Below are 70,942 nucleotides of genomic sequence, written 5' to 3' on the forward strand. Positions count from 1 at the left end.
AGTCATTACGTTTCAAAATCTCCTAGAATGATAAGTGTAGGGACACATTCCGCGACGAACCGTAGTAGAGTTGGGTTTGCGCGTGAGTGGGCCCATACAATATCATTTGTAGAGAGTGGGTTCGAAAGGCTAGGCCTTGGTTACCCAGCGGTGGGTTTTTGCAGTGTTCATATGTGATTAAAGTGCCTTCCCCCTTGGAGTCTTTCTCCTGGAAATGGACTGGAAGCCCTTCCTCTTTGGCCAGTCTTTTTCAGCCCCCTCTTTAGATTACTTATTTTTTCTTTTATACTAGTCTGCATTCACTTTCCTTCGTCCACGTGTAGGGTCGACATTTCCAAGACTGATACTTGTCCCATCAATCCAAACCCAAAGTCGTTGGGGATGGTTGATAAAGCTGACGAATACAACTCTGTTAGGTCAGAGCCTTGCATGGGAAGGGCAGCTTTTCCTAGATATTTTGGATTTTCTTTCAGGCTTGTTCCTATACCGTTTTTGCCCTTCTTCTCGGTGGAATTTTGGGTATGCCGAGGACTGAACTGTCCTCGGCAACATCTCTGGGCCATTTTGGGCTTTATGTTATTGAGTTTGGATTGTAACCCTCTTCGGCTTGGGCCTTAGGGCTCCCTATGAATGGATAGGTTCGGCCCATAAATCGTTGGGCCCCACAATAGCCCCTCAAAACCCTGCTGTCCGACTTCCTGGTTGGAGAGGGGGGTTTTGATAATACCGAGCCTATATTATAACTCATTTAATTCAGCCCTTGACTGATGCTGGCGACTCTTCACCTGCCCAGGGAATGTACTGGTCTACAAGATATCCCCCTTGATTTGTGTACGATGCGTTTATGCCGTTTGGTTATCTGCAGCGCGTATTTAATATCTTCCCTTTACGAGACCTCCCAGGTTCAACGGTTTTAGATGGCGTGGGGGAATGAAACGGACGTATTTATGTTTGCAGATTTCCTTGGAGATCTGAACTCATTAAGCACTCCTTTCTTCGTCCCCTATATAAAGAGAAGAAACAGGAGTGGTTTCTCCCACAGATGAATTCCTTTAGTCCCACCAAAATTTGAAACCCTTAGATTCCTTCCGGAATTTACTCTTATTCTCCGGTTATACCTTAACCTGAAACACACTCACCGTGGTAATAAGCAATGAAAAAACTATTCCCCTCCCAGAAACACCATGTTCTAACGAAGCTCGAAATGCCTCGATCAGGGCAAGGATGGCGGAGACTCAAGATTTGTCTCGCCTTTCTTTCAGCCAAAATCCGAAGCAGGGACTCGTCACGTCACATTTTTGGCGTGACTGAGCCGAGGACACACATCATCAGTACTACCCGCTCTCTCATGAGCATATCTAATATGGCGCTAGTGTGTTAGGAGTCAGGACTGGGGCAGGGACTAAGTGCCCCTGCTTCTTCCTCTCTTCGTTCACTGGCGCCTCCTTCCGCCTCTCTTTTTTCCTTCTCATCTTTTCCCTCTTCTTCTCCCCCTTCTTTTACTCATGTCCTCCATCTTCTTCATTCATCTCCTCCATCTTCCTCATTCATCTCCTCCATCTTCTTCTTCCTTGTCCTTCATTTTCTTCTTCCTTCTCCTTCAACTTTTCCAAAACAATGCCGACAGTAGAACTGGATGCTCTATGCGGTGTAGGAAGTAATCATCCGAAAACATATTTATCGGCCTTAACATTTTACAGTATTTGAGCCGAGGGCTTTCCTCGTCCAAGTAGTGGACGTCCCAATAGGTATGAGTCCGAGGACTTCACAACGCCTTGGTTCTGTCCAAAACCTAGTTTTGTCATCTAGGTAGGTGGTTTCCCCATAGGCTTGAGTCCGAAGGCTGTAGTTCAATTTCTTCTTTTCCTCATGTATCTCGCGAGGTGCCGAGCAGGAGGTTGTCCTCGGCAACGGCTATTCCTCGGCGTGGGCCATTGTCCCTGGGCCCCCATGCAGAACAGGCCTGGGCCGCGAATTCACTAGGCCCACAACTTAAAGGGTATTTCTGTAGTCTCTGGTCACGCGGTACTTTTTGGCGTCCCAATGTTCGAGGTGCACCTTCCCGAGACTCCTTTAATCCCATGGTTGCAGGTGGCGTTGGAGATTGAGCCAGAGCCATCTTGCCTGTAGCGTTCCTTGGGACGCTGCGTGAATTAAATGCCACCACTTTATCTTTTCAAATAAATAGGAGAGAAGGTTGCTTCACCTACGCACCAATTCTTCAGTTTCCTCCCAAATCACAACTCCCATATCCAGTGTTACTCCCCCTTAGTATAACATGTTTGAGGCGAGGGTTGGGGAGAAGAAACTCTCTCCGCCACAGAGGCGCCGTGTCCTCCTGAAACTCAGAACAGTGAGGTACGGACAAAGGAAACATAAATTCAAGAGAATACTCCGTTTTGACAGAGGGGAAAGGGTGTTTCTCCCTTTTTTAGTCAAAATCCGAAGCAGGTTCTGCTCATGCCAGAATTTTGGTGTGTCAGAAGAAAAGTTCTTCGCCATCATCGTCTCTGCCCTGTCGCAGGCAAATTTTTGGTGAAGGCTCCTCAACTTCCGGCTCCCTGCACCTTTCCTTCAGCGGTGTGAGGCTGAAATTGGGTTTCTTCTCTGCACCTTTCCTTCGATGGTGCAAGCCCTAAGCTGGGTTCTTTTACTGCCTGGATCATGGGCATGTCAAAGCATTGAAGAAGAACAAGGTCTTGAGGCAGTAGCCAACCTCTTTTCTTTGCTGCCTCCTCGGCTTTGTCTTATTCTCTTGTATCTTTCCTTTCAATTATGTAGTGAGCTTTGACATAAGCTGATTCCAGCTTTTCATTGTACGCTATACTGTTTCTTTGTTTTAGTAAAAATGGAAATTTATTTACTTGTTTTGAATACTATTCTTTTAACAACACCACCTTGTGAATGGGCGTGCTCCATGTGTTTGTTTCTCCTCGGCGATATTTAAAGCAAGAAACCTTGAAACACAATCCAACTAATCCTACTTTGCCGACACTACCAGGCATAATAATAACAATTCATAGTAAGTTGAACTTAGGAAACTAACCGAGATAATGGTTGAACGTTCTGTAATACGTGCGAGAATACTGTTTGAGAACGACGAATTCTAAATGATTCATCCAAGGGGGTGACCAAGCATTGAATGACTTCGCTTATGCTTTTGGAAACATGTTGCTCCATTCCGTACTGGTCCCTTTGGTGTCGAGGATCCGAGGGCAAACTCGAGAAGCAATGTAGTTCAGGAATTGACCCCGTTGTTAATGGAGAGTTTTCCTCAGGGAGGTTCTAAGGTCTACGTAACGTAGTTTTTCCTTTGTAAGTAGTTGGTTTCCCCAGAGGCTTGGGTCCGAAGACCATACAAGGCCTTGGTTCTGTCCAAAACTTGTATTCTCTTTTTTAAGTAGTTGGTTTCCCCAGAGGCTTGGGTCCGAGGACTATACAAGGCCTTGGTTCTGTCCAAAACTTGTATTCTCTTTTTTTAAGTAGTTGGTTTCCCCAGAGGCTTGGGTCCGAGGACCATGCAAGGCCTTGGTTCTGTCCAAAACTTGTATTCTCTTTTTTTAAGTAGTTGGTTTCCCCAGAGGCTTGGGTCCGAGGACCATACAAGGCCTTGGTTCTGTCCAAAACTTGTATTCTCTTTTTTTTAGGTAGTTGGTTTCCCCAGAGGCTTGGGTCCGAGGACCATACAAGGCCTTGGTTCTGTCCAAAACTTGTATTCTCTTTTTTAAGTAGTTGGTTTCCCCAGAGGCTTGGGTTCGAGGACCATACAAGGCCTTGGTTCTGTCCAAAACTTGTATTCTCTTTTTTTAAGTAGTTGGTTTCCCCAGAGGCTTGGGTCCGAGGACCATACAAGGCTTTGGTTCTGTCCAAAACTTGTATTCTCTTTTTTAAGTAGTTGGTTTCCCCAGAGGCTTGGGTCCGAGGACCATACAAGGCCTTGGTTCTGTCCAAAACTTGTATTCTCTTTTTTTTTTAAGTAGTTGGTTTCCCTAGAGGCTTGGGTCCGAGGACCATACAAGGCCTTGGTTCTGTCAAAAACTTGTATTCTGTTTTTTTAAGTAGTTGGTTTCCCCAGAGGCTTGGGTCCGAGGACCATACAAGGCCTTGGTTCTGTCCAAAACTTGTATTCTCTTTTTTTAAGTAGTTGGTTTCCCTAGAGGCTTGGGTCCGAGGACCATACAAGGCCTTGGTTCTGTCAAAAACTTGTATTCTCTTTTTTTAAGTAGTTGGTTTCCCTAGAGGCTTGGGTCCGAGGACCATACAAGGCCTTGGTTCTGTCAAAAACTTGTATTCTCTTTTTTTAAGTAGTTGGTTTCTCCAGAGGCTTGGGTCCGAGGACCATACAAGGTCTTGATTCTGTCCAAAACTTGTATTCTCTTTTTTTAAGTAGTTGGTTTCCCTAAAGGCTTGGGTCCGAGGACCATACAAGGCCTTGATTCTGTCCAAAACTTGTATTCTCTTTTTTAAGTAGTTGGTTTCCCCAGAGGCTTGGGTCCGAGGACCATACAAGGCCTTGGTTCTATCCAAAACTTGCATTCTCTTTTTTTAAGTAGTTGGTTTCCCTAGAGGCTTGGGTCTGAGGACCATACAAGGCCTTGGTTCTGTCCAAAACTTGTATTCTCTTTTTTTAAGTAGTTGGTTTCCCCAGAGGCTTGGGTCCGAGGACCATACAAGGCCTTGGTTCTGTCCAAAACTTGTATTCTCTTTTTTTAAGTAGTTGGTTTCCCTAGAGGCTTAGGTCCGAGGACCATACAAGGCCTTGGTTCTGTCAAAAACTTGTATTCTCTTTTTTTAAGTAGTTGGTTTCCCCAGAGGCTTGGGTCCGAGGACCATACAAGGCCTTGGTTCTGTCCAAAACTTGTATTCTCTTTTTTAAGTAGTTGGTTTCCCCAGAGGCTTGGGTCCGAGGACCATACAAGGCCTTGGTTCTGTCCAAAACTTGTATTCTCTTTTTTTAAGTAGTTGGTTTCCCCAGAGGCTTGGGTCCGAGGACCATACAAGGCCTTGGTTCTGTCCAAAACTTGTATTCTCTTTATTTTTTATTTTCCGAAGGTTAGCTCCTCGAACAAGGTGGGGGAAGCTAGCTTGATGTTTGAAGCCCCTAGACTTCTCCATGCCATTGACACTGCGAGGCGTAGCCCCTAGTGGGAACTTATGTTGGAATAACAACAATGTGTCGTCGGTCATAAAGGCATCCTCATAGACCTCCGCTCAACAAAAGCTTAACTCCACCGCCGCCTAAGCCAACGCGCAAGCCATTCCCACAGACGGCGCCAATTGTAGGGACACGTTCCGCGACGAACCGCAGTAGAGTTGGGTTCGCACGTGAGTGGGCCCATACAATATCATTTGTAGAGAGTGGGTTCGAAAGGCTAGGCCTTGGTTACCCAGCGGTGAGTTTTTGTGGTGTTCATATGTGATTAAAGTGCCTTTCCCCTTGGAGTCTTTCTCCTGGAAATGGACTGGAAGCCCTTCCTCTTTGGCCAGTCTTTTTTCAGCCCCCTCTTTAGATTACTTATTTTTTCTTTTATACTAGTCTGCATTCACTTTCCTTTGTCCACGTGTAGGGTCGACATTTCCAAGACTGATACTTGTCCCATCAATCCAAACCCAAAGTCGTTGGGGATGGTTGATAAAGCTGACGAATACGACTCTGTTAGGTCAGAGCCTTGCATGGGAAGGGCAGCTTTTCCTAGATATTTTGGATTTTCCTTCAGGCTTGTTCCTATACCGTTTTTGCCCTTCTTCTCGGTGGAATTTTGGGTATGCCGAGGACTGAACTGTCCTCGGCAACATCTCTGGGCCATTTTGGGTTTTATGTTATTGAGTTTGGATTGTAACCCTCTTCGGCTTGGGCCTTAGGGCTCCCTATGAATGGATAGGTTCGGCCCATAAATCGTTGGGCCCAACAATAAGGATAAAACCTAATTTCTAGATACAAAGTAATGCAACAGGACCTCTTTACATGCAATAGTCTTTTCTCTTTTTTCTTTTCTCCCCTTTTTTCATGCCCCCTCTTACGGGGACTTATACACATTATATAGGCCATTTCTTATCATCTGGGCCTCACACTTGTCGATCATCTAAACCCTTACCTGAGCAACTGTTCCATCAAACACCCCTCTCAGTTCTTTGTGAGTTGCGGTAGCCAAGGTAGTACTGTTCAGAGGTCTTCTCCACATTAATGCGACCAGGAGAGTAGTTGTAGTGCATTCAATGTAGCGGTGGCAACTTTTACTTAGATATTTCGTGTTTCTTTCCTGTTCACGTATCTAGGAGAGGGGCTTCAGTCGCTGAGATGTACATTTGCTCCGGTTTTTCAGTATCCGAGGAGAAATATCTCCTCGAACATGTCGTCTTTGTTCCCAGTGACGTTTGAATATGGATGGCTTGAGTCACATTAACTCATCGGATGGGCCGGTGTCCTCGGACGGGTCCAAGGCCTAACCTGTTATTTTGGGCTGGTCCCCACAAAATGTATTTAAGTAAGAGAAAGGAATGGAAAAGAATGAAATGAAATGGAATTAAGTAACCTTGATTGGATGTTTTAAAATAAAGGAATGGAAATGAATGAAAATGAATGGAATGTAAGTAATCTTATTTGGGAGTAACATGAGAGGAATGAAATGAAATTATTTTATGACAATATTACTATTAGACCCCTATTTTAAAATAAAGAGTTGAATATATAAAAGTATTTTGGGAGTTATAGTAAAAAATTTATTAAATCTAATTTCATTCCCTCACATTCCTCCCAATTTCGGAGGGAATGAAAATTTGAGGTTTTAAGGGAATAAAGAGGAATGAGTGTTCTCTCCTATCCATTCTATTCTCTCCCAATTAAACTCCCAAATAAGGAAATAGACTTTCCATTCCCTCCATTAAAATTCCCAAAAAAGGGAAGAGATGAATATTTTAAAATTATTTTTTTTCATTCCTTTTCATTCTATTTCATTCCCTCCTTCCAAACGAGATCTTAAACTCCCAAACAATGGAATGGACTTTCCATTCATTCTATTAAAAACTCTCAAACAAAGAAATGGAAGAATATTCCAAAATTATTCTTTTTTATTTATTTCCATTCCATTCCATTTTTTCCTCCCAAACGAGACCTTAAGGAAGATTAGAAGAGAGAGAGAGAGAAATACTTAATAATGAATAAAATAAATATTTTAAATTAAATTAAAGGTAGAATATTGAGTCTGATATAAGTGTACCTACAAATAAGTAAATTAAAGTAGTTTTATAGATCAAATTTGACTAAAATGCTGTGAATGCTCTAACGGTCACAATAATTCACTACACTACAGGCCTTTTGATTTAATGGACTCAGCTGCCTATGCTGCGTTCCAAGAAAAAATTTAATGAAAAAAAGTTTGGGAATCCAGAGATGGCGGAGAATTTAATAGATGAGGGCATTGTTGTTGTTGTTTTTTTTTTTTTTTTGAGGAGCAGATGAGGACATTGTTGTAGTTGATGAGAGACACACACACATCCTATTTAAATGTCCTCCATACTCCACATGTACATGTTGTAGTTCCTCTTTTTTTTTTTTTTTTTTTTTTTATGGGACATGTTGTAGTTCCTGTTCAGCCTAGAACTAATTAATTAGTAATTCCGCCTATTCGTCCTATATCTAATACAGATTTTTGCCTAGTTTTATTCCTCAACAGTAAGTTTTTTTTTTTTTTAATGAAGTGAACAGGAAGTTTATTTTTAATTCACGTAGACAGACAAGTAAAAAAAAAAAAAAAAAAAAGATGCACGTTATATATATATATATGTTCGGATTCGGTAAGCCTATTAGCACAGTAGTTGGATACACAAAATACATGGCGAAAATCAATCTATCAATCTCTACGTAGTAAATACATGCTATAAAAAAAATAAGGAAAATATTAAAAAAAGAAAAAGATAAAAGATAACATGTCAATATAAAGTAACAAATAAATATAAGAATTAAGTTTAAGAAATCTTCTACATGCCAAAGTTCTTGGTAATATCTTCCTTAAAAAAAAAAAAAAAAAAGTCCTTGGTATTGTGATTTTTTTTAAAAAAACCATTCTTATAATCACGAAACAATCTTATGAAATCTCTCTCATAATATATTGGGATCTACACATTTGTGAGTTCTAAGTGTTATGAGAGGAAAGTCTCGTAAAACTGTCTCATAAAATAATTACTACTTTCAAAAAGATAACATGTCAATATAAAGTAACAAATAAATATAAGAATTAAGTTTAAGAAATCTTTTACATGCAAAAGTCCTTGGTAATATCTTCCTAAAAAAAAAAAAAGTCCTTGGTAATGTGATTTCTTTTTAAAAAAAAAAAAACCATTCTTATAGTCACGAAACAATCTTATGAAATCTCTCTCATAATATATTGGGATCTACACATTTGTGGGCTCTAAGTGTTATGAGAGGAAAGTCTCGTAAAATTGTCTCATAAAATAATTGCTACTTTCTTTAAAAAATTTATCAAAAAATTGAATTAGTAAATTAATAGGGATATAATAGGAACATTAGTAAATTAATGACTTTTATTTTCAAAAATAGGACAATATTTTGGGACATTTTTTTTTTTGAAAGGATATTTTGGAACATCTCAAAATGGAATAGAAGACAAAAAAAGTGAGACAGAGAGAGTATTATATACTGATTACATGCGCCAAGTTCTCTGCCTAGGTTTTCAGCAAAAAAATAGAAAGTTCTCTGCCTAGTGCCTAGGTTATGTAGCAGTATCCAAAAGAAAAACTTCACAAAACAAAGGCATGGGATTTGACTTCGTACATGTCTTATAAACAAACTAGATCATATGAACTATGAAGCACAAGTCTCCATCTATTTTCTCGTTCATTTAAAAACAATTGGCAAATTGCAACCTTAATTGTCCCACATCACATTACATCACAAAGTAAAGTAAAGTGTTTCTCAAAAAAAAAAAAAAAAAAAAAAAGTTAAGTAAAGTAAAGTGGGTTATAAAAAGATTATTTAGGTTAAATTGCAATTTACTCCTCTTATGTTTAGGTTTGCTTTTAATTCGGTCCCTTAATTGTGAAAATTTGTAATTTGCACTCTCAAATATTACAATATATAATATCAATTTGTCCCTTCTATCAACATCATTAGAATCTTGTCATTAATTCACTCATAAACAACATCATTTTGGATACCAAAAAAAAAAGACAGAAGTGTTTTTAGGTGGGTTAACAATGAAAATGTAATTGACCATAGGTCAATGAAAAGAACACATTAACATCATTATAAAAGTGAAGGGTGTCAATTGTAAATTTTGAAAGTCTTAAAAGCGATACTTAGTGTGAGTTTGGATAACAAACGCAGCTGGCATTTGTGTTTTTCCCTAGGTCCCATGGACTGTTCACGGGGCTTGCAAGTTTTTTAATAAAGCAAAGGTAACATCCAAACTGGGTCCCCTGGATACTATTCATAGTTTAAAAATTATTTTACTATAATGTTTTCTGCAATAAATTTTCAGTTTTCAATAATAAGTGATATCCAAACAAACCTATTAACAAGCTTTTGTTCGACTGACACTAACCAAAATTGGTGGTTTTCCTGGTTTTAAATCTTAAAAAGACAAAAAAAAAAAACAAAAAACAAAAAACAAATTTGGGGATATTGTTCGAGAATGGTGTCAAGATTTTGCACGCCAAAGCCAACTATACCAATTTAGATCCGAATTATTCTTGTTGATTGACAAGCTCTAGAGACCCTCGTAGCAATCTTCTCCAGGGAGCATAGTGAGCTTTGTCGCCTAATCTCAACACTCGACATTCACCCTAATATATAGGGTCAATGAGGATTTTATTTTGAGAGATGCTACGTCTACAACATTTTTACAACAAATCACAGTTGGTTAGTTATTATTGGCTCAAATTTCAAACTAACGCTAAGATTACTTTTTTACCCCAACAATAACAACTAGTAACAACTTGTCACTTAGGATTTGTTGTAAAAATGTTGTAAAAATATTATAGACATATCATTTCTCTTTTATTTTTACACCCTCCTCTGACCAAAACTAAACTTTTTTTTACCCATAGCAATAGGTATATATGTATTGTATATTTATAGCAATAGGTATACATGTATTGTATATTTGTGAACATACACATAATTTGTAATATGTTAGAGCATTTCCAACAGTTTCAGCAAATTTTTGCACTGTTTGGAGAATGAACAATAACATTTAGTTTTTACATACCCACTTTTTCAAATACACTTCCAACAAATTCTCTATCTCATTCTCTATTTCATTTAAATATTATTTCTTCATTCATTCTTTATCATCATTTATTCTTCCTATATTTATTCTCAACAATTATATTTTTTAATGAAAAGTGTTATATTTACAACATTTTTCGCAATACTTTCACAACAAAATTTATGTGGAAAGTTGTTACTAATTCTAATTTGAACTCACTACTGAAATTATTTTTTCTCTCGCCAATATTAACTAATAACAATTTGTTATTTAAAATTTATTGTGAAAATATTGTAGTAGAATTTCTCAATTAGGATTTTTTATTCTTTATATTATTTTTTATTCTCCTCCACACACATGTCCTCTATCCCCCTTCTTTTATTTCTTTTTCTCCTCCAGAACCTTCCAGTGACATCATTTGCTCTTCTCTGTTCCTCCAAAAAAAAAAAAAATTTGCTCTTCTCATCAGAGAAAAGAGAGAGACAGAGACAAAGAGAGAGGAGAAAGACTGGGAGATCGGCGTTCACCATGCCGTTGAAGATCGAGGTTCACCATGTCATCGGAGATCGGCGTTCACCATGCACTACCATGTCCGCCGTCCCACCGCCGCTCGTCCTCCTCCCCACCACCAGGCTGGGTCAAATCAGCTTGTTCTTTTCTTTTTTTTTTTCTTTTTTTTTTTTCATATTTGCTTGTTCTGATTCAGCTTTATTTTATAAGAATTAGAATTTGTTTTGTGTTCTGTGTTTGGATTATGTGAGAAACGGGGTCAGGTCGGCTTGTTCTTCTTCTTCTTTTTTTTTTTTCTTTTTTTTTTTTTTTTTTTTTTATATTTGCTTGTTCTGATTCAACTTTATTTTAAGAATTGGATTTTGTTTTGTGTTTTGTGTTTGGATTATGTGAGAAACGGAGTGAATGAGAGGAAAAAAAAAAAGGAAATCCGGAGGAGAGAGAAAGAATTGATATAATAATAGCTGGTATAATTTTTTAATCCAAGAAATTCGATTGCTAATGTACAGTAGCCCATCAGACCTGATGGGCTACTGTTCATGAGCCAAAAAAAAAATCCAGGTTTACCGAATCTGCTGGAGCATGAACAGTGCACAAATTCTCCAAATTTTAGCTAATATACCCGGATACATACACTGCTGGAGATGCTCTTAGTGATCATCTTACTTTGGAGGTAAATCAAAAAAGAACAAATTAAAAAAACTAAATTTTAGTAACTCACTCAGACTCAAGCAAGCCCTAGGCCTGCTTGAGCAAATCCATTATGAAGTCAAGTGCCAATCAGGAAATTAATAAAGTTCTCAAAATGGCATTTAAGTGAAGCCCACTCGAGTGAATGATAGGCAAGCAGCATAGGTGAGCTCGCGTAAGATATTAAGTGTACGTTTGGCATTGGCTTAAAAAACCAGTTTTTTTTTTTTTTTTTTTTAATACCATTTAGCTTGTTTCTATTAGGAATAATATACAAAGTAATAAAGGAAAAACAAGGATAACACAAAAGACAAATATAAATAGCTAACTTGGAGGCACAAATTTATATCCTTAGACAATATTTGCACCCACACTCTTGTTGCTAAAGGGTTATCACAAATTTGTCCCCAAAATACAACTAAGTTGTTGAGTTCTACAAATAGCAATTCTAAAGAATAACCACAAGATTTCTTGTATTTCTCTCTAACTTACTATTTTGTGGAGTGAACATAAGCCTCTATTTATACTCAAAGAGTTATATTTCATCAAAAAACACGTATGGAGAGTCAAAATATTTCATAAAACCGTTCACAAGGCTTAAAACCTCTTCAAACATTCAGAACAATTACCAAAATTTTTGCAGAAAACGTGTTTCGCTCTGTCGAGAGTTCCTTTCAATTGATCGAATACTCTTTTCAATTGATCGAACATGAATCAAATAGCAATTGAATCATCTAGAGACTCCAGGATTATTTTCTTCATCATTTTGATCAATCAAGCAAAAGTTTGGATCAATCAAAAATCCTTTAGTTTGAATTTCACTTAGAAAATTCAAGAACTTGAATTTTCACTTAATGAAATAATACTCTCCAAACTCAAATATCATTATTACAACCTATTCATGTATATACCTATATATACAACAATTTTTGCTACTATTTATGAGTCTCATTTCACTTTTTGGTACTATTCATGGGTCTCACTATATTATTTCAGCTACTTTTTTGCTTTATTTACAGTACTTTCAGTAAAATGTTTTCAGTTTCAGTTAAATAAGCTATTCCCAAACGAGCTTGCTCAAGTGAGAGACATTTGTAAATATTGTTTTCTATAAAAATTTTGCAGCAAAAACAAGCGGAAATGACAAGGACAACCGAGGCAACATTTTAGAGAGCATACATAACTTTTCTAGTTTATAAGTATCCATTGAAGGATGATGACAAATTTTTGTAACAGGTCAAAAAGCACCTATTCATAGATTTTGATAAGATAATGATAGAAATTCACAGGATGCTTCAAAATTCTAGCCAACCGCAAGTGTATTTTAGCCTGCTGTACTTATTTCTTTTTAGCCAAAGGTCAGTGCATTTGACACAAATGTACGTATGCCTCAAACTCATCTGCCTGAAGGCCGCAATTGACAATACATAGGCTAATGGCTAATCAAACTTGGATTTTAAGCTTAAACTTGTATAGTAATAGATTCGATTGATTAAATCATTATCATCCATCATATAGAATACTAGGAATAATAAGATCTAGTCCCACCATATGAAGTAGAAGAAGATTGGCATGTGTCGGAGTTAATTGATTGGGCTACTTTCCAATGGAACCGTGCCTTCATTGACATGGCTTTTAACAGGTATGATGCAGAGGCTATTTACCGGATCCCTCTGAGTAGGCGATGTGTTCCAGACAAGCTGTTCTGGCTGTATAACAAAAATGGGAGGTACTCAGTGAGATCCGGCTATCATACAGCAAGGTATTTGTGGAATGAGTTAAAGCAGGAAGGTGAGGGGTCCAATCCAAGGTCTAGCAGCGAAATTTGGGCGAGAATCTGGAAGTTTCGCCTACCAAATAAGATAAAAGTCTTTATGTGGCGAGCTTGTCATAATATTTTACCAACGCTTGAAAGGCTTAGGCAGCAAAGGATTATTGAAAATGCACTGTGCCCCATATGCATGCAAGCCCCTGAAACAATAATTCACGCATTGTGGGAATGTGGAGTAGCCCAAGACGTGTGGGCTGGTTGCTCTCACCGTGTTTTGCAGAAAGGGCTGACTGCCCAGGTCTCTGTATTTCGGCTAGTTGAGGAGCTAATGCAAAAGCTGCCTGAGGATGCTCTTGAATTTTTTCTGGTGCAAAGCTGGCTGCTCTAGCATAGGCACAACCGAGTAGTGCATGGTGGTTTTTTGCAGGAGCCGGGTACATTGAATGAGTGGGCACGCAACTTGTTGGCAGAGTATAAGGATGCTCAGGCTCTGCTTGCACTCCCTGCCCCTGCTGGCTCATCACTGTTGTGGCGGCCACTTGATGGTTCAACGTATAAGTTGAACTTTGATGCGGCGGTCTTCTTAGATTCTTCAGCTTCAGGCGTGGGCGTGATGATCAAAAATGCTAGCGGTCAAGTGATGGCAACCTTGTCGTCAAGGGGTCTCACCGTCATGGACAGTGAAGAGGCTGAGGTCTTGGCTTGCTGTCGAGCTTTGGAGTTTGCGATTGAAGTTGGGTTCTCAGACTTAATTGTGGAAGGAGACAATTCAAATGTTATGAGGTCCATTGTGTCAACTTAAGCAGATTGGTCTCGGCTGGGGAACCTTTATGAGGATATTCGCTGCTTGGCCGGAAGGTTGCGACTGGTGGAATTCAGGGCCATTAGTCGTGCTGCTAACGGAGTGGCCCATTCATTAGCTCGGTTTGCTAGAAATCTTAGGGAGGAAGTTGTTTGGCTGGAGGAGGATCCTCCTCCGGCGCTTGAAGCTTTGTATGTGGACCAAGGATGCACGGACGCGGCTCCCAGGCCGGCGCACCCGCGTCCGACGCGGCGGGACTCGGCGACGCGGGAGGGACGCCGCAGACCGCGCGTCTGTCCCGCGTCGTGCCGCGTCGCGCCACGTGGTGGATCCGACTCGGGCAGACGCGGGCAAAATCGGTGCCGACGCGGCCCAAATCGGGCCGAATCGGTCCGTATCGGCCGTATCGGCCGGCGACCGATATGGCCGATACGGCCGAAACATGTCGGAATCGGCCGAAACAGGCCGAAATCGGCCGTGAAAATCGCCGGAGAGGCCGAAATTCTGGCCTCAGATGCGTTTCTTGCCTTATTCTTTCTTTGTTTTGTGAATCAAGTATATTAATGTGTTTTTTAAGAATATTTTAATAGTAAAAATATATAGAAAATATAAATAAAAATATTTTTAATAATTTTTTAATCGCCGAGTCCCGCCGCACCCGCACCCTACTTTTTCAAAAATTGCCGAGTCCCGCACCCGCACCCGCACCCGCACCCGCACCCGAGTCCCGAAACGCACCCGTGCTTCATAGATGTGGTCCTGTGGACTCATGTTCCTTGTCTATTTGAATGAAGTTGGTTTGGCTTTCAAAAAAAAAAAAAAACTAGAAAAGAAGTGGCCGGGAAGCTCACAACCAGACGTACAACAAATAGAAGGCAACGCAGGAATGGACTAGCTAGAATATTATATATTCATGAAGGTCCACGTCGCACGATTTTGTTAGGGTAGAATTAGATCCTCTTTATATATAATAATAATAAAGGATAGATATTTAAAGATAAGATAACAATTCATTATGATCAACCAGTTGTTTCTACACTGTATTCATTATCATTATTATAATCATATATTATATAAAGTAGAAGCAAATGATCCCTCAATCCAACATTATTCCAAAGTTCAACAAAATACAAATAAATTCATAGTTTTGGAAAATATACTTCACATTTTGTCCTTTTCAATTTAACATATTACTTAGGTTAGACTCTCTCTCTCTCTCTTTAATGTATGAAAAAGAATTTATTACACAAATCAAAGAGAAAACAATGTACAAAAAGCCCTCATCAAAAAAAAAAAAAAAAAAAAAAAAGTACAAAAAGCCTAGCAAGGGTAAACCTCACACTGTCACACTACCTGTTTTCAGACCTATAACCAGCTAAAAAAATAAAGAATAAACATCTCAATCACATAAAGAATTGCATCATAATGTATAGTCAAAACCTCGACCTACTTAATTAGGGGATGTAGTAGAAGAAAGCAAAAAGCTACCAAAAAAAAAAAAAAAACTAAACCAAACACGCTAACAACTACATAATGGTCTCTTGTTAAATTTGTACAATTAAGTTTCGTGTAAGAAGCCAAGTGATGAAAGCAAACATCTGTCTCCAAAGCTTTCTATATACATATATAATTTCCTAAGGTTTTTTTTTTTTTTTTTTTTTTTTTTTTTTTTTTTTTTTGCATTAAAGCATTCCCTTTTGTCAAGACGTAGTAGAAATAAGCATTCATGTCAATTTTGAATCTATAATTCCATCACCAACAATCTTGTTAATAATGAAACAATTATTCGAAGTTCTTTTCATATCCTTTCAGAGAAAGTAAAAGACACTACATATGTATATATATGTTAGAGCTTTTTTTCTTGAGAGAGAATTTCAACCTATGACGTCCGCTCCTGATGATTGCTCTTTATCAATATATATGTTAGAGCTATATAGCTAGTTTATGCTATATTGTATCCAATCAAGTTTCAACCATGTAACTAAAGTGATAGGTTTCCAAGTAGCAAAATAATAATAACCTCACCATATTTGGAAGCTTCTCATGACGGTCTTTTGTAATTGCTTGATTCCCTCTCTCAAGACTCAAGAATAATTAATAAAGTGGTGAGACTTAAGAGTCTTGACTTGTGGTGGGACGGTACCATTCTTTGATCTTTGGGGGCTCCGATCATCCACCATGTAAACTGTCTTAATGCTCTGTCCTCACCCCAAAATTCTTTAAACTAAATGTGAATTGTGGACTCTTTGTGAACCTACAGTGCTGGAAGATGCTCTTTTTTTCACATGATAACATATTTCAACTAAATTAAATTTAGAGTTCCATCCACAAATGCCCCCTGGAGCATAACTTAAAGAAATTCTTAATATTTAATTGTGAGTTGTAAAGCACACTTTCGATAATAATAAAAAAAAAACATGTGTAAATAATTTCTTTGGCTAGTAGTATAAATTTGTTGTGCTTGTGTCCTCTTTTCTTGATATATATAAATAATTTGATTTAAAAATAATAATAATATTGTTTAATGGAGTATTTAATGCAACTTAATTTATAAAATTGACAAAAACGGTAAATCTAGTAATGTGGTTGCATTGACCAAATGAACCACATGACTGAATTTAGGCTTTTTTAACGGGCATCTTTGCCAACCACTCAGGATGCTTAGAAGGAGTTTCTCCAGTATTGGAAAATAACAAAAGTAAATAATAATAATAATAATAATAATAATAAAACTCAACTCTTTCAAAAAGTGGTTCAACTCTCTATAAAGTTATAAAATTTTATCTTTAACGCTTACACTAAGGCATCTATTATCATGACCCTTGCACTTAATTTTCCTTGAAAAGAATATTGTGCATTATTGGTCAATACAGTTACATAATTGAATTTAATTTTAAAACCTAAGATACAGATCTAAGAAACTAGGTCGCTCCATGAATACAAACATGGTTTTCCTTTTACACAATTTTTGACATTAGATAAAAATGAAAAAAACAACATAATAACGATTGCATTTAATTTTCATTTTCATGTTTGTTGGATGAACTTGGTACTGTTGATAACGAAATGGTTTCTAGTCCAAAACACATACAATTCATGGATTACCATCCAGTTCAAACTGTTACTATTAACTTTATATACATAGAAACAAACATACACACAAAATAAAAGGAATGAAATTCTAACTCAAATATACACCACAAACTCTACTAAACCATTGTTAACTTATTAGATTGAAAGTGATACAAATTCATTGATGAAAGATATAACTGAAGTCATAGATAGACACTTCTGAAGTCATAACTGGTTATTGTTGCGTAAAAATAGTGTAGTGTACAACTAAACTGAATGTGTCAATTTGTGAATGCCAAAATTGGAAGAACAATATATAATAATAGGTAGTAGCTTAAGCACAACCCAAAATGGTAAAACAAGGCAGGGAAGCAAATAGGTGGTGGTTATAACATCCTTCACATTTGAAGGGTACAGGTGTTAGCACCTATTATATTCCCCTAGACTTTAGACACCCCAGCTGTACAACTATTTTCCAATTTCCCCACCAAAATAATAATAATAATTCAAAGTTAAAATGCATTTTCTAGCACAATCAAACACGTCATTAGTTTTAGAAATTGTATGAACTACCTAAAAGATTTTTTTTTTTTTTTTTGGAAATTGATCTATTTTATAATTTAGATAAAATAATAAAAATCTAGAGGTTATATAGTGTGGTGTGGTGATGTAATTGAGTACACACTGTCAAACGAAGAAAATAAAATCTGGGCCGTAAAAAAAAGGATGAAGTAGTTACATAAACTAGTAGTTGGAGGAGATGTGATTGAGGTGGGGTTAAAAAGAAAAGGAAAGGGTTGAGTTCAAAAGAGAGGGAATAATAATTAGGAGATGGAAATCAATCAAAGAGGCAAAGCAGAGGTGAAGAAAAATTAGAATCCTTGTGTAAAAAAAAGCCTTTTCTTTTTTGTTCTCTCTCTTTTTGTCTTTCAAAGATTCCATCAAATTTCCGGTCCACCACCTCACCACCACTGCACACAACACATTACACAATCGCCCTTCCTTTCCTTTTCTTTTTTTGTCTTTTCATTTTTTTTCCTTTTCCTTTCCTCTGCTTTCTTTTCCTTTCCCTCCCAACCCCCCCACCGCACCCTCTTTTTCTTTATTATTATTATTATAATAAAAAAAAATACTAATCAATATAATATTATATCTCTCTTTTTGTAATTATTCTGGAAGAACATCATCATTATCAAATTGGGCTAAAAATCAAACAGAAACAGAAACAGAAACATAGAGACTGAAAGCTAGAAAATTTGAGAGAAAAACAAAAACAAAAACAAAATGGAAAAGAGAAACTAGAGAGGGTCTGCTTCTGGGTCTGGGTTTGGACAATTGGTCAGGTCAAGACAGTTAGGGTGGGTTGAGTCTGTGTTGTGTGGTAGTGGTGGTGGTGAAGGTGAAGGTGAAGGTGGCTGAGTCTTCCTTCACATAAATACATATATTACATACTTAATTTGAGTCTATAATCATTCAGGTAATCATTTTTATTCATTTCATCATTATCTCCTATCTCTCTCCCTTTCACTTTTTTTTTTTTTGGGTTATGTATGTGTCTCTTAATTTTCAAATTTGGGAAATTTTTGTCTGATCTTTTGCAATCAATATCTTATCTTATCTTGTCTTTTTTTTTTTTTTTTTAATAAATGTTAACTATTGCAGTCTGTGCAATTGTTGGGTTTTGATTGTGGAGTTTGTTTATCTTATTAGATCTTAGTGTGCTTTTAGGATCTAATATATTTGGGTTTTGTTTAATTTATCAAATTATGTTTCTCTTATGGATCCTCTTCAAATTTTGATTTTTTTTTTAACCTTGCGCAAACTGAAAAGCTGGACACAGATGGAAAATTTTCTCGTCTGCAATCCATTTTCGTTTGTGGATAATGATACCTAGGATTTTGTTAATGAATGTTGTCTTAGAATGTTATTTTAAAATCCCCAGTTTTCAGACAAAGAACAAGTTTTTGTCTTTCTTCTTAATTCTTAATTTTCTGGAAGTGGTCGTTTTTTGCTCTCTTAGATTGCATATAATGTGTAAACCAGATATTCTTTTTCTTTTCCTTTTTTTCCTTTCTTTCTTTTTGTTAATTTTCTCTGCAATTAACGTAAAGGAAGCCCATTTCTTCTTTGACTGAATTGTTTGTTAATATAGCTTTATGTGCCATTTCAGAATAATTGGGCTAAATTTGTTTTGACCCCAATTGTGAACTCAGGAATTCCATCTGGGTGCAACCTCAGACCTCGATTTTTGTTGTTGGTAGTCCCGGTTTTGAGCTTGTGCATGGCTGGGATTGATGACAATGTTGCTATAATTGGAGATTGGGTGCCTCCAAGTCCAAGCCCAAGAACATTTTTCTCTGCAATGTTAGGTGAGGATATTGGGTCCAGACCATTGGTCTCAGAACCTCCCAGCAGTAATAGAAGTGAAGGACTCTTTCTGGGACGACCTCCAGACCAAATGGTGTCAGGAAATAGAGCTGTAAACAACAATGGTACACTACAAGGCTGTCTTTCCAGTGACAAGCTCACTGAATTTGGTTCATTTTCTGAGCAAAAATCCGGCTCACGTGGTGGCCTAGTTGAAAGGATGGCAGCCAGAGCTGGATTTAATGCTCCCAGGTTGAATACAGAAAGCATTAGATCGGCTGACCTGTCTTTGAGTTCTGACAATCGTTCTCCTTACTTAACAATACCTCCTGGTCTCAGTCCCACTACACTGCTAGATTCTCCTGTTTTCCTTTCCAATTCTCTGGTAAGCTTAAGATTTTTTTACCTTTTTGGTTTTTAAATACTGTTTGGTTCATTTTCTTGGTAATGTATAGAATATGAGGACATTGTATCAGGCTATAATGGTATATGCTAAATTGCTTATTATGCGTTAGGGGCCTAGGAGTGGAAGTCATCAATGCTGTTTTCAACTCTACTGTAGACTGAGTTAGAAATATATTGGTCATATATGCTTTCTTACATGCTAAGCTATGATAAACAGTTCATTGCTGAAAGAAGATTTTTATGACCAATTTCTACTGACAGTTAAATAGTTATAGCAGATTAAGAGAGAGAAGATATTTGAAAAAGCTAAGGCTTCCATCATTAGAAAATGGGTTAACATTAATTTTGATTAAGATTGAAAGTCTGGTGATTGCCAAATCATTACATTGAAGGTAGAATACTAGTTCTGTTGATGTTGCTCTGCCTGATGTGTCCTTCTGAACCTGTCAAACTACAGGCACAGCCATCTCCAACAACTGGAAAATTCCCATTTGTTTCAAATGTTGACGGTAGGAGCTTGACATTGATGCCAGAGGCACCTGATAAAAGTAAAGATAGTCTTTTTGAAGATATCAATACCTCATCGTTTGCTTTCAAGCCTATGCCAGAACCAGGCACCTCTTTCTTTTTCGGCACTTCAAGCAAAGTAATTATACTATACAAATTGTACTTACTGGAACATTCAATTTTAATGCATGCACACATGTCAGATATGATTCATATTAGTGCTCACCACTCAGGAGTCCTCTGCACTTGATGATGTATGGGGAGTGAGTGGTAATTAATTCTCATCTTGCTAATAACACTCATCTTGTACAGATGACACCAGCCACTCTTCCTCAACAATCCTTTCCAAGAATTGAGGTTTCTGTTCAGTCAGAGAATTCTCTTCAAAGTGCAGAACCTACCAAAGTTCAAACACAGAATAGAAGCAACCTCCATCCTCAGGCAGACTTCTCTCGATCATCTACTGAAAAGGATAATGGGGCTAATACTATCTCGGTAGATCAAAGAGCCTTTGATGCTGTTGGTGGTATTGTCGAACATTCTCCACCACTTGATGAGCAACCAGATGAAGAATCAGATCAAAGAGGCAATGGAGATCCCATGGCTGCAGGTGGTGGTGGTGCACCATCTGAGGATGGATATAATTGGAGAAAATATGGACAAAAACAAGTAAAAGGGAGTGAATATCCACGCAGTTATTACAAGTGCACTCATTCAAATTGTCCGGTTAAAAAGAAAGTAGAACGATCTCATGAGGGCCACATAACAGAGATCATCTACAAGGGGGCCCATAACCACCCTAAACCTCCTCCAAATCGGCGATCAGCCATTGGTTCTGGTAACCCACTTGTGGACATGCAACTAGATATCCCTGAACAAGCTGTGCCGCAAAGTGGTGCTGATGGTGAACCAGTTTGGGCAAGTACACAAAAGGGAGTTGTTGCTGGGGCTTCTGATTGGAGGCATGACAACCTTGAGGTGACATCATCAGCGTCTGTGGGCCCTGAGTACCAATCTGCCTCTGTGCAGGCTCAGAATGGTACTCACTTTGAATCAGGTGATGCAGTGGATGCATCATCTACTTTTTCCAATGATGAAGACGAAGATGACAGGGGGACTCATGGCAGTGTGTCATTAGGTTATGATGGTGAAGGAGATGAATCTGAGTCCAAGAGAAGGTTGCTACATATTTCTATTGTTTTCTGAATGATATCTTGTTTCAAATATTGAGATCACCCTGAAACTAATACAAATCTTGTTTATATGTTCCAGGAAAATTGAAGCTTATGCAACAGAAATGAGTGGAGCCACTAGAGCTATTCGTGAACCTAGAGTTGTGGTCCAGACAACCAGTGAGGTAGACATCCTTGATGATGGATATCGTTGGCGCAAGTATGGTCAGAAAGTTGTGAAAGGAAATCCAAATCCAAGGTTGTTAATAATAATCACTGCAAGCTTAGCTTATTTATTTTCCTCTTTGTCCTCGCAGTTACCCTCATTGCAAAACTGAAAAGATGGAGACATTTTGTTTGTGCAGGAGTTACTACAAGTGCACCAGTGCAGGTTGTACAGTAAGGAAGCATGTGGAGAGGGCATCACATGATCTTAAGTCAGTGATCACCACTTATGAGGGAAAGCACAATCATGATGTTCCTGCAGCTCGCAATAGTAGTCATGTAAATTCTGGCGCCTCTAGTGCAGTACCTGCCCAAGCTTCTGCTGCTGCCGCAGTTCAAGCTCATGTTCACAGGCCCGAGCCATCACAAGTTCACCCAGGCATGGCAAGGTTTGAAAGGCCTGCTTCACTCGGATCGTTCAGCCTACCTGGAAGGCAGCAGATGGGGCCTTCCCATGGCTTCTCGTTTGGAATGGGTCAACCAGGCCTGGCCAATCTAGCAATGGCTGGGTTGGGTCCTGGCCAAGGCAAGCTCCCTGTAATGCCTGTTCATCCATACTTGGCACAGCAACAACGCCAGGTGAATGAAATGGGTTTCTTGTTGCCAAAAGGAGAACCCAAGGTGGAGCCTATGTCTGAGCCTGGTCTGAACCTGTCTAATGGTTCATCAGTATACCAACAAATTATGAGTAGGCTGCCACTTGGGCCTCAGATGTAAATTTCTCATTTCTATTTTTCTATGGGAAAGTAGGAACGTTTACTTTTCTATATATATGCATATATGGTCATTTTCAATTAGTGATCCATTTACATCTTGATTCTTTAATTTTTATAAGTGACATTGTCATCCAAACCTTGCTAAATATAATATATATATCTGTATCTTTTTTTACCACATTTTCCTCCACTACATCATTGTTAGCCTTATAGGCAATGCTAATGCCAAATCGGACATGCAAATTGATTTTCATATCTGTAAGTATCTTGCGTGAACTTGTGCATGATAGAAAATGGAGCAGGAGCATGTTCCTATAAAGATTGGGTAATTAAAAAGTAGAGTACTTTTTACATTGGAAGTCCCAAGTCCTTGACAACGCGAACCAAGGCTGAAACAACTGCTATTGCGTGTCACAGACTTGCAGCAACCAAGAATACTGTACAATCAAAACCTGAAACTATGTATGTTGGTTGATGAACACTTATCACAGGCTTTTCCCAAGTACTAGATTTTTCCTTTGGAACCCTGCATCTCCCACTCCATTGAAATGGAAGCTGGAGTAATGGTTTTATATATCTCATCAGAATCAGTATCTATTTACTTTTTGTTGCATCAGTATATATTGCTTGTTGCATGGTAGTGTTAGAATAATTGGCAAATTATTAGATTTACTATTTCCTTTCAATTTAAAATTTTGAAACAAGTGATAATATATAAAGAAAAAATTTGTAGACTACGGATGAAGCTCTAATCTATAGGCCGCTTCTTCTCTTCTACTGACTTTAGACGTCCCAATTGCTATGGCTGATTTTGTTTAGTGAGAGAGACATACCAGTGCTTGCACAACCACACAAATACAAGGGATCAACCATGTTAATATAGAGCCATCAATGACGAAGAATACCCAAACCATGTTAATTTGTCTTAGGAGTTAATGAGCAGGAAAGTCTTACAAGCTTCCACGAACTAAGTGTGCGTTTGGCATTGACTTAAAAACTTTTTAAGTCAGTTTTTTTTACTATTCAGTTTATTTTTGCTACTATTTATAGATCTCGTTACATTTTTTAATACTATTCATAGGTTTCACTGTACTATTTCAGCTATCTTTTAGTTTTATCTACCGTACTTTTAGTAAAAAAAATTTAGTTTAAGCTAAATTAGTTGTTCCCAAACAGACACTAACAGTGTTTTTTATCATCAATTTTGTCACGAAGATTTCTACAAATGCGATTGTTTCTTACTTTAGTTTCTTGTTATTGTCACACAAAAAAGCTTGCATGGCTGTATCTGTCATTTGCATTTTAGTAAACATTTTACAAGACTTCCCGACTGTGTGCTCGAGACTAAAAACGAAAAAATAAAAAAGAGGAGGGAGAACTTGAAAAGAGAGGAAAGAAATGTCTTTTTATTGCAGTTTTTGCAGACATACATATAAATGAGTAAAAAAGAACAGACATACACAACCATGATATATAATTATATTCTACTATGAAAACGCCTTTGTAATGAGCATGGGCAGTCCACAATTCTCTAGTCCAATATATAAGCCTAAATTATAGTTGGAATGTCTTCGACAGCAGCCTTTAAGTCGGCCAATTTCGCTTGCTTCAATACTTTTAAATTCAACTCAAACTGTGCTTCCTATTCTTTTCACTCAAGTTACATTTCTGACACGAATTGTAATAGATTTTCTCTTCTTCTTTTTCATTGAGATATGAATTGTAATAGAAATTTGCATGTACAAAGCGCTAATTCTATATTACACTGAGGAATCTTGGATATCAGCAAAAAGTTGTTGTAAAATAGATCTCAACCCCCAAAGTTAGAGACTCGCGAATATATATTTGGATATCGCTGACTTAGGAGGCCCAAAACCAGCAAAACAAAAATGATGGCCATGGTCTCACTTTCAACTTTTAACTTTTCTTTTGCAGGGGCAGTTGAAGGAACTCTGACAATCAATTGTATGACCCCATCAATGACCATTAGTAACCAGCACCTCTTGATTGTTCTCTTTTCTATGCTGATATATGGAATTTCTGCGATTAATCTCCTCTCTGCACACGCAAAAGATATCAACCTCAAGTAAAGCAAATAATCTAAGTTAAACTAGATGCAAAAATCATAAATCGTGGAATAAAGAACAACAATAGAAAATTTCAAACCACAATAAGAAAGAAAAGAATTAGAATCTTCACTCAGCCTAACAGCGCCCTAAATAGAGATATACCTAAGTAGCAATGAAAGACCATTTGGAATCTATTGCTCCCCAAAATTTTCCATTTTAATGTCGTGGGAGGATATAATGCACACATGCTCATTTCATTCCCAGATCCCAGCTCTAGATGAACCCATCAAAGTTTATATACACAAGAAACCAACTAATGTGAACAACAGGCTGGAGGCGGCCAATAGGTTCGACAAAAAATATTCACCTCATATTGGACCCATCATGCATGGGGCCCAAAAGAAGTGGCCATTATGCTAGAGAACAAGGAAACATTATTTAAAATAATTGGAATATATAATTTGGATGATTTCAGTACCAAGTATCAATGATCTATCATCAAATGACCTGTGTAATTTTTAGCAAATCGGCATAATAGAGAATTTATCAACATAATTCGCATCAAAGAAAATCACGAGGTTGCAATCTTAAAAAGTAGCATCAATGAAATGGCTAGTTGTATTAGAAGAGTAGCTAAAGAAGTACTTAGAGTACTTAAAAAAAAAGTACTTAGAGAATCTGAAGGACGTAGAGTCAACTAAGCAGACTTGGACCACTTGGGGGTGGAATGAGTACATTCATGCAAAAGATAAATTAACAAGAGAGATATATCTATAACTATAAAACATGCTAGGACAACCGAAAGAAAAACAAGAGACTTGAATGGTGCAAAATGCAATAAAGATGGAGATTAAAGAGAGATGGAAGATTTATTTTGATAAACTTTTAAATGGAAGCTATATAAAAAATTTAAGCGAACTGAATAATCTAAAGGAGGTTAGAAATTGTAAGTTTATTCAAGGTTTTATTACAACTATGGTAAATAATGCTTTGAGGATGAAGATGGGAAAAGCCATAAGGCATGATGAAATTCCCGTTGACATTTGGAAGTGCTTAGGTAATGCAGGTGTAGGATGGTTGACAAACCTTTTCTATACGATCTATAATAACAAAACACCTAATAAATGGAAGAAAAGCACTTCAATACTTATATACAAAAACAAAGGAGATATTCAAAAATACACAAATTACCATGAAATTAAGTTAATGAGCTAAGAAAATTTAGGAGGGTTATAGAACATAGGTTAAGACACAAGCAACAATATTGGTTAATCAATTTGGTTTTATGCCAGACAAACTGGCAACAGAAGCGATTTTCATGCTAAAACATCTAATGAAGGAATAAAGAGAAGCCCATAAAAATATTTTTATTTTGATTTAAACAAAGGATATGATAGGGTAGAGAGGCTGTAGGTTCTAGAAAACAAGAGTACCTCTAAAAGATATTAAGCTGATTTAGGATATGTAAGACAATTCTATGAGTAGGGTGAGAACAGGTGGAGGCATCACAAGCAAATTTTATATCACAATAGGTTTGTATTAAGGATTAGCATTAAGTTCATATTGGTTTGCATTTTGCATTGGTTATGGATGAGGTTATCAATTCAAGAAGTTTCTTGCTATTTTTGTTGTTGTAGAAAATAAAGTTTTAGTGGATGAAACAAGACATTGATAGTTGGAGATTTGGAGGGATGCTTTAGAATCTAAAGACTCCAAGTTAATCAAGACTAAAATAGAGTACATGCAGTTCAAGTTTAGTATAAATAGAAACGAAGATGAAGGAATTGTAAAACTTGATGGTCTAGAGATACCAAAAGTTACTTTCCATATCTAAGATCAAAGATTGAAGAGGATGCGATTGCCCTCCCCCCCACCCCCAAAAAAAAAAAAAAGATGAAATCCTCCCACTCTCCAATTTTAAGTCAAATGTGAGACACGTGGCATTTAAAAAAAATTCAAGGGTCTTAAAACCCATGAAAACCCCACATATCAAGCAATACGTTCATAAAATGAGCACAGCTAAAAGGAGGAAGTTAAGGTAAACAAGAGGAATACAAAGAAATATAGAATACTAAATGAATAAATCAGCATAAAGATGAGGGTGGTTCCTATTGATGAAAAGATGAGAGAGAATCGTTTGCGATGGTTTGGCCATATGCAAAGGAGAGCAATTAATTCACTAGTGAGAATGAGTGAATTTTTTTTTTTTTTTTTTTTTTGGGGGGGATAGGTAAGAATGAGTGATTTCATTCAAATCGAGAGAACGAAAAGAGATAGGAAAAAACGTTTGTTGTTATTGTTGCCATTGTATTGTTATATGTCAAAATTGAATGATTGAACTGAAAATGAACCCATTGGTCCAATAGTATGGGCTATGCAAGACACACATTAGTTTGAAAGGTCAGGCTATGCCAACAGTTAATTGGGTTTCTAGTTACTATCGTTTGGTCGAAACTGTTTGGTTGGTTACTATTGTTTGATCGGAAAGGAGGAAAAAAGAAGGGGACAATTTCTTATATATGTTTTTAGTTATATGACTTTAATACACTCAATCATCTACTTTCACTGTTTCTTGACAAAAGATTGTTACCTCTAAGAGCTCGGAAAGCACCAGAGACTTCTTTCTTCTTTTTTTTTTTTTTTTTTTTTTTTTTTTTTTTTTTTTTTTTTTTTCCTTTTGAGAAACAAAATAAAAAATCCCCACAAGAATGAGATAAATGCAACATTGTTAGTATATCATAATTTAAAACCAGGATCAGGCATCAAATGTAGTATAGGAAACAAGGATATAATCATAGAAGACAAGACTTTGAAATCAATGAGAACCTGAGACAGTTCCAGATTGAATCATAATGAAGAAGAGCAATAATCCTTCGCTTCCTTTCTTTGTTGGATTCCACACCCCGCTTAACCACAGGCAGCTGCTTGATGCCCTTGGCCTCCATTAACTCCTTGGCAACGGCCAAATTGGTGTCCGGATAACAGGTTAAAAGTCCACGCTCTCGCCCGCGATAGCTTAAACCTCGAGTACAAACAGAGGAAACAAGACATGCACTCACCTACAAAGAATTTGACAATGTGCATCAAAAAGTTGTAAAAAAATTAATTAATTAATTAAAACTAGAAATTTATCTTAAAAGTAGAAAGAAAAAATATATATACATCACAAAATATAGCCATGATGAGAAATTTTGAAGGAAAAAACAATAATAATAACAACAACAAATGCTTCAATAGGAATTGAACTTTGACCATTTAGCACAAACAAAAAACGATTCTGAGTACGCCTGTGTGTGTGCATGAGTGAGAGAGAGAGAGAGAGAGAGAGAGAGAAAGATGCATATGAGCCAATTAAATAAATTAATATGACAATTTAGAACAACAAAGACAGTTTCATATTACATACATCCAAATGTCTTGAATCACTTTTGGCATCGTCACTAGACTTCTTAGAAAGATACCGCCTAATGTCACCACATGTTAGTATTCCCTCTAAAAGGCCTTCCTCATCAACCACCAGTACACAAGTTTGCTGGTTATCATCCATATGATCTCTTGCCTCCTTCAAGGTTATTTCCGAGGAAACCTTGACACAACTCTTTGACATGGCCTGAGAAACCTGACAATTAGGGATGTAAAACTAATGCTGTTAGGTTAAAAATAAAAAGCAATATATATAATATCAAATAATATGCTCAAGGTGTAACATTACAATAAGAAACAGCATTGATGAAATAAATAGATAAAATAGCAAATACAAATATCAGTTGAGAAAGGAAAAATAATTAAACCTCCAGTTTTTCCAGAAGCTTATCCAATGCCTCAATATCTGCACCATTTTCTATAACAGAAAGTTCTAAATCACCTCCATCATCTTTGTCATCAGCAAGTGAAAGAGAAGCATAACCTCTCACTGAACTCCGTGCATCAGATGCTTTACTGTCCTTGCCCTGGTTTGTCACAGAGGGAACCCATATTGCTAATCCAACAGCGCCCTAATTGCAAAATTCACAGGAACAGAGGGTAAAATCAAGCATTATAAAATTGTAGACATCCATATTACAATAATACCCAAAGTAATGAAAATCTACTCATCAACAACAATAAAGCAACAATAGAGCCTAATCCCAATATTGCAGAAAGATATGGAGAATTCTACATCTTCGTATAAGAAGGAGAAGAAGATTTCCATTTCAAGCTACCAGAGCTTTGCATAATATTATCTTCATATGGCTGTTATGCCATCCCTTACTGTTTCAGAAACTGAAGCAGCTGCAAGAATTAAAGGAGTACTTTTGGAGAATTTATTATACTCTGCTATGAAAGAGCAATGCATTTTTCTCAGGCCAAAAATGTCAAGATAAATGTAGGGTGATACACTGTCCGACAACATTGGAGAAAAAAACAGTAATGCTTTTTCAGAATGCAGCATACTGAAGAAATGTGTGATGGACTGTAATTAACTAAAGCCAAGGTATGTAACCAACAAATTCTGAGAATTACAATCTAGTTGAGAAAGCAAAAGCAGCTAACATTTCCTTCAGGTGATATGGTTAATACCATGCTGCCTTTTAGACCTATTATATATGCAGTAACTATCAAGCAAGAATTACCATGAGAGGAAGCAATATCCTGTAATCTTTTGTCAACTCAAACAGGAGAAGGACTGATGTCAAGGGTACTGAACAAACAGAAGCTAATGTAGCAGCCATTCCTACCTGCAATACATGTTAGAAAGTATTAAATCAATTTTCACAGAATCAAATAAAAAATTGTAAGAGGGAGTGAGAAAAACTGCAGTTAATACTTGCCGAATTAAGATGAGCCAGTTATGAAGGAAAATTTTACCAGAGCATATGCCTGTGGCTGGGCAACAGCGGCATTTCCTGGAATTGCCGAATTGATAAGTTCTGCAGCTAAGCCACCAAATACAGCACCAACAGCAGCACCAATCATCAAACTTGGTGCATAAAGTCCACCTACAAGTCCAGACCCCTTGCACAGAGCTGTGGCCACAACTTTGGCCGCTGATAATTGAGTTAACAGCCAGATTCCAGGAGCTGAAGCAGAATTCCCAGTACGTAGAATCTCTTCAACATTTGTGAAACCCCAGTACAGTATTCCAGGATACTTAAGAGCTATTATTCCAGCTCCTAAACCACCTAAAGCAGGGCACACAACAGCAGGAAGGCCAAATTTTTCTTTGATGAAGTCAAAGAAATTTGTGAACCAAGTAACCAAGCGAGTGAAGACTACACTGACAACACCGCATAGCATGCCCAATATCAGGTACAAAGGTAGTTCTGCATGGCAATACAAAAATTAGACATGTGTGCATGGATTTTGGAAAGTAGTATATATTATGGGACATCTCAAAAGGGAAAGGTGGACAAACAAAATAGGACAGGGGTAATTGGGAAAAGCTACCTGATGTATCCTCTTTCAGCCAATCTATTCTAGTGAAGTTAATATTCTCTATCACATGTCTATTTATCTCGTGCTTCTTTACTACTCGGGCCTTTTTTTTTTCATTATTGCCTCCCTGCCCTTTACTTCTGTTAGAACTATGGTTAAATGATTAAATTCATCATTTCCTAATAACTTAATTTTGGGACAATCGATAATTTATCATGGTATCAGAGCAGGAGATCCTGAGTTCAATCCCTATATTTACTCTACCTCCTATTTAAAATATTAAAAATCCCACATGTTGGACCCCATTTATCAAGGGGAAGTTTAGGCCCACACAAGGTGGAGTGTTAGAACTATGATTAAATAATTAAATTCAACATTTCCTAATAGTTTAAGCTTTTGGAACAATCGGTAATTTAACAACTTCAAATTGAATCAAATCACTTTTTCTTATTTGTGCATATATTGATCTCTGTTACACATCATAAAACCATATGAAGCAACTTCAATACATCTTTTTCTCGGTAGGTACACCCCCACCACCTTCAAGCGGATGTGTTCACCCATTGTTTTATCTTTCCTAGTACCCATGTTACTTTATTGGATGTTTTTTATTTTTTTATTTAACTACTCATATTTGATTTTTATAAGAATAGTTACTTTATAGTACCTAGCACCATAAACGACAAACTGCCTGGAACTATCAGAATTTTTTTATTTGCATAACAATGACATCCATGCATGCATACACAGATACACTTAAAACACAATAATATACAAATGCAAAGGCAGCATGTTGCTTCATGTAAAGTTAGACGCATTGCTCTAAAGAAATATCAGAAGTTCTAAAATAACGAAACAAAAGTGACCAACATGCTTCTTAGCATAGACCAAAATTTGAAAGAGACTATATAAGGTTTCAACTACACCTACATGACATCTTGAGGCAGCGGTATTTGCACCACACCCAATTTTATATGAAGATGTCCATATCAGTAACAATTCATAAAGGGATAATGCAAGAAGCAAAAAGTAGAATATGGGTACACAAACAGGAATAGCCTACATGTATAAATATCATATTAAAAGGAATGGAATCTTGAGTAACTTCTAATGCTTTATTTTTTGGGAAGAACCTTAAGTTCTTTGACTGAATCTCTGGTGACTCCTGAAAACAAGGTTTATTGTTCAAGTCAAGCTGGGTTCCCCACCCCCCCCCCCCCCCCCCCCCCACAACACCATTTCTTTTCTCTGGATAAGAATAACTGTGTATTCATCCTAATAAAAAAAATGAAAACACAAAACAAATACTTATGCTTCTCCTTTCAGAAAAACACCTGTAGAAAACTCACATGCACATATAAGCAAGTGTATAGTGTATACTGAGAGGAGGGTAAAAAATGAGGGTATGATTATCTAACCAGCAGCAGATTTCAAATCATATGTAGGCACTGTGAAAGCTGATTGTGTCCCAAGTGAAACATTTGATACAGTTGATGAGATGACAGAGGCCAATATTATCATCGCAGTTGTAAATGGAGGAGAGTTCTCTGCTTTGTTAGACCTTAACACAGTTTCAATTGCGAAGAAACAACCAGCAACTGCTGCATTAAAACCTGGCAGAAAGAATTTTAAAAGAGTATTAACCATTTAAGTTATAACATGAAAACATGGAATTATATGCAGAAACCTTATATGGTATCTACTTCAAAAAAAAAAAAAAAATGTTGCACTAAACTTGCATGTACCAAGATTACACTGATTGCAACCCTAATTACATAAATTTCTAGTAGTTAAATTGTAGGCCAAACTACTAGTTGGTCCTTGAATCATGTCAGTCTGAGTTTACGTTTGTCCTTTAACTACCAAACATCTCAATTTAATCCCTAAAGCCTCCAAAAAGATTCAAAGTTACACTTACCCTAACTTGTTGGCAAAGCTAATTGCCAAAGGCTCTGCCTAGCTCTGTGTTGAGTAGAGGCTTACAGAAATTTTAGAGCTAAAAATGAAGCGTATGGTAACCCACTAAAAAGAGCTTTATACTCTTAAAATTTTACACAGAAAAGCTGAAATTTAGAGCTTTTAGGAAAATTGAACTAGTGTACATGCTTTAGAAATTCAGATCTTTAGAGCACTATTCACTATAATTTTTCCAAACAGTCAGAACGGTGAAGAGATTCTTAGTCAAAGCTCTATATCACAAAAGTTTTAATGCAAAAGCTCCACAGATCAATTTTCCTAGAGCAATAATCATACAAACCTTGCCTTCTTTGAACTCTTTGCTTCTCATGTTAGTAAAGATCAAAGTTAACTATAGGTTTTTATTACTTGATTTTTAAAAGCAATGTCAGCAGGAGTAAGAATGAAACCCCTTTCAAGACTTCCAAGGATTGAATTGACACAATCAATGGTTCACTAACAAAATTGAAGAATCCTAGCAGATTTAAGGGATTAAAAATTTAAAATCATAGTGTGCCCTAAATTGTATCCATTCATAATAAAGTGACTAAATTCATGATTGCTCTATATTTGATGATCCTATTCATAATAAAGTGACTGAATTGCAATTGCCCTAAATTGTATCCACTCATAATTTGATTGATAGTTACAATGGGTGAGGAAAGATTTGAAGTTGGAAACACCAAGGGTGTTGACAAATCCATTCATAATAATAAAGAATTGGAAAAGGAATGAAGAATACCAGAAGCAATGCCAGCAGCAGCACCAGCAGCAAGAAGAGCCAATTCCCTATCACTGCTATTATCCATCATAACAGAGAAACCCTTAGCGCAGGATGTGCCAATATCGACACTTGGACCCTCAGGACCCAAAGAACAACCAGTACCTAAAGTGACAGCAGCTTGAATCGCCTTAATGGTGGGGAAAACAGCAGCAACGAAATCAAAACCTTGCCTTTGGGATTTGGATTTGTTGGAATTGGAAATGGATTGTCTGATTTGGTCCAAAATCTCAAGCAAACCATGCATCATCCCAACGATAACACCACCGGTGACAGGAATCAAGAGAATACGATGCCAGGTGTCGGCGAGGCGCTGCAATCGGAGCCAAGCGGCACCTTCGCTGGGAGTACCGGCCCAGGCCCATTCGTGGATGACGTGGACACCTTTGTTGAAAGCGGCGACGAAGAGACCCGTGGCGAGGCCGAGAAGGCAACCCAAGAGGAGTAAAACCCATTCGGGAGGTGCACCAGCGTCGGTTAGAACTGCATCATCGTTAGGATCCGCATCAACAACAACAGGATCTCTGTCTCTGTCTCTGTCTCTGTCTCTGTCTCTTACAGAAGAAGAAGAAGAAATGGTTCTATCGAGGAGGCGCTTGAAACTGTGGCGACGAGGTTTGGAAGAAGAAGAGGAGGAGGGAGATGAGAAGGCGGCGTAGGGTTGTTGTTGTTGTTCGATGTCGAGGACGACTACGACGCCTTCATGATCATGGTCGTTGGTTGATCGGAGAAGATGAGTATCATCACTGTACTCTTCTTCTTCTACAACTCCTGGCATTTTCTTTCTTTCTTTCTTTCTTTCTAAGTCATTGGGAGGGATTTCTGCTTTTCAATGAAACAAAAGATTGAGACAAAAAGAGACGAGATCGAGATCGAGATCATTGACATTTCTATTCTATTTTAATTTATTGAGATCACTTTCATTCCTAAAACTAAATCGTACTCTTTCTTTGCCTCGTTTTCTTCCCCCCACCCCCACCCCCACCGTTTTCCATTTTTTATTTTTTATTTTTTTTTTGGTTAAAAGGAACTATTATTAAACACTCCACTTTATTATTCATCCAATACCAAAGGTTTTATTTTTTTTACTACTTCATTAAAATATTATTTATTTATTATTTATAATTCTTTTTTTTTTTTGTCTCTATGAGACATCTCTTTCTCTCTTTTTCTCTTTGTGTGTCTCTTTTCTCCAAGCAAAAACAACCAACCCACCTCTCATGACCACCGCCAGCCACCACCCACTCAATATCACCACCCAAGCCACCACCCACAACCAACCACCGAATCAATCAACCCACACCCACCAGAGAGAGAGATTGACAACCCACGGCACAACCCACAACAAACCACTACAACCAACCACCGAATCAATCAACCCACACCCACAAATCAACCCACGCCACGAAATCAACCCAACACCCACAAATCAACCCACACCATCGAATCAACCCAACACCCACAAATCAACATACACCATGGAATCAACCCACACCCATAACCAGCAAACGCCCCATCAACCCAGCAAAACCTAGCCACACCCGGAGCGTCTCATGTCCAACGTGGCACTATCTATGGAAGCCACGAACAGGGAACATGTCCACGACACCTTTGACAAGGGCCTTGAAAAAATGGCGACAGTGGTGCCATCCTTGTCGTCATGTCACTCATCGTTGTTAAAGTGGAGATCAAGAGTCAAAAAGAGATGGGGAGGCATAGAGAAGGAGAAAGAGAGAGAGAGAGAGAGGAAAGCAGTGGAGAGAGGCACAGCACGAGAGAGAGAGAGAGAGAGAGAGAGAGAGAGAGAGAGAGAGAGAGAAAAAAAACTTAAAAAAAAAAAAAAATCTAGCAACTTGCTACAATAGGGTGTCAAAAATGACACTCCACTGTAGCGAAGATATCAAAAATTTTAAGAATAGCATACTTAATGTGGATGATATTTTAAGGGAACGAGAGCTAAAATTCGGGTTTAGCATTTTTCACATATTTTATGTGAATACTCTTAAAAGGAACAAAATTATTATTCTTAATTATTAGTAATTCCTCCGTTCCATGTTTTTTTTTTTTTTTTTTTTTTTTTTTTTTTTTTTTTTTTTTTTTAAACGTTCCGTGCATTGTTGGTTTGCACAAAAGTTAGCTTTTTTTTTTGGTCCAAACAAACATATATGACCTCGACTCACTCCACAATACTAAGAATCTCTTTTTCTCTAGGAAGGGAAGCAACTCCCTGTAATGTAATTACCAATTAGAGACATATATATATATATATATATATATATATATATAGATGATGAATAGAATTTGTCCCTTCCACGGCGCATTTTGAAGCAAATCAGCCTACTACTTAAAGCGTCGTTGTACTGTCACTGTGCAAGTAAATATATTGGGCTTTACTTTTTATTAATTAAGTAATTATTATTATTATTATTATTATGGGTAAATTATTCCCTACGTTGAACAGTAAAAATAAAATATGACGTGGCTGCGACTTTGCGATACAACTGCAATGCGCGGCGCCGTTGACATTTATCAAAGTGGTTGGAAAGAAAGAAAACAACCCTGCAGCAATTTTCAAAATAAAAAAAACAACCCTGTAGCAAACACTTTTGTAATAACCATCATTTTTCCCTTATGCTCAGATCTTTTGTTTTTAAAGAGGTTCGTTCATGATGACATATTTATGATCTCAACTTTGTGTTTCCTCACTTCTTCTTGCAAATTACTACATCGTTGTATTCCCTTTTCATATGTTTGATTTACTTCATTCACACTATTACTCCCTCCCTACACATAATGTCGCCACAATTGCACTTTCATTATTTCATATCATATATGTAGCCTTTTTAAAAAAAAAAAATTTGATCACAACTATTTCTTGAATTCCATTATAATATTTAGAAAAGGGATTAATTTAAAATATATCCTCTGATTGCAGATGCCAAAGCAGCCCGCATGTATTAAATTTGTGATGCTCGAAGAAAATGGTAAATGTACAGGTACACTGACCAAAAATTAATAATTTATTAATTCATTGAATAAATTAATCATAAATTACAGATACAACTGATTTTAACTAGTTAGCTCACACACACAAAAAAAAAAAAAAAAAAAAAAAAATGTACACAATCTCAAAGCTTTTAGGAAAGCCCCTCCTCTACTACAAAACAAAACAAAGCTAAATTGAGATTAAGCATGCATGTTTACAGGAATGTGGTAGTGAAAACAAAATAGCTTGCTTGTGCTTAATGAATATTGTCCTCAAACTACCAATTTAGAGTCTACTGTTTGATTTTGATAAAGTGTATCAAACTTCAAGCTTCTTGCAACTTCAAAAAAATGTGCAACAGCTTCTTCAGGCGTCCCAACAAGAACGCCATGTCCTAAATTTAGAATGTGTCCCCTTTGACCTGCACATTTCACAACCCTGGCCCCAAAAAATAAAAATCAAAATCAAAATCTATCAGTTAAATACTATTATGAAAGTTCCAAAGTCAATTTTAAGTTTAATTTCAACAAGAACCAAAAGTGCATGTCAATTTGACAAAAAAAAAAAAAAAAGTGCATGATTCACTTCATGTCATGTCAGACACCTCGTACATGTCAACTGCCACCAAAGCCATATGCTTTAATAGATACATAAATTAAATCAAAATTCTTTAAGTTTCAGAGTCACACCTGGTAATTTTGTTAGAAAATGATACCCATGTTCTTCTTGTTACACAAGTAATTTTGACTATAAGAAGAAAGACTCAACCAGCTCATGCAGAGACTCAGGTAAGTAAGTGTCATTTAGATGTTCCAATTAGGATATTTTCAAACCATTGGAAATCTTTATCATCTCTGTGGAATAATAACTCCATTCCTAACCAATTTCCCTGACAAGACATATCTATCCAACTCTTACTTCTTGATTGAATAGAAAAATTACAAAATCTATATAATCTTAGGCAATAAACAGCAAAGAGGAAAGTCTCCGTGGCAAGCACATAGAAGCTTTTGAATGATATGTGGCTCACGCCCTTTAGAGGTCGTTTGGTCAAGTTTCGCTTAAACCCCAAATTTGGCTAGGGTTACGGTTTTAATTTTGAAGAGTTTTCTCCTTTTCTTGATATCTTGTTTGTTTTTAAGTCTGATTCTAGCAATCCACTTGTCATTTTAAAGGACTTAAATTTTCTATGTATTAGGATTTAGGACATGATTCATTTCAAGTAAACAGTCAGATTTTTGGTCAAACGTCTATTAAACTTAATTAAAACTTGCAAATTTTATCTAATTTGACAAGATTTAGCAAAGGAGGGTATGAATTGCAGGTGACAGAAATTTTTATTAGAAACTTTTGTCACAAACCTTTCAATTTCTTCTGTCAGGGCAGGAAGAGGAGAAAATAAGCAAGCAGGGTCAACGTTGCCTTGTACACTGACCTCCTTACCCAATCGTTTCCTTCCATCTTCCATGTCCACTGTCCAGTCAAGCCCAATCACATCAACGCCAGTTCCTTTCATACGCTCAAGAAGACCACCATTTCCATTAATGTATAGAACAAGTGGTGTTTGAGGACATTTGCTCTTCACTATACTTACAATCTGCACTTTCAGAAAAACAATTAATACCAAGGAAAAATAAGAAAATGTGAAAACTTACACAAATCATGCTCTGCTCTCCAGAACACACACACATACAAAAAAAGAAAATAAACAAAAAACAAAACCCTAAAGCGGTTGAAATCCTGCAATTTTGTCAAGAATATAGCATGTAGACATAACGTGTACAGCAATATTTCATCAAAATGATAAGTGAGAAGGCAATGACAGATAGGTGAAAATGATGTGCTTGGTCTATGAGTCACTCTTCGCATGTTACAAAATTGTGCTCTGCAATTTTCACAGTATCTAAAATTCTATACATGACACACTAACTATGCAAGAAACTTGACTTGAAAATTCACACCTTTGCATATCGTGGCAAACCAAGTAGAAAAATAATATTTTTAAATTTTTAGGGTAAGACAGTAAGTCAAGTAGAAGTAGATCAATACAATAAAAAGAGAAAAGGGTGGGGGGGAGGGGAGGGGGGGGGGGGGGGGGGAGGGAATAAAGCTATGCATAGTGCACTGTGAAGCAAATTGTTAACAGGAAGTCCCAATATCATGGTGCACAGTTTAAGAAAAGTTTTATAGTGCCCAGATTAAAATAATCAATGTCATCCACAACTACAGCAGTGAATGGTGAAACCATTCATTCCAATTTACCTCTTCAATATAAGGCCTTGACCAGCGTTCCCACATATCAGGCGGTAGTTGTCCACCCCATGAGTCGAAAATTTGTATGCAATGAGCCCCAGATTCCACTTGGAATACAATGTAGTCTGATATTGCCCGTGTCAAATGAGAAAGAAGGGCCCTCAATACATGTGGTGCAGTATGGCACATGGTCTTTATGGTTGTATATGTGCGTGTTGTACCCCCTTCCACTATATATGTAGCTATTGTCCAAGGTGCTCCTACAAAACCTAAAACAGCAGTGTTCCCACCAACCTACCCAAAAGAATAAATAATAAAATAAATTACAGGAGCAAGACTAAAGAGAGATACTGCACTTCTATCATAATTTACATGTAAAACAAATGCCAAACAGCACAATTGTTATTCTTTCTAGGCATGAATGAGTATAGAAAGTACCTCCTGGCGCAATATCCTAAGGGATTCCCCCACAAAATGAAGTTTTTCTAAGTCAATGGGATGCAGAGACTTCAATCCCTCTTCAGAATAAATCGGTGACTGGATAACAGGACCCCTTACTTCTTCTATGTCAAATGGGACACCAAAGGCAGGTAGAGGGGTAAGTATGTCAGAGAAAATAATAACTCCATCAGGATGGAAAGCTTCCCAAGGCTGCAAAGAGATTTCTACAATGAGATCAGTTGTTTCTGACCTCTCTCTAAAGGATGGATATCTCTCTGCAAGCTTTCTATAAACAGCCATATACCTTCCTGCCTGGCGCATCATCCATGCTGGAGGTCGATTTACAGGATCTCCTCTTGCAGCCTTAACCAAAATAGGATCTGGAAATATAAATAAATAACATAAGAGGGTCAAATGAAGACCTCCGCATATCTCAAATCATGGAGTCCAAACATCAAGTAATATTCAATGGTACAATAGCATACTTGATTCTCAAAGGAAAAAAATTTACACGTCCCCAAAACATCAAGGTTAAGAAACAGATAAAAAAAGATGATCTATTTATGTTCAAACATGGAGTCCAAAACATTGGGAAAATATCATAATAATCCAACAGATATAGGTAATTTTCAAATGAGGGGGAAGAAAGGAAAAGAAGGTTAAATTAACAGATGGCAAATCCTTTGTCATGGGCTCCGTAGTAGCGGATGTACCAAGAATTCCATAAGACTACAAGAGCAGGGTTGACAACATAAAAATATTTGCAGGTACAAGTAAAACCAGCAAGTGTAATATTAAAACAGGCTCCAAGGCAACTTTATGAATGATCTTCATTTATCATATAGCATAAAAGAATATAAGTGTAATACAAGAAATCCCTTATGTCAGGTAGCCTAATAAATTAAAGGAATACATATTCCGCATAAAAGAATGCATATTTTCATAACAGCCATCATTGCTATTATTGCAGAGAACTTAACAAAAACTTATGGTTTAAGAACATTGATTTGGTACATCTAATTCCACCAAAGTCATATGAAGTATTTTATCTTGAGCAGTCAGCCTAAGCATAGAATACATGTGACCCTAAAAGTCATCCTGAAATGGAAAAGGTCAACTAACTACTGCTTATGGGCTGCTCCAGCTGCTTTGTTTCTACTACTGTTTCTAGTGCTTGGATACGCCCATCTTATCTAAAAAGTGAGTTAGAACTAAATAGAAAGAGTTATGAACCAGTTTTTCTGCTTCAGGGTGTGAGTGGGTAGGTGTGTAGTACTAAAATTAAGTTATTCCGATTTGTTACATCCTTTGAAGGGATGGACTCAAAATCATAATGTTGTTCGTAGCTCAGTCAGAGGGAAGAAGCTACATACATTTAGCTAAAACTTTTGGCAATATTCTTGTTAGAATAAAGGTTAAATTATTAAATTCATCGTTTTCTAACAACTTAAGTTTTTGGGACAACTGGTAATTTATTACGGTATAGCAAGTAGCTTTGAGTTTGAAATTTGAATCCTATCTCCACTCCACCTCCAATTATAAAAATAAAAAATAAAAAATAAAAAATTTAATCCCACGTATCCCCCACACCTGAGGAGAGAGTTATTGTGTTTAAATAGCGATTAAATGATTAAATTTACATTTTCCTAATAGCTTAAGCTTTTGAAATAAATAGTAGTTTATCAATTTTAAATGACAAAGCACAAAAAGCCTCGTATATAATATACATTTCCAAACAAGTAAATAGAAAACTGTAACTTAGGATTGTGGGCATTACTAATTTAATTTCTGTGTGCCCATCAAAACCCATTGCAAACTATAACATGTTCACCAATTGAAACAAACAAAAATGCAGAATTACCCATTATCAGGCAGAGTACCATAACCTAAAGTATACACACAAATATATATAGTAGAGAAAGAAAAGCAAAGAAAACATACCAGAAGGAGAAGTAGAGCACGCCACGTGGAACTTTTTTGAGAAGCATTTTGTTTTAGGAGGAAAGAAAGGTCTGGTGGGAAAGCTAGACTTCGAAGCCAAGTGTGTGAAGAAGCTTGAAGGGCAAATCACACTGCAAGAAAACCAAATTACTTTGTCAAAAATTGCAACTTGACAAAAACATAGAAGGGACGCAGAGAGAGAGAGAGAGAGAGTTGCTTACATGGTTGGGGAATAGAAACCCATTTCTGAGAAACTGTGAGAGAAGATTTTCTTTTATCTGAATCTGATAAGAGTGATGGAAAATAGAGATAGACCCACTTTAATCTCAAAAGCAACAACCCAGGGCTGTTGGATAGCGTCACTAGATCAGCAGTTTCAGTAAACAACGTTATAGGTATATTCACACATTTTTTCACCACCCACCCATATTTCTAAAAATTAACGTAAAACTTCCGTTATGGTCTACCGTTAAGTAAATTTTTTTTCTTCATTTTTTTTTAATTGAAAAATGCAAAAAACTAATTTAATTATTAAAAAAAAAAAAATCCCAGAAACACAACAGTTCCAGCGCAATGAAACACATTCGCTAGTTAAGAGAAAGAGAGAGTCCAAGGAGACCCAGATCAGATAAGAGAGATAGCTCACCTCACCTCACCTCGTCGGGTTGTTCACCAAATCCAAAAAACTCTGAAACCAACCAAACACAACAGCCCAGCCGTGGAATTATAGCTGAACACAAACAATAGTCGGACAGTAAACTTGACTACCGCCAAGCAACATTAGTCGGACAGTGACCGGTGAGAAGTAGCGAGCGGCTGAGCTTGGTGGTCGGCATTGAACGAAGCTTGGAATGGAGCTCCCTGGATCCGGCCTAGAGAGAGAGAGATAGAGATTCAGATTATAGAAAGAGAAGAAGAGAACTGAGAGCGATTACGATTTATATTTTTATAACTTTTGTTTCTTCAAAATATAATTTTTCTGCTAATTCTTATGGATTTTTTAATGGAGAAATTTTTTTAAAAAATAAATGAAACTAACAGTGCATTTGACGAAATCAAACGGAAAAACTGGATTTTTTTTTCTTTCTAGATAATGCTCATTTTTAAACAATTTCGTTAGTTAGTAACATCTTCAAATTATTTAGAAAACTAACATCTCGAGCTTTTTAGTCCTAAGTTCACGGTAGCAAATCAAAAATTTAGAAAATACCCAAAACCCAAAGGCTCTAGTTCAAATCTGGTTTAGAGAGAGAGAGAGAGAGAAAGAGAGTGAGAATCCGATTTTATTTCTTAAAACCCAAAATAAAAATTCAGAAAATACCCAAAACCCAAATGCTAGGGTTTCTACAAATCTTGTTTAGAGAGAGAGTGACTGAGAATCCAAAGTGGACAAGTTTAGTTCGAGCCAATTTCCCTCGCTTGGAGCCTTTGCCACCTAGGTTCAGTCCGTACCGTGGGGGTTGCTTCGTTGCTCCATTGTTGCTTCTCTTGATTGGTTGTTTTTGTTGCATCGTTGTTTTCATTTTGTTGCTTCTTTGAGTTGCATTTATGTTGCTAGGTTGCTTAGGTGCGTAAAGACTCGAGTTCCACAGAACTCAAGTTTCTAAGACTCGAGTTATGACAGAATTTGCTAAATAGTACGATTTTAGGAAATATTTTGGTGAATAGCATGTGCGTGAAAGTATTTAGTTAGTTAGACTGATTTTGGAACTCAAGTTTGGCAAACTTGAGTTCCACCTCAAAAATCAATTTTACTACTCGAGGTCCGACCAACATAAATCTGACGTGGAATTTTTAAAAAAAAAAAAAAAAATCCACATGGAACTCGAGCTTAGCAAACTTGAGTTCCAGTTTACTCGCTTGGAAATCGAGTCTAGCAAACTCGAGTTCCAGACAGGTAAAATTTTTTAAAAGTTGGAACTCGGGTTTGCTAAACTCGAGCTCCAATTAAATTACTCCAACTAACCCAACTGTCTCAACTTTCCATAACTCTCAAATATATCACAAATCCCAGCTCTCTGCCACGCCTAATACACACAGACTGCTTTCCCAGCTCTCTCCCACACCATTTTTTTTTTTTTACTTCAAATGCAACTTTCATTCTCTCCCATGCCCACGCCCAAGCTCTTTTTTTTTTTTTACTTCAAAGCAAACTTTCATTGATCTCTACAAAATTAAAAGCTGCATTCTTCTTCAACCACTAGGTAAATATCTAAACCTTTTTCAAAAAAATTTTGGTTAGACCTGGTGAATTAAGTTTTCATTTGTAGATATATTTTTTGAGAAATGCTAAACCCACAACATTTTTACAACAAATCATAGGTGGTTAGTTATTATTGGTTCAAATTTGAACCTAACACTAAAATTACTTTTTTACCCCAACAAAAACAACCTGCCACTTAGGATTTGTTGTAAAAATGTTGTGGACATATCATTTCTCATATTTTTCACATACCACTTTTATAGTATTTATGAGTAATTAGTTCTTTGTAATGTGTTTTTTTTTTTTAATGTATTTGTAATTGGTTGTTATTTGTTATTTGTAATGGGTTGTTCTTTGCAATGTGTAATGAGTTTTTTTGTGAAATGAGTTGTTATTTGTAATGTGTTTAACATGTTATTATTTGCAATGTGTTGTTATTTGTAATGGGTTTGTTATTTGTAACAGATTTTAATTTTTAAAGGTTAGTGACCATATAAAAAATTGCTTGAGAATAAAAATTCAAATATTTCTATTTGCTTGGAGAGATTATTTTATATGTGCTTGGTTAATCATACAAAATTTGCTTGGAAATTTCAAAAATATTATCTCCAATGTTATATTTGGTGGACCACACAATGTTATTTTTACTTGGCTGACCGTACAACGTTATATTTTATATTTTCTATTTGCTTCGAGATAATAAAATTTCAATGTTATCTTTATATGTGCTTGGAGATAATATTTTATAGTTCATATCGGATAAAAGTGTTATACTTGTCACTAACTTTTAGTAAACTTATTTGACTTTGAATAGGTTTGTAATGGGTTCAATTGATTTATATCTATATTAAGGTGGGGAGCCTTGCAGTGATGTGATTCATGGAGTGACATATGAAGGGCTTGGTAAAAGGTTAGAGATTATTCAGCTAAAAAAATGACGAGAGATCAATTTGAAGAAGTTGAAAAAGAAAATTACGAAAGAGCTAGATTTGGACCGTCGGTCCCATGACATAAAAATTATATATCGTTCTCCTCATGCGGTTTTCAGTGTTCGCATTGTCTTCACACCTATTAAAATATAAGGAGACAAGCATGTAAAGATTATGTTTGATAGGATAAACTCGACGCCTTAGTTAAAAGTTGCTGAATTATATATAAGTGTAGAGCCTCGTACAGAACTTGGCGGTGAAGATTGTGCAACAAACAATTTTGGAGGGTGGTGGAGGGGAAGAATTACAATCATTACATGCAGATGGTCATCCAACTTTTACCCCATGCACCACAATTAGGGGTTATACACTACCATGTCATGAGACACCAACTCCAATGGATGTTTGCAGATCTAGTTATCAACAAGAATGTATATAATCTCTAGGGGGGAAGACGAAGGTGATGTTGATCATGGTAGAGATGAGTATGAAGAGATGGCTGGAAGAGACAACTTCCATGAGTATGTTGATCACTATGAAAATGTTGACAATGTTCATAATGATGTTGTGGATGATCATGATGATGATGCTATGGAGTTTCATGATGACATAGGCGATCATATAGGTGTGCAAAATGTTACGAATAATTGCCCTACCTACGAAGCTCATACCCTGTCATTTCATGCAAACACTTGGGATAATATAGTTGATCCTCCAAATGTTGAGATACCATTTGCATCAAGTTGGGTGTGGGGAATGAATTTTAACAAAGGGTTGATTTTCCCTAATAAAGAGGCAGTGAAGCTGGCATTAATAGTGTACTCTATGGACAACAATAGGAGTTATACAACTGAGTGGTCCAACCGGTAGAGATTGTGTGTGAAGAGCATGAACGAGTCATGTGCATGGAAAGTTCGAGCATTCTCGCAACGGAAAATTAACAGACTATGGGCCATCACAGTATACAACAGTCCTCACACTTGTCCATCAGCTGGGGTGAACAAAGATGGCAGAATGATGGATTCAAATTTTCTTGCTCAAGAACTTCATAAATATGTACTTGAAGATCACACTTACAAAATAAAGGATCTCCAAAACCTGATGAAGGAAATGTTTCAGCACAAAATATCGTACTACAAGATATGGGATGCAAAATAAAAGGCCATTGCAAACATACATGGGAATTGGGAAAAGTCGTACCAAAAGTTGCAGAAGTTGTTGTTGGCATATAAGGATAGTGATTCGAGTACACAAGTGTCTTATTGGTCAATCAACGGGGACACACCAGGTACTATTATATTCAAGTATGTGTTTTGGGCTTTCACTCATTCCATTGCTGGATTCGCACATTGTAGGCCAGTAATTAGTAATGGTGGAACTCATCTTTATAGAAAACATAAAGGAAAATTGTTGATTACAGTGGCTACTAATGCTAACAATGAGATTTTTCCACTTGCCTTTACGATTGTGGATGATGAGACAAGGGCCAATTGGAGATGGTTTTTATCTTGCTTACAAACAGCAATACAACATGTGGTACCCGATTCCGGCATTTGCATAATATCTAACCGACATAGAGCTATCATATCTTCCATTGAATAGTGGCCCCATGATTATGTATCGGTATATCATCGATATTGCATTAGACATGTTGCTAGCAACTTCAACACTCAATTTAAGGACCCATTCTTAAAGTCTCTGGCCTTGAAAGCAGGATACGCTACTCAAGCTCGTAAACTTGATAAAATATTGGATTGCCTTAAGAAAGCTGAAGATATATATATATATATCAAGGTCTAAAAAAATCTTAAATTCATCTACCGTTAACATATTTTCTTGTGAAACAAATAAGATGCTTCTCACTTTAAAGAGATAATGCAAGAAATTAAAGAGACCATTGAAATCACGGAAAACGCAAAAACCACACCTTTTCAAAAAATATCTTCTTTGGGCTACACCCTCCCTGCGCTTACTTCTTTTCTGGTCATGTCTAGTGTACTGATTGGTTGTAAGGTGAGCGTTTCTGTCAGTTGGAGCTACAACCTACTGTAATGACTCATTTAGAGCTCTGACCTGCTCATAAAACCATTTGTAAGCTTATACAAACAAACAAATTCATGCATATAGAACCACGAAAAATAAATGAAATTAAAATAACAATAAAGCACTTGGAATACTAGGTGGGAACCTGTGCCACATCTCTTTGGTTGGATGGTGCAAGTTGATTTCCGTTTAGGTGGAGCGTGATCATTTGCATCGTGTGGCTACTCAACTTGATCATGTTGCCCCTGCTCAACGTGTCCATGTTGCGTCACTTGTGAAACATGTAATACAGCAGAAAGTGTCTACATATTCTGCGGAAGCAGAAAAATGAGTATTTGTTCCCCAAAAGCAAAGAAATGAGTACATGCTACTGTAGAAATGTGAAGAAATAAGTATACAAATTGCCACAAACATAAAGAAATGAGTACCACTATAGAAGTCCAAGATCACAAGGAACTTCCAAGAAGCAAACCAAGAAACAAGCAAAGGAAGGATGCACACATCATCATCATCGACAATCCCTTTGAATGAGGGTAGTGTTGATGCCCACTTTGGCAAGGGGGCCCAATAGCAAGAAGAAGCCCAACAATATGGGAAGAAAATAGTTAGTAAATTGAGAAGAAAACCATTAAGCCCGAATGGCAAGAATAATGGATCACAGGCTCATGAGATAAACAAATAGGTCTTGAAGAGGTAAATGGGCCTAAAAGAGCCCAGAAAGAGAGAAAAAGCAAATCATGGGCAGTATATGATGTGAAAAAGTGAGAATGGGCCGCGACAGGCCCAAAGTAATGAAAACAAAGAAAGTAAGGGGTTGATGGCAAGCCCATGAGCCCCAAGGATGAGAATAAGGTAATTGGGCTGGAGAAGCCCAATGAAGTTAGTAAAAGCCCATGGTAATTACCAAGTTAGGAAAAGGGTCGACGAAACCCAAGGAAAGCAAACGGGCCCAGGACGCCCAAGGGAAAACAAATGGGACAAAGGAGCCCGAATGGGATAGAGGAGCTTGAAAGCGATGAAATGGGTCGAGGATGCCCAAAAGAATAAAATGGGACAAAGGAGCCCAAAAGCAATGAAATGAGCTAGGAAAGCTCGAAACAGCATAGTACAAGCCTAATGATAGTACTGGGCTAATGGAATTTAGCAAAAGGAAAGCATACAACAGGCCCAAAGAGGCTCAGCAGGCACAAGTCAAATAATAACATGCAGACAATCAACAGAAACAATCAAGCTAAAGGGAGGCATTTGCATGTGAGTTGTGAAACAACCCGCAAAAGAAAACTACATGAGTTTTCGCATAAGAATTGCAGGAGCAATCTATATGCTCAGGGGGCTGAATGTTGATGCCCATTTTTGCAAAACTATACCCAAAGGCCCATGAGGAAGAAAACCCAATGAAAAAGTAAGGCTCAAAGACCCACCAAGAAGACTGAAGAGCAAGAAAGGTCCAAAGAAAGAAGTGCAAGGGAAATGGATTTGCAGCAAAATACAAATCTGTCGCAAAATACAATTTTTTGGCAGAATGACTTTGGCAGACAAAGACAAATTGGGCCTAAGACCCTTTTGATCCAGTCAACATTATTTGGTCCACAAAGGCTCAAATCTTTTTGTATAAAAAAGATAGGCGTGAAAGCTAATATGAAGAAGCACGGTGAAAAGAAACAAGGAGCAGCAGGAAGTGTCAGCAGCAGGAATCACGTGAAGGAAAGAAAAGCCAAACAAAGGAAAATGACAAACGTAGTAGGAAACACGTGAAGAAATAAGACAAAACACGCAGTAGACCAAAACAAAGCTAATCTGCTACGATAGAAACGGCGTGGGAGACAAACACAGAAAACAGTGGAGCAAGCACAGAAGGGCCAGGGCACCACCAACCTGTACCCAGCCAATACAAGGAAGGTGGGCTCACGGTCAAGGGGATTCAAAGGGCGTGGTTTGGTGGTGGGCGGAAAAGGGGGTTTATATTTGGTTTCCTACCGTGACTTCTTTTGGGGAATATATCTTGATGGGATAGTATCTTACCCAAAAGAAGTAATAAATGGTTGGGACCATCTGATGCATTCCATAAAGCTGGGTAGTGAGGTAGAGGTATATAGCAGGAACAAACAAAAGGGAACTTTGTCGTGAAACGGGTAGTGGTGCAGCAGACATGAACTGAACAATGGCAGTGGCCTGGGCAACCAATGGGTGAGTGGGTAATCTTGAAAGGATGACCATAATAAACCAAAAACAGTTGGTGAAGCCCTAGGAGTAAAAGGGAGGAATCTCATTGAATCAGTTGGCTATAAAAGGAAGGTAACTAGGCAGAAAAAAGGGGGAATGGAGGAGGAAAAATAGAGGAAGAAAAGGAAAAATAGGGGAAGAGAGAAAAACACCGAAAGAGAGAAACCCAATGGAGGGAAGCACTTAAGGGAGGAAAACACATGGTAAGAGAGTAGTAAGCGCCCAGAGAGAGGGACCCAAGAAAAGGAAAGACCACAAATGGGGAACAACACACGGTAGGAGAGTAAAAAAAAACTAAGAGTAAAGAAAGAACGGAGAGAAAGAAAGAAAGTGGTAAAACAAAGAGAGAAAATATGGCAGGAATAGGGGCATGCATCAATAGACCATCTTAATAAAGATCTCAAAATATTTGATTTTATTATTATTATCATGTCTGTCTGCCGCAATTCATTTGAAACAGTTCCACTTGCCGTAAGCGTGCTTCTGATAGACGAGGCATAGTTTGTACACAAGCCGGACTAAGTTGAGTTGCAATTGGACCAGTCTCAACTCCCTTACTCAGAACATTCGGGCCCAATACCGCAGAAGGTAGCCTAACCCACTTTAACCACAAAAAGACCCACTACAAATATATGTTGGTCAAATTTTGGGATAGAACTCGAGTTTGGCAAACTCGAGTTCCAAAATTAGTCTAACTAACTAAATACTTTCACGCGCATGCTATTCACCGAAATATTTCCTAAAATCGTACTATTTAGCAAAATTTTCCCTCGAGTTACTGCTGTGAACTTAACTCTAAAAGACTCGAGATGTTAATTTATTAAATAGTTTGGAAACGTTATTAACTTATTGAACATTTTTCAAACTTATTACTTATAGGATTGCTTGCTCACTCCCAAGTGCAGGAGATCGTAGCAATATAATTCTCGGAGTACCGAGGTCGAACCACAAGGAGCAGGATAGATTTAAAGACAATATAATTAAACAAAAATTTGGGTAAAGAAGAAAAATACTTTTGCTTGGTGATTATTAACAACAATAATAATAAAAACTAATTTAAATCAATAATGTAAATACTAGAGTATCGGGGTGTTTCCCTATATCGATATGAAATTTTTTATGATCTAAGAAAACATTTATTTCATAATTGATTGTTCTTATACAATTAAAAACTTACGATTCGATTGAACTGAGATAATTCAAGAACGCATGATAACCTCGATCGATAATGCGGTTAAAAAAATTTTCAGAAAAACTCATTCACTTTAAATCCTGATTTCTATTTGAAACTATTAGAAATTCATCTAAACAATAAGAAAAACATGATTGAACTTATTGAAAGCATGGAAGAACTAATACATCAAAAGAAATCTAATTGAACAATCAAATATATTGTAGATAAAATCATAGAAAGAATCACATTGAATATTCATACCGTATAGAAGAAACATAACCCTTAGCCCTAAGAGTTTAGGCTGGCATTAGAGAAAGAAAAATACAAGGTTTGCTCTCCAAAATTCATTCTCACAGCCTCCCTTCTAAACCCTAATGTCTAAGTGTCCAAAGAAAATAAAATATTTACTATTTTAATTTTCGTCCAGGTTTACAGCAGTAACTTGTGAGTTAATTTCGGCCATCAAAAATTGAGAATTTTGCAAAACTCAAAACTGGAAAGATGTAGATATTTAAATCACGGTTCCAACCCATCTAGTCTTGTGTAAATTGGATTTTTGAGGAGAGAGATATGTCCAAAATACTGATCAGTGCTCAAATTAGATTTTTCCTTTTCAGATTTTGCCTCTTTGATTTCTTTCCTTATTTGGAGCTTCCAATCATGGTAGACGATCCAAGCACTCCAGTTGCACCTCCTTAGACATTTAAGCATGGTCCTTTATCTCCACTTTAATTCTAGTTTGGCCTCCATTCTCTCACAAATTCCTGTAAACTCATATTTCTCACATGATTTCCTGAAAGTAGAAAATTAAACACAATGAATAGCATCTTATTCAAGAAATTATGTAAAGATAAACAATAGGGACTAATGCAAATCATGGCTTAATTATACAAATCAAGCATACTAATAAGGAGATAACGCCCATATAAATATATAACAAGTATACATTTTAAGGCGTTATCACACCCCCCAACTTAAATCTTGCTAGTCCCTAGCAATCCACAAAGCACCCATGTCTACTAAAAGTGAAAAATTAAAACTAAAATACAAGCCACTTTCATAGGTTACACGACTGCACTTCCCATGTGCAGCAAGTCTTTGAACCCCTAGGTCACCCTAGTGGACGAGTTTACTCTCATGAGGGTTTGTAGTGACTCTACCCACAAAAGTCAAAGGTTTCCTGAAAATTCCTGCAGCAAATGTTAGTCTGCTTTATCATTATATCATACAAAAGAACTTTCAATTTTGAGTTGGGATACTATTCATCATATTAAATAGCTTTCACTAGCTTCATTTTTGGAGTGTGTGTGTGTGCATAGCCCATCCAATCAAACCGGCTTTTCCAAACATGCATAAACCAAGAATAATCTAGATTAGAGCCTCTACTCCAAAACCTTTCTTAAGTCATCAACACTTTGAAAGAAAACACAGAAATAATGGTTTCTCTCTTCAAATCACATGTGAACAAAAAGGAAAGAAGAAGTATTAAGAATATCACATGTGTATAGAAAAACAACCGCTAAAACAACGGAAAAAAGATCTCTTGGAAAGGATGTTGAATTCCTGGAAACATGAGGTTAATACCATTCTTATCCCTAGTTTTTATCCCAAACACATACCAGTCATGCACCTTTAGGATCAAGTAGGACTTTAAGCTCAGTGGTAGTATAATCTTATGGCTAAGTAAAGGCAAACTGCTCTCTTTGAAATATGAGGTATATGAATCAAATGCAGAAAATTCAAGCCACACCCAATTCATAGCAGTAACAACCAACTTGAATCAAAACAATCTTTACTCAACCATATAACCCTTCTGAAATACATGAAAGATGTGTAAGACACCAATGATTTATTGATTGATTATGTATGTCTCTTTCTTTTTCTTTTTTCTTTTTTTTTTTTTTTTTTTTTTTTTTTTTTTTTTTTTTTTTCTCTTTCTTCTTCTTTTTGATTTTTTTTTTTGGAAGAAAAGAGAGACAATGGTGGTATCTAAACACATCAATTGCTCAAAACTTGAACCCCCATGAGAATACCCATAAATAAAAATGTTTTGTGGTATTGTAGAAGTATTTCTCATGGCTCAAATGATGGTGACAATGGTTAATGTAAAGGTAGGCTGAATATTTGTTTAGCTAGTGACAAAAAATTGGTGGTCTTAGGCTCTTAGCTCCTAAAATTCCGCATAAACCAGCATGCCTAAGGACAAAAATAAGTAGGATCATGGTATATCTCCCCATAATGTTTCCAGTAGTCAACCAAAAAATGTAGAGATCTTTTACAAAAACTGAAGTATATGAGAGAAATTTAAGAGTTCAAACAAAGATATACACTCACAAAGAAAAGTAAGGCTCAAGAACTCTCCATATGGGTTGAGTTTCAGCTTATATCTAGCTTGTTCATGATCCATGCATATCCAACATCCAACCGTCCGCTAACCTGGCTATTGTGCTCAAAAGTTTCCAATTGTTCTTTTCATGAAAGAGTCTTAATATAGCAAATAATATAGCCAACTCAGCATTATTCATTCCATCACATGATATAAAAATAAAGCTTATAACTCTACTGCATTCAAATTCAAGGTTTTTTTTTTTTTAATAGAAAGAAAGAAAAATAATGCAAGGTGTAGCAAAAAGTTTAAACCTTTCCCCCCAACTAAAATATTGCATTGTCCTCAATGTGTCAAAGCTAAAATAAATTCAAGTATAAAGGGAAGAAATTACCTTAAGCATTTAATTAATTAATTAATTAATTTTTTTTTGAAATTTCTTTCACACCTACAAATGTTAGCTCACAACAAAAAATAAATAAACAAATAACAAAAAAAAACAAAAACAAAAAAAAAAGGCAAAAAGAAAATTAAAACAAATATGGTACAACTTCATAAGGCTCTTTCAGAGTTCACGTAGCATCCCAATAGGAAGGGATCTTCAGTGACATAGTCTCCTCCTCTGGTATAACTCCCCCTAAGAATGGTTTTAACCTTTGTCCATTTATTTTCAAAATCCTACCATCTCTAGGGTCCTTAACTACTACAACTCCATGGTTAAACACTTCCCTTACAATGAAAGGGCCATCCCATCTAGGTTTTAACTTACCTGGGCCTAAATATGCATATTTAAGACCACTGGACAGCAACTTAAACTCCAGCTGTGGTGCCTCTTCACTTGAATGCACGAGCTTTTTTTCATTTTCTAGTAGCTCCTCAAAGCAAGGCTTCCACCCTTTATTAATTGTCATCATCTGTTGTTCTTCCAAAACCTGTGAGGAATCCAACAAAGAAAAATTTTCAGATACATGAATATCACATTCTAAATCATAAGAACTAACAGTATTATTAAGAAGAATTTCAAGAGGATCAGAAAAACAATTCTTATTAAACTCTTCTTGAACCACCGCCCCAATGAGGTTCACATAAGCACAGTCATCATCCTTATGTGGTTGTTTAGCCACATGAAATATGTTCAGCTCCAAAGTCATGGAACCAAAAGTGAGTTGCATTCTCCTATTCCTGCAATTAATTAAAGCATTAGCTATGGCAAGAAAAGGTCTATCCAAAATAATAGGGGTATGAACATTAGGATGTAAAACAGGTTGGTAATCTAGAACAATAAAATCAACAGAATAATAAAATTATTCAATTTTCACCAACACATCCTCAACAATCCCTCTCGGTTCCCTTACAGAGCGATCAGCCAACTGTAAAGTTATTGAAGTAGGTTTCAACTCACCAAGTTCAAGTTTTTGATATACACTGAAAGGGATCAAATTAACACTTGCCCCAAGATTTAGCAATGCATGCTCCATGATGTAATCTCCAATAGTACAAGAGATCGTAGGACAACCTGGATCCTTATACTTTGGCAGGGTCTTATGTTGGAAAACTGCACTTACCTGTTCTATTAGGAATGCGGTCTTCTTCACATGCTGCTTTCTCTTGATGGTGCATAGGTCCTTAATTACCTTGGTATATGCAGGCACTTGCTTGATAACATGCAATAATGGCAAATTTATCTTGACTTGATGCAAATGCTCTAATATCTCAGATGCGGTGTCCAATCTCCTAGGTAATTTTAAGGTTTGTGGAAATGGTGGAGGGATTGGGCATTGTTCAATTTCACCAAATCTAAGTGACTCAGTTTCATCTTTCTCTTTTTCAACTGGGGTCTCCTTTGATTTCTTAGTTACTAAAGGAGAACTTTTATTAATCTCTTTACCACTCCTCAAAATGGTCACAGCTTTTACTTCCTCATATTTATCTTTAGAGCCAATTTTTAGATTTTGATTGATGGGATTAGGTTGAGTTTGGGAAGGAAGCTTCCCTCTCTCTATCCCACTCAATGAATTTGTAAGCCTAGTTATATGACTCTTGGTCTCTCTTACCTCTTTATCTAGCCTAGTGAGCATGGATTCAAACTTTTGATTTTGCTCACTTTGCCTTTGAATGAAAGTACTAAGTGCATCCTCCAAGGAATGTCTAGATGATGATGATGATGCATGTGGTGAATTAAAATTCCTTGGAGTAGGAGGATTCAACACATTGTCACTCTTATTACTCAAATACAGATGGTTTCGCATATTTGGATTATAAATGTTAGAATATGAAGAATTATTTGGCCAGTATGAATTAAATGCATGTACTTGTTCTTCTGGCACATTCAAGAATGATGAAAGTGATACACATTCATTTGTAGCATGGTTTATCTCATGACAAATTTTACACACCTCCATCGGGTCCTCTCTAAAGGTAGCACTAACATTCCTACTTCCTTTCATTTTGAGTGCCTCAATTTCTTTAGTTAACATGCTGATTTTTGCACTCATGTTATCATCTTCCCTCAACTTGAAAACACTTCCACTAGAAGTGGTAGTGTTAGTTCTAGTCCTATCAGTGGAGTCCATAGGGCTATGTCCAGTCCATGTGTTAGAGTTTTCAGCTATCTCATCAAGATAATCCATTGCATCTTCGGGTTCTTTTTGTAAAAAGTCCCTTCCGCATGAGAGTTGAACAAACTGTCGGTCCCTAGGTGTAAGTCCTTCATAAAAATAGCTAACCAACCTCCAATCTTCATACCCATGAGTTGGGCAGAAATTGAAAAGATCTTTGTACCTTTTCCAAGCTTGGTATAAGGTCTCATTTTCTCCTTGGACAAAACTAGCTATCCTTCTTTTTACTTGCTGGACTTTGTGGGGAGGAAAATGTTTCTTAAAAAACTCTTTGGCCATCCCCTCCCAACTACCTATAGACCTAGGTTTCAAGGTGTAAAGCCAACTTCTTGCCTTATCCTTAAGTGAAAAAGGAAAGAAATGTAAGTTAGTAGTCTCAATAACATTTTGTGCATAGAAACTACTAATTACCTCTTCAAAAGCTCTAACATGGACATAAGGATTTTCATTTTCTTGTCCCCTAAAGTCAGGAAGTATTGCTAGTAAACTTTGTTTCAATTCTACATGTGGTGCATTAGGTGGAAACATGATGCATGAAGGAACATAATTTTGTGTGGGATGCAACAATTCATGCATAGTTCTTCTATTCTCCTCATGATTATCACGTGTTTCATCACCCATGATTGATGAAGAAGGTGAAGGCAAAGGTGTGTCAAAAAGATTACCAAAGTAAGTTTCAAAATTTTCTAATCTGCCTCTCTTATTTCTAACCCAAATGCTCATGCAACAATGAATGCACAATAAAATAAAATAAAATAAAAACCGAAAAATAAAAACAAAATAAGGGAAAAAAATGGAACGAAGTTACCAATAGAAAATTTTCCACTAGCTATGCTTTGCTCCCAAAAAAAAAAAAAAAAAATTGCCTCTAAATCCACAGCAGCTCCCCGACAATGGCGCCAAAATTGCTTGCTCACTCCCAAGTGCAGGAGATCGTAGCAATATAATTTTCGGAGTACTGAGGTTGAACCACAAGGAGTAGGATAGATTTAAAGACAATATAATTAAACAAAAATTTGGGTAAAGAAGAAAAATATTTTTGCTTGGTGATTGTTAACAACAATAATAATAAAAACTAATTTAAATCAATAATGTAAATACTAGGGCATCGGGTTGTTTCCCTATATCGAGATGAAATTCTTTGTGATCTAAGAAAACATCTATTTCATAATTGATTATTCTTATACAATTAAAAACTTATGATTCGGTTGAACTGAGACAATTCAAGAATGCATGATAACCTCAATTGATAATGCGGTTAAAAAAGTTTTCAGAAAAACCCATTCACTTTAAATCCTGATTTCTATTTGAAACTATTAGAAATTCATCTAAACAATAAGAAAAACATGATTGAACTTATTGAAAGCATGGAAGAACTAATACATCAAAGAAATCTAATTGAACAATCAAATATATTGTAGATAAAATCCTAGAAAGAATCACATTGAATATTCATACCGTATAGAAGAAACATAACCCCTAACCCTAGCAAAGAGTTTGGGCTGGCATTAGAGAAAGAAAAATACAAGGTTTGCTCTCCAAAATTCATTATCACAGCCTCCCTTCTAAACCCTAATGTCTAAGTGTCCAAAGAAAATAAAACATTTACTATTTTAATTTTCTTCTAGGTTTACAGCAGTAATTTGTGAGTTAATTTCGGCCGTCAAAAATTGAGAATTTCACAAAACTCAAACTGGAAAGTTGTAGATATTTAAATCACGGTTTCAACCCATCTGGCCTTGTGTTAATTGGATTTTTGAGGAGAGAGATACGTCCAAAATATTGATCAGTGCTCAAATTAGATTTTTCCTTTTCAGATTCTGCCTCTTTGATTTCTTTCCTTATTTGGAGCTTCCAATCATGGTAGACGATCCAAGCACTCCAGCTGCACCTCCTTAGACATTTAAGCATGGCCCTTTAGCTCCACTTTAATTCTAGTTTGGCCTCCATTCTCTCACAAATTCCTGTAAACTCATCTTTCTCATATGATTTCCTGAAAGTAGAAAATTAAATACAATGAATAGCATCTTATTCAAGAAATTATGTAAAGATAAATAATAGAGACTAATGCAAATCATGGCTTAATTATACAAATCAAGCATACTAATAAGGAGATAACGCCCATATAAATATATAACAAGTATACATTTTAAGGCGTTATCAAGGATTGAATTGATTGAATGCAAAGTTAGAAGATTGAAATGAATTTTGTGAAACTTAGATGGTGAGTTTTGCATTATAGCCTAAATGACTTTTATTTTTTCCTTTTTTCTTTTACCTAATATGTTGTTTAGAGTTTTGTATCTATCTATTTATACTAGCCTTCGAGACTTTTTTTTTTTTTTTTTTGGTAAAAGTTAATAATTAGCATCCATTATACTTAGGGATTACTAAATTTTCCAATTACAAAAATACCTAAGGGTTTGATGAGTGTTATGCGCTTTGGATAAAATAATTTTTTCATTACATTCTTAGGTTTTTTTTTTTTTGTGATTGGAAAATGTAGTAATCTCAAATTATAATGAATGCAAATTATCAATATTTACTTTGCATAGTTGTGCCAAACAAATTAATATTTCATTGATAAAATTTTGTATTCAATATGATTTCGTTAATCAAAGCATTGCAAAATACTATCACATCTCTTGACTTAGCTATTGAAATAATCTCCTCTCATACATAGCACTTGGAATACTACTTTAAAAATTTACTTGGATGCAAATTCAATTGAATACAAATGCGTTTTGGATGCAAATTCACTTGGAATATTACTTTAAAAATTAAATTGCAAGTTTTCAAACAAGTTACTTTTCCTTAATCAATCTATTCCTTAATGCAGATATTATTTTAGGAAATGGTTTTGTTCCAAATCGATTTGGAAGAGTAGTTATTTTTTATTTTTTTAAGTTAATAGCAGTTTAAATTGTAAAAAAACTTGTATATATCTATTTAGGTTTTTTTGGGATAAACTTGAGAATGTTTTTAAATAAAAAAAATTGATAGGAAGATAAACCTGATGATGATTTTTTTTAAAAAAAAGGAAAAAAAGCAATAGCAGTATAGGGTTGTTTAACTTGTTTTTCTATTTAAAAAAATAAAAAATAAATGTATAGTTGCTTTAAAGGAGTGGCTTAGTGGAAGAGTGATCCTATTTTGTAGGAAATGTTTTAGGTGAGAGTTAGAGATATAATTTTTTAGTGTTATCCTCAAGTTTTGCCGTACTTAAAGGTAGGTTGTAAGAATATTTTGAAATCAAAAAAATGTTTAGTCCAAACAGAGAAAGTCCTTAAATAGTAGTATAGAAGAAGATTCTCCTCTTTGAACTGAACTTTTATGTGATTCAAAAATACTCCTACCATAAGTTTAATAGGGACAAAACTTAAGGACAACTTGATAAAAATATATCTCTAACTTCATGTAAAATGTTTACAAAATATGACACTTTCCTACTAATTCATGTATTCAAAACAAAATTATCTAAAATAAAAAAAAAAAAAAAAAATCTCAGTCCACTTTGATATTTACCTCAAGACCACGTTCCAATTTTTTTTTTTTTTTTTTTTTTAACTTTATCAAAGACTCACCAATTTCTTTTATCATTATTATTATTTTTTAAATTCTCAGTTTCCTTAATTCCTAATCTCACATACTCTAGACTAAAAAAAAAGCCTCATTGCTGACACTTTGCATGTGTGATGAGGCTAGTCTATTATATTATTATTCAGGTGGTTATATATTTTGATCTTTTTTAATCAAAATATTGTGCATTATTTTTGTAATTTGTAATGTTATGAATGAAAGGATCTGGAAATTAAACTAATTTAAAAAAAAAAACATAAAAATATATAACCACTTGAATAAGAATATAATGGATATAAGTAAGACTCTAAACAACATATTAGGAAAAAGAAAAATGTTAGTGAAGAAGCTGGCTTTGTTGTAGTTGCTTAATTTTTTTGCTGCTGTTGGAATAAAATTTTTCAATTCATAAAAAAAAATTTAATAATTGTATTTGTCTTAGTTTCCTAATGAATTTAGTGAGAACTTTAGTTACATCCTCAGTCTACTTTGGCACAATTTGTTGGCTTCTATAATAGCAGTAGAATATAATTGTCACCACACCGATCAGCAAACCGATTACATCGATCATCAAAGCCATTACCCACGGCGGCAACCAGAGAGAGATAGTGACAGAGAAGAGAGACAAACCTACCACCGCGACAAGTAGAGAGAGATAGCGATAGAGAAGAAACAAAGAGCACAAATAGAGAAGAGGGAGAAATGAGGGAGAAGAGAGGGGAGTCAGTGAGTAAGTGAAAGATAGAGGAGAGAGAGTGAGTAATAAAAAAAATGAAATTTAAGTTTATAATTGGTGAATAGTAACATGTATATGTAGAAGTCTACTATAGCAGTATTGTAAAAGTTTTAGCAAATACACATCCGGGTAATGGGTTGTTTTTGTGCCTTGATTCTAAAATATACCAACATATGGCTTATGGAAGACCGGGTGCTAACACTCTAGCTAAAATTGTATGTCTAAACTCTTCATGACATGGTTTGCTATGAGAGGGTAGGAAAGGAAATAGGTGAAAAGGGGGCCGGGGCTAGTAAAATTTTGTTGTTTGGTTAGGAAATAAAATTTTGATGAAGGATGTTTTTCTCTCAGCTAACAATCTTATTTTTCTCCCAATTTAAGAGGAAAATGAGAGATATGAGTTCTTAAGGTGGAACTCACGTACGCATAGCTATTTTTCATTCTATTATAACCTTCAAGTCAAACACAAAAGAAAAAAAAAAGTTTTTTCCCCTTCCCTTCTCTTATTTTTGCTTCATTTATACCATTTAATTTTTTTGTTGTTGCATCAAGACTGACATCAATTACAAGTTACAACCTTATACTCAAATAATTTATTTTTATCATGATCTAATTTGATCGATGCCACCACAACTGGTATTCCAATTCTTTTTCACTCAAACTTCCATAGCCATCACCTTTCATTTTTTATCATATGGAATATATGGCTAGTCAAGAATAAGTTCAATTTCCATCAAATACGACAAATAATTCATCTTTAAACATGCTACTGATTTCTACTATTGTGCATATCTTTAAACATGCTACTGATTTCCTGGACACCACCTCCTTTAGGTTTTGTTAAACTGAACCTTGATTGTTAACTTTTAGCCCTTCGGGTAATTGAGGTATCTGTTAGAAAAATGGGTTGTTTGAAGTGTTTGAATGACCATTTTTTACCATCATGCACACTCCCAAGCCCAAGCCAGCTTGTTTTTACATATTTCTTCTAGTTTAAGTTATATATTTGTTGTTATAGAATATGTATGTGTTTGTGTTCTTATTTACATGATCACAAAAGTGAAACTGTGGATAGTGAAGGAGGGATCACATATTGCTTTAGCTTATGGACTTTACAAAAATTTATTCTTAAAAACATATATATATTCCATATTTTCTAGTATTTGGTAGAATCATAAAAAATGAGTCAAATGAAAATTATTTTTAGTCAACATAAAAAGTATGATTTATTTTTAGAGATTGTTTTCCACTAATTTTTTTTGGAAACCAACTCTATCTCATAGCAAGATAAATAAGGGAAGTTAGGAGATTATTTTTCAACTCATTTAAGGTTGCTACCAAATATAGGAAAATAAGATAACTTTATAGAAAATGCTTTTTAAAAAATGACTTATTTTCTAGAAAACATCATAGTTGAAACAAAAAGAACGTAATATACAAGCTTCTAACCACACATGATCCCAATCCATCTTGTTTTACCACTCTAGTTTTTTAATTGCATGACATTGCTTGTCAATAATTCCCAAATTAGAATGAATCACATATATTAAGAAACAAAAAGATATTCAGCAAAGAATATCCTCCAAATTCAATTACCTTAATCGAACTAGGAGACTCGTTGTTTTGGGTCCTCAATTCATTAGATAAGATTTCTACAAAATTTGCTTATCAAGTGTCCCAACAAGCAATAGGACTAGAAAACTCCTTACTTAATATAAATGAATGGAAAAATTATGGAAATAAAAAATTTAAGAGACGCTTGAACTATTCATGTGAAAGATAGCAAAACAAATTGTCCCAACTACGTTATACGTGAGAAGGAATGCATATTCTTTGAGGTGGAGGAAGAAACTCCAGAACATGCATCTATCCATTGATTGCTTAGTAGCAAAGTTATTTGGGCCAACTCTCTCCCTCTCTCTCTCTATGGCCCTTAAGAGTTAAGATTATTTGATATGCAATTCAATTTCATCTCTGATTGGGTAAGTTTGGTGATACAATCAATCAGAAGAGAATTAGATGCTCCCAAAACAAAAAAATAAGAAAGCTTCTTTTTATTCGCAACAGTATGTTGTGATTTAGTATGAATGACAAGAAACTGCATCGTGAGGCGACCAAAGAGGGAAGTAACTGATGTTTTACTCTTAATTAATTAGGCAAATTAATGAATAAAATATATATACGATGATCATTTAACTTCCTAGGATTTTGTAGGTTTGATGTCTATGGAATCCACATCTTTCCCACTTTTTGAAAGTTAACTTTAATGCAACCATCAATGACTATACATAATACAACAACAGTTGAAACAAATCACAAGGGAGAAATCATCTTCGTTTGGACTGGACACAGCTAAAGCTAATAGATCCTCTGATTAAGGAAAGCCAAAGCATCCTTCTTAATAATTTACAGTAGGAAAAGTCTAGGGTATTAATTTGTGTTGTTTGAAGGGTATTATGCCATAAATGTGATGCGATCCAACCACTTCAAAATTCTTCCCATTATTTGGGCTATTGAAAATATTACTACTAAAACTAAATTGTTATTGAAACAAATTTTTGGAATAATCAAACATTTAATTTTGCTGTCCATGCAGTGCAAGATGGCCTCTTTTGTATTGTATTATTGAGAGAAATATCTCAATCTCTTCTATTCCTGATTTTTGCTAGCGTATAAAATCGAGAAAGAGATGGATTAAGTAATCATTTGTTGTAGCTTGTTGTTTCACCTTTCTTCTTTTAAAATTTAAAGTAAAAAGAAAAGAAATATGTAGGAGAATTTTGACTACTAGATATGGAACACCTCAACACCCAACAAAAGTCCACTACTAGTAGATTTATGTAATAATTATTCTAAAAAAAACCAAAGGGGGTCCATATTAAGGCGCGTGCGATTCCTAGCTCCTTTTGAATAGGGAATAGGTGATAGGAGAAGTATTTAAATTCATTATTTTTATCCATTTCTATCTTTTTCCTTTATTTATATATTTATTTATTTATTTAAAAAAAAAAACTTTGAAAAAGAAACTAAAAAAAGAAAAAGAAAAAGAAAAAGAAAGAAAGAGTCTGTGAATGCCAAAAATTGACCAAAACAAAACAGCAGTGGAAAAGGTGAATTAGGTAAAGCAAAGGGCGTTGTTTGTTGCTGGCTAATTTCGTCCCTGTGCCTGTATAAGTATTGGATCTCAAAACCTTGACGGATTTTTCAATCTCAATCTCAATCTCAATCTCAAGAGACAGACACGGCATCATCTTCATCAGACAACACAAACAAAGTTTCCCTCTTTCCCACCCTAAATTGAAACCCCAAAAAAAAAGGTTCGGTTTTAACCTTAAAGATCTCAAATTTTCCTTCACGTATTCTTATGTTGATTGATGAATTGGATTTGGATTGTGGAGCTTCCTATTAAATCTAAAACTGAATAATTAGGTAACTGCAACTGCAACTGCTGGTTCAAAGTTCTGGTTTTTAAGTAAGGGGTTGTAGGTAACAGTCGTTGAGCTCAACATTCTTCTACTTTTTGAGGTGGGGTTTTGTCATTCTCTGCCATTTTTTATTTATTTTTGCAAAGTTGGGGATCTTTGTTTTTCCAGAGAAAGACAGTTTTTTTTTTTTTTTTGGTTTTTGTTTCTGAGTTCAATTAAGTGGATTTTTCAACTTTGTATTGTGGGGATAAAAAAAATGAAAATCGTATGTACTGCAATACAATTTCTTTTTCTTGTTGTGTCTGAACCCAGTTAATGCCATGGTGAACTGATTATTAGAGAAAGGCAGTTTTTTCTCTTGGTTTGGCTTTCTGGGGTTCAATTATTTTGTAGAGAATACAGTTTCTTAGGAAAATAAGATAGAATCAAAGAAAATGCATGCCCGGCATCGAAGTCCTGGAAATGGCTATAGGTCCAATTCCATGGGAATGGGCATGGCTTCATCTCGGATCTCCCCCGAAGGTTCAGTTAGGGGACATGGGTTTTATGGCTCTGAATTCCGGAACTTCAATCGAGGTTTTGGCCGTGGCCAAGGCCACCCAAAATCATTTCAATCACCACATACACAGGCACAACCACCACCACCACCACCGCCGCCACCACCACTGCCGCCTCGCAGAGGTGACATTTTCATGGAAGCAGGGCGGCTTGCAGCCGAGTATTTAGTTACTCAAGGATTGCTGCCTCCAAGCGCACTTTCTGTTAAGTGGCAGAATGGTACTTTGAAGAAGCCGTTGGGGGAGTTTCAAGAGGGAGATGGATTTCCCCTTCCACCGGAGGGTCGAGCATCTGCCCTTTCTCGTTTAGGGAGTGCTGCTTCTGATGTTGGGATGGGTAGGAGAAAATTTGGGGATGATTTTACTAACAAAGGCAGGAGAAGAGCAACATCTTTTCGGGGTTATGGCTCGGATTATAGCCGAGAGTATAGGAGAAGTGGCTCTTGGTCTGATAGTAGAACAAAGTCATCTGCTGATGTTGATGGTGATGATGACACTGCTTCTGGACACTACCAAGAGGAGCAGCAAGTTGGTAAAGATGTTACTAATGGAGTGCAGATGTCAACTCCAAGTGACTTAGCACCCAAAAATGAGGATGCCGGTGATTCAGAATCTGAGTTTGACAAATACCAGTACCAAGATGATACGAGCTCAAAAGCAAGTTCTTCTGGTGCTGGGAAAGATCTCCAGCATGAGAATAATGGGGAATTCTCCAGGAGTTCTGATGATTCCAAGAATGTTAGTGCGGGAATTGGGGAGGAAAATGATGGCAATAGTATTGATGAAGCTGACAAACAGAGTGCTAAACAAGATTTAACCATCCAGGATAATGTTGTGGAGGGCAATCCCTCAGACAAGAACAACACTACTGATTTGCTAACACTTTGCAAATTTGCCAAGGTGCCCACAAGAACTCGCTCTGCATTGACACATAGGGTCCCAAGGGTTGATGCAGTTCCCAAGACTGAGTTGTCTATTGCTTTTGATATGCAGCCTCCAACAGGATCTGAAATCTTAGTTGAAGATGCCTCCTTGGGTGATGCATCTTCAAATAAAATTCATGATTCTAAGAGTCTTGACTCTGAAGTTTCTAAAGCTCAGTTCCTCCAGTCTGCTGAAAATTTGGTCGAATTAGATTCTGCAGATAATATTGAGCAGGGTAAATTTGCAACTCAATCTTTCCCAGATGGAGCTTCTATGCATGACAGTGAGCAAGAATCGAGTCAGGGTCTGGCTGGTTTTGCAAGTTGTAGTTCAATTGCTAAGGAAAGAGGTGAAAAACGTGCTTTAGACGATAGCGATATGAGGGAGGAAACGAAAAAACCTAGAGATTGGATTCCCTCTCTTGTAACAAAGGGTGATGAGTATTTTCACATTTCTAATTCAAGTGTGAAGAAAGAGAGCTTGCCGGAAGATGAGGCTACACCTAGCGAGAGCATGATTGTGGTTATTGATCATGAGAGCTTGAAGAATGATTCTCAGTTCCCTAATGCTGGGGCTGAACAGTGTATTGACTATGCACAAGAGAAGCAGCTTTTTCCTAGTTCATATAAAATCTGTGATCTAAATCTCATGGGAGCTTCTGACACAAATGAGAATCATGATAATGATCCTATGCATATTTACGACCCTATTTCCAGAAACAGAAAAGAAGTGGCACCGGTTGATGTTGACTTATCAATGAGTAATTCCAAGGTGTCTGGTGGATATAGTAGACATGTCACTGATGGCAAAGAGATTGAAGTCATTGATTTAGAAAATGATTCTACCACTGACGATAAGACCTTCCATAATGCAGAGAGAAAGTAAGTTTCAATATACTCTTTTCATGACGGTATTATAGAAGTCATCAACTTATAATCAAAAGTGATTGCACAGACTTGCCCCTTGCATCGTTTCTAGTTTGCCTTACCTCCCTACTGCTCTTAAGCTCTTTTTAGCAGGCACACCGGAGCTGATAGTTTTTGTAGATTCTTTATTTGCTTCTATACATTGCTCTTATTGATTTAAGGTTTTTGAAATGTACAGGACTGAGACTGCATATACGGGCCTTGAGGGCTTTTCTAATAATGCACAGAATACCAATGATATTCCTGATGTTCAGGATGGTTATGGGCTTATGATCTCGGAGTTGCTTGGAGGGGATTTTCCAAATTGTTCTTCAGTACCAGGTGACATTAGTTCAATGCACAATGAGATGGGCCTTCCTAATGGAGAGGTACTACCACTAACTGATGATAATTGGTTATACATTCAAAATTTATTTGTAGTATACAAACCAGGTAGCTTTATGGTTTACCTGTCCCCATTTGGTGGGTTTAGGTTATGTGGTTTGATTTTAATGTATAGTTATGCATCTGCCTTAATAATATTGATTAACAACTTACATTCTTTTATTGATTGTTTCAGGGGTCTCTTGCTGATGATGATTCGATATATATGTCCCTGGGAGAAATACCATTAAGTATGCCAGATATTTAATTTCATGGTTTGTTTTCTTATAAATCTAGAGTTTCTATGGTTGATCTGCCTAAGGTGATGTTTGGATATCATGCTAACAATTGTGTTAATGCATTTTATGCATTAAACAAATATTGAGGTTTGTTTGTTATAGTTGTGTGCTTTTTTGGCAGAAAACAAAATTCTGCCAAAAGGTGGTACCTATCTTTTGACAGCTATGGCCCTAGTTGAATCTTGGAATGACAAAAGGGAAAGGAAAATGCTTGAAAGTTTGCTTCCTTCACTGGCATTTTGATCATTTTTCTTTCCAATCCCTTGTATTTTCTGAGATCCAAATGGATGCAATAGGTTTCATGGAAATGTGTTCCTTTTCTTTCATGCCACACACAATCTCTGATATGCTGCATGCCTTAAGTAGGAGGGCATATATGGTGTTTAGGGTTGTGTTAACCATGTTTTCACCAAAAGCATGTTAAATAGAAAACCTGAGACTCTGCACGTAACATAAATTCTCCTCCATTGTCTAAGGCATTATGGAATTTCCTCCTTCCATATCACTGGGATGGAGGGTGAGGTCTTCGGTTCAAGATAAATTAAGTGTATGCATAATTTATCAACTAAAAAAAAACAAAAAAGATATGTTTGTGTCAAATATCTTATCTTCAGTTTTACTGGAACCTGGGAAAGACATTGAAAAAGTAAATTTGGAAGAGGAAACATTTTGGTTTATTTAGCTGGGAAACATCTTTTCATAATGTAAAATCTTGCCTCTAGTTCTTCATCTCTACTAAAATTCTCTTGTGGGATGGGATGAAGCATCTGCAATTGCACCTATGGTTTAATTTGAGTTCCATGAAAATGTTACAAAAGAGATTGATCGGAAATGACCCATAAAATCATCAAGTAAAACATAAAGTTCCAAGTTGAAGGGTACTAGTGTCAACTAATTGATTGGCTGTAAAAATTTGTAAGTAACTGCCTTAATAGAAAGGATTTTTAGTCTTTGGTAGCTACCAGAATTTTTTCATAGGGAGAGGGACATTAAATTAAATGTACCATGAAAGTGCTAAATCATCGAGTTATCTTATTTAAAATTTAGCTGGTAAAATGCATGGCTGGGAGTGTTAGAGAGGTTGGGAACACTACTTTCACCTTGTGGATTCCAATTTTCAGATGTAGCACAGACTTTGAATAATTTGTAACTTGGAAAGCTGTACTGATATATGACTTGCTGTGAGTTTATTTGCATTTATCATATACTGTCAGGTTGTGGAGTCTTGTACTCTTATTGTTGTAAGCCATTTAAATTGTATTTTGCTCTCACTATATTCGTGTAACTTGCTGTTAAGACGTGAACAGTAAATATGATATATTTATTTTTTTTGGTGAAAGAAGTTTTCTGCTTTCTTCTGAGCCCTTTATGGTCTAACTGTAGGCTTTTTGCCAGCCTGGGAGCAGCCACCACAACAGGGGTATGAGAAGCCCTTCTGAACCAGCTGACTCAGATCTCCTCAGGAAATATGACTTGGTACGCTTAGTATTGATTGCTGGGATCATTAGCTCTATCAAAATGCAACTGTTTGCCTCTTCTTCATTTAAGAGTTGCCATTAGATGTCATCTTCTAATAGGGATTTTACAGATGCCAAATGCTTGTGTTCAATTTGGCTGTTGTACTTCATTGTGTATCAGAAAAGTTAAATCTTGTTTCTTAGAAAAGTTGTTAAAGCTACATCTTTTACTTGTCTGCCTCACTTACCCCGCATTCAGATATAACATGAACAGATTAGATTATCATAGATGTAATGTTAAGACAACATATTAGATTATAATCTACTTTTACTCTTAGTATAGGCGACAATTGGACATTGCTTCAATGATTAGAGAACTTTTTTGTTTTCTAAGTTGTGGGATCGTGCCCCTTCAAAAGTCACATAATTAGTCCTTTCACACTAAATTTGCTGATTTTTATGCAAATTTTTTGGATCCTGTAGGGCTTTGACACATCTTACTCCTTATATTGAGTTGTAATGGAACATGTATCATATCGACTCCTTGATTATTCCGTGATAGGCTGTGATTATTAAATTGGCCTTAAAATGAATGACATTTGGTCATTATGTTTTGAATTACTATAAGGAGAAATTTTTTTTTTGATAAGTTTTATGAGGTGAAATTTTTTCTGAGAACAATTTGCGTGAGAGTTTCAAGAGCTTTGATTGCAATTTAATTTCCATTAGAGTTTCCAATATGCTAATGTCTTGGGTGATTTCATTTCCATTTTAAACACCTGGGAGTTATAGAATCATTTGGTGATGTGTTTCTTGTTTAGTACTTGTCTAGATAGAATTTTTTTTTTTTTTTCCCAAATAGATACAAAGGGGAGGGGAGCTTTGAACCCTAGATATCTCCATTGAAAACAGTAGGAAGTGACAGTTAAGTTGCAAGCTCTTGACATACCTAGATAGATTCTAAAATATCTTTGGAGAGATACGACCCTTTAATGGTGTTTAAGATGGGCACACATCTATATTATATATAATAGTAGAAGTGTTGCATTTAAAATCCCATTGCACCACATCATCAATACTTTTTCCTAGCAATTTTCCCTTTTTTTTTTTGTGTGGCAATATATGGCTTCTCAAAATTCTATCCCTCTTGATGCCTTATTCAGTTTTCTTCTTCATAACTTTAACCTTTCCTCATTTTTTACTCTTCTCCACCCCCCCCCCCCCCCTTCGCGCCACGTTATTAATCACTAACTTTATTCTTCCTGTAATTTTTCCTCTTCCATCTTATTTCCATATAAATTTCTTAATATTACCCTTTTTGCATCTCTCTCTCCTATTCATTCCATGTATTGCCAACAACCCAAAAAAAAAGTTCAATACTCACTCTATTTCTTCGACTTTGTTTCTGTTTTGATGGATTTTTTATTGCTCCTATCACCTTTTTTTGGGGGGAAATTGCACTTTACCACCCTAAACTATACCCTAAATTACACTTTGCATCCTAAACTTTTCGGATGCACATTTTGCACCTTAAACTATGACATTTGTTATGCTTGCACCCTGTACTTAAATTTTCTGTTATATTGGACGGAAAGCTCAATCACGTGACTAGCACATGACTATTGTTTAAGTAACAGCAAGTCAAAAGACCTAAATGCCCTCTTCCAAGTCAAAACTCAAAAGAACCTCCTCACGTCTTTTACACAGATCACGGTCTCAGGCAGTCCCTCTCTCTCACACGTGACTTGGTGTTTTGGGTCTCTTGCATGCACAGATCAGCGGACTTTGAGGGTGGTACAGTGGCTGGGTTGCAGATGGTAGTGGGTGATGGTGGCTAGCTCCGATTTAGGTTTTGTTTTGGTTGCAATTCATATCTGATTTAGGTTTGTTTAGGTCCTGATTCAAATCCGGGTTGGGTTTTGGTTGTGTATGATTAGCTCCTCTCTCTCTCTCTCTCTCTGAATTGGGTTTTTTTGGGGTCCCGATTCAGATTCGGTTTGGGTTTTGGTTGTGTATGATTTAGCTCCTCTCTCTCTCTCTCTCTCGCACTTTCACAGCAGATCTTGGTGATAGATTGAATGAGATTTGTGTTTGTGGATCTTGTGTGGGTTGGTCCGAATTTGTGTTTATGATTTTGTATCCCTATGAATTTGTGTTTTTGATCTGGTTTTTGGTTGTGAGACGGCCAACAATGTGTGGGTTCTGATTGCGGATCTCATGCCCGTAAATTGGTGGCTGTGACTGTGTGTGGCCAAAAACAGTGGAAGAGTTTAGAGAGAGAAAGTGGCTTGTTGTTGGGTTGGAAGAAGGGCATTTGGGTCTTTGGACCATGTTTCACTTAAGCAAGAGTCACATGCAAACTCATAAGGTTGAGCTTTCTGTCCAATATAACAGAAAATTTAAGCCGGGGTGCAAAGTGTAACAGATGTTATAGTTTAGGGTGCAAAGCGTGCATCCGAAAAGTTTAGGGTGCAAAGTGTAATATTAGGTATAGTTTAGGGTGGTAAAGTGTAATTTCCTTCTTTTTTTTTTGTTCACTAATGTTTTCCTTTTTTTAAATTGGGTGTTTTTTTTTTTTTTTTTGGTGTGTGTATGTTGTTATTGTTGAAAGTTGCTATGTTAACAATATAATGTTACCAAAGCATCATATTGAAATTATTTTATGTTTATTTTTTACTAATATTATCATTTCATATTTGGTTTTTTGTATAATTTACATGAGAGATTAAGGTGGTGCTCAGAATATCTGTCATTATAAACTCTACTTTCTAAAATTCTCTTTTTTCCTAGCCTATAGAGACTTTTTATATATTATGGTGGGTGGTGGATTGTTTTGAGATCTGATACTTATTCTCAACCTGTAGCTTTTGTTAGCATTAATTATTAATTCATGATGTATTTTGCTGCGATTTTCTAGATAATAATTTGACAAGATTTATTATTATTGTTGTTATTATTTTGCAATTAAACTTGCACTTACTAATACATAAGTATCTTTGTAGTTGTTCTTGCATACTGGCATAATCTATTTTTTCTTCTTTCTTGGGTTGCTGAGTACAAATTGTTATACTTGAATCATTAGTAACTTAATAAATGTCATGTTTGTTTTATGGTTCAACCATTAAGCAGGGCCATGTTCCAATACGTTTTTGGATACATTTTTTAGTTTTTTGTGTTTTAGATATTAGAGAGAAAAAGTTAAGAATTTGGGTTTTTTGTTGATGTTGTTTTTGAATCGTGATTTTGTTGGGTTTTGCTGAAAGTCTTTGTTTCATTTTTTTTTTTTCTCTTCAATTATAAAATTTTTAGATACATGTTTTGTGTTTTTGATATAATAGGGAGATAAAGTTTGGATTTTGATGTTATTTTTTTCCTTTTTTTCGTTTGAATTGTGGTTTCATTGGGTTTTGGGTCATGAAAGTGTTTGTTTCATTTTTTTTTTTTCCTTAATTTATAAAATTTTTAGATATGTTTCATGTGTTTATGATATTAGGGAGATAAAATTTGTTAATTTCTAGCATACTTTGATTATGCACAAATTATTTAAGTAAATATTATATGGGAATGGATATTTTCCAACTTTACCTTTGAGTTCTTAATAAAGTTTATTTTGTTTTTCATTTGATAATAAAGAAATTGTATTATTAATTATAATACTTTTCTCTCTCACTCTCTCCTTTATATAAAACTTTGTGACTAGTGTTCTTAATTAATAATTTCATTTTTTGGCCTAAAGGTTTTAGTTTAAGATGCATGGACATGAAGATGATGACCCAGGAGATGACAAATTCGTAAAAATTTATGACACAATGCAGTGGGGATATAATAATTAATTTATATATATTTTTGGGGATAGTATTTATCAGTAGCCATATATTATATTTATTTTTAAGTTTTCAAAATACGTAATAATTATCAAAATCTTGTATTTGTTTTTTTTTTTTTTTTTTTTTTTTTAATCTTTTGATAAAAAAAAATTAAAATCAAAATCAAAATCTTTAAAAACATATTTAAAATCAAAGAAAATGTTTCTTCCTAACTCATTGAGGAGACACGTGTGCATGAGTGTCTCCGGTGTGTTTGTCCAACACAGACAGTTTGAGAATTAGGGGATATATATATATGTGGTTTTAGGTTTTAGCATGAGCTTGTGTTGGAAAGATCCCTTTTATCTATCAACCCCCAATTTTGCCCCATAGCAATTAGCAATAGCATTATAGTGCACAGGGAGGGAGGGAAGGAAAGGGAAGGGAAGGGAACTCCGTTTATGATTTTCATTTGTAGTATTTTATTTTATTTTAAATCATTGGGAACTCTGACTTCTGACAACCTGCTTCTGCTTCTGCTTCTGCTTCACTTGGCCGTTATATTTATTTCGAGAATTCAAGAGGGAATTTGCACTACGATAGATAATCTTGAATGACTGCGAAGATAGTTAAAATGTTACTAGTATATGGACATACATACATAGAACTATAGAATAGAAGGAATTTAGAGTCTGACAGTACAGTAACCTTTGCCAGTGGCACTGCCAACACCTTTGTAAGATACTCTCTATATATATCACTTTCTGTAGGGAATAGGGTTAATATAGACGACGACAGCTAGATGCAAATATATATATATATATATAGTTTTAATTGTACGTGGAGTCAACACATAATTAATATAATATAATATAAAAACTGTCTTTTCTTTTTTTAAAGGATATAAAATTCAATATATTTTTGGTCAATGCAACAATAAATGAATTCAATTGGAGAATGTAAAGATTTTGAAAAAATAATGCCAGATCTGGGCATCAGAATCAGATTCAGATACTTGAAATCGAAACCCATTCAATTCATTATGCAAA

The 70,942-nt window shown here is 36.1% G+C and overlaps 6 protein-coding genes across 11 annotated transcripts; 3 read left to right on the forward strand and 3 right to left on the reverse strand.

Moving 5' to 3' along the window:
* Window positions 1-13,054: 13,054 nt before the first annotated feature.
* On the forward strand, window positions 13,055-13,999 carry LOC126694011 (uncharacterized). The gene is made up of 2 exons (XM_050390040.1): window positions 13,055-13,564; window positions 13,625-13,999. The coding sequence occupies exons 1-2, from the start codon at window positions 13,055-13,057 to the stop codon at window positions 13,997-13,999; spliced, it is 885 nt and encodes a 294-aa protein (XP_050245997.1).
* A 4,231-nt stretch (window positions 14,000-18,230) lies between these two features.
* Window positions 18,231-22,541, forward strand: LOC126694067 (probable WRKY transcription factor 2). Of its 2 annotated transcripts, none has more exons than XM_050390097.1 (6): window positions 18,231-18,548; window positions 19,242-19,823; window positions 20,301-20,489; window positions 20,663-21,528; window positions 21,623-21,781; window positions 21,888-22,541. In XM_050390097.1, exons 2-6 carry the CDS (start codon window positions 19,353-19,355, stop codon window positions 22,462-22,464), a joined length of 2,262 nt encoding a protein of 753 aa, XP_050246054.1. In that variant the 5' UTR covers window positions 18,231-18,548; window positions 19,242-19,352; the 3' UTR covers window positions 22,465-22,541. The 2 variants fall into 2 exon arrangements, with proteins under 2 accessions (XP_050246054.1, XP_050246053.1); XM_050390096.1 differs by having other exon boundaries at window positions 18,234-18,548; window positions 19,285-19,823.
* A 1,505-nt stretch (window positions 22,542-24,046) lies between these two features.
* On the reverse strand, window positions 24,047-33,659 carry LOC126694068 (chloride channel protein CLC-f). Its single transcript, XM_050390099.1, has 8 exons — window positions 32,646-33,659; window positions 31,366-31,560; window positions 29,381-29,835; window positions 29,146-29,250; window positions 28,324-28,527; window positions 27,939-28,151; window positions 27,359-27,591; window positions 24,047-24,521 (listed from the first exon to the last, which is right to left on the reverse strand). Exons 1-8 carry the CDS (start codon window positions 33,460-33,462, stop codon window positions 24,440-24,442), a joined length of 2,304 nt encoding a protein of 767 aa, XP_050246056.1. The 5' UTR covers window positions 33,463-33,659; the 3' UTR covers window positions 24,047-24,439.
* A 2,027-nt stretch (window positions 33,660-35,686) lies between these two features.
* LOC126694070 (uroporphyrinogen decarboxylase 1, chloroplastic-like) lies at window positions 35,687-41,217 on the reverse strand. The gene is made up of 7 exons (XM_050390101.1): window positions 40,952-41,217; window positions 40,527-40,589; window positions 40,306-40,436; window positions 38,362-38,744; window positions 37,933-38,217; window positions 37,032-37,267; window positions 35,687-36,108 (listed from the first exon to the last, which is right to left on the reverse strand). The coding sequence occupies exons 2-7, from the start codon at window positions 40,547-40,549 to the stop codon at window positions 35,943-35,945; spliced, it is 1,224 nt and encodes a 407-aa protein (XP_050246058.1). The 5' UTR covers window positions 40,550-40,589; window positions 40,952-41,217; the 3' UTR covers window positions 35,687-35,942.
* Window positions 41,218-52,507: 11,290 nt separating this feature from the next.
* On the reverse strand, window positions 52,508-54,442 carry LOC126694012 (uncharacterized). The gene has a single exon (XM_050390041.1). It carries the CDS (start codon window positions 54,440-54,442, stop codon window positions 52,508-52,510), a length of 1,935 nt encoding a protein of 644 aa, XP_050245998.1.
* A 6,751-nt stretch (window positions 54,443-61,193) lies between these two features.
* LOC126694071 (uncharacterized protein At4g26450) lies at window positions 61,194-66,437 on the forward strand. Of its 5 annotated transcripts, XM_050390103.1 has the most exons (5): window positions 61,196-61,453; window positions 61,566-63,923; window positions 64,147-64,336; window positions 64,528-64,582; window positions 66,014-66,437. In XM_050390103.1, the coding sequence occupies exons 2-5, from the start codon at window positions 61,996-61,998 to the stop codon at window positions 66,067-66,069; spliced, it is 2,229 nt and encodes a 742-aa protein (XP_050246060.1). In that variant the 5' UTR covers window positions 61,196-61,453; window positions 61,566-61,995; the 3' UTR covers window positions 66,070-66,437. The 5 variants fall into 5 exon arrangements, with proteins under 5 accessions (XP_050246063.1, XP_050246061.1, XP_050246062.1 ...); XM_050390106.1 differs by having other exon boundaries at window positions 61,194-63,923; window positions 64,528-64,606; window positions 66,026-66,437; XM_050390104.1 differs by having other exon boundaries at window positions 61,194-63,923; window positions 66,026-66,437.
* Window positions 66,438-70,942: the final 4,505 nt, after the last annotated feature.

This window comes from Quercus robur, chromosome 8 (genome assembly GCF_932294415.1).
Source record: "Quercus robur chromosome 8, dhQueRobu3.1, whole genome shotgun sequence".
Classification (NCBI taxonomy): Eukaryota; Viridiplantae; Streptophyta; class Magnoliopsida; order Fagales; family Fagaceae; genus Quercus; species Quercus robur.

Bases quoted from the DNA above. Each gene is read 5' to 3' on its own strand.
- LOC126694068 (XM_050390099.1), bottom strand. From the start codon at position 33,462: ATGCCAGGAGTTGTAGAAGAAGAAGAGTACAGTGATGATACTCATCTT. The intron at 31,561-32,645 runs GTATTCTTCATT...TCTTTCTGCCAG, and splicing joins TGCTGCTGGCATTGCTTCTG to GTTTTAATGCAGCAGTTGCT. The intron at 24,522-27,358 runs GTTCTCATTGAT...TTGCGTGTGCAG, and splicing joins TCAATCTGGAACTGTCTCAG to AGAGGAGATTAATCGCAGAA.
- LOC126694071 (XM_050390102.1), top strand. From the start codon at position 61,996: ATGCATGCCCGGCATCGAAGTCCTGGAAATGGCTATAGGTCCAATTCC. The intron at 63,924-64,146 runs GTAAGTTTCAAT...TGAAATGTACAG, and splicing joins TTCCATAATGCAGAGAGAAA to GACTGAGACTGCATATACGG. The intron at 64,337-64,527 runs GTACTACCACTA...TGATTGTTTCAG, and splicing joins TGGGCCTTCCTAATGGAGAG to GGGTCTCTTGCTGATGATGA.
- LOC126694070 (XM_050390101.1), bottom strand. From the start codon at position 40,549: ATGGGTTTCTATTCCCCAACCAT. The intron at 38,745-40,305 runs GTATGTTTTCTT...TTATATTTCCAG, and splicing joins GTGCTCTACTTCTCCTTCTG to ATCCTATTTTGGTTAAGGCT. The intron at 38,218-38,361 runs GTACTTTCTATA...TCTTTTGGGTAG, and splicing joins TTAGGATATTGCGCCAGGAG to GTTGGTGGGAACACTGCTGT.
- LOC126694011 (XM_050390040.1), top strand. From the start codon at position 13,055: ATGGCTTTTAACAGGTATGATGCAGAGGCTATTTACCGGATCCCTCTG. The intron at 13,565-13,624 runs GTGCAAAGCTGG...GGTTTTTTGCAG, and splicing joins ATGCTCTTGAATTTTTTCTG to GAGCCGGGTACATTGAATGA.
- LOC126694012 (XM_050390041.1), bottom strand. From the start codon at position 54,442: ATGGGTGATGAAACACGTGATAATCATGAGGAGAATAGAAGAACTATG.
- LOC126694067 (XM_050390097.1), top strand. From the start codon at position 19,353: ATGGCTGGGATTGATGACAATGTTGCTATAATTGGAGATTGGGTGCCT. The intron at 19,824-20,300 runs GTAAGCTTAAGA...GTCAAACTACAG, and splicing joins TTTTCCTTTCCAATTCTCTG to GCACAGCCATCTCCAACAAC. The intron at 21,529-21,622 runs GTTGCTACATAT...TATATGTTCCAG, and splicing joins GAATCTGAGTCCAAGAGAAG to GAAAATTGAAGCTTATGCAA.